The sequence below is a fragment of the Dicentrarchus labrax genome, unplaced genomic scaffold, assembly GCF_905237075.1.
Source record: "Dicentrarchus labrax unplaced genomic scaffold, dlabrax2021, whole genome shotgun sequence".
In the NCBI taxonomy this organism is placed as follows: Eukaryota; Metazoa; Chordata; class Actinopteri; family Moronidae; genus Dicentrarchus; species Dicentrarchus labrax.
The window spans coordinates 23,452,255-23,524,343 of record NW_026136713.1 but is presented as its reverse complement, the minus strand read 5'-3'; the positions used below and the strand labels follow the sequence as shown (position 1 = coordinate 23,524,343).

General features: G+C 41.0%; 3 protein-coding genes across 8 annotated transcripts in view; 1 reads left to right on the top strand and 2 right to left on the bottom strand.

The window, feature by feature from the left end:
- The window catches only part of LOC127374467 (TBC1 domain family member 9B), a 25,544-nt gene extending 14,146 nt beyond the window's left edge, over window positions 1-11,398 (bottom strand). Inside the window, exons 1-15 of one of the 3 annotated variants that reach the window (XM_051419805.1) lie at window positions 11,113-11,398; window positions 4,029-4,139; window positions 3,822-3,940; window positions 3,503-3,734; window positions 3,136-3,394; window positions 2,718-2,925; window positions 2,382-2,579; window positions 2,014-2,160; window positions 1,742-1,892; window positions 1,447-1,661; window positions 1,139-1,256; window positions 843-1,045; window positions 599-681; window positions 376-505; window positions 189-287 (exon numbers count right to left, since the gene is read on the bottom strand). In XM_051419805.1, coding sequence (XP_051275765.1) covers window positions 189-287; window positions 376-505; window positions 599-681; window positions 843-1,045; window positions 1,139-1,256; window positions 1,447-1,661; window positions 1,742-1,892; window positions 2,014-2,160; window positions 2,382-2,579; window positions 2,718-2,925; window positions 3,136-3,394; window positions 3,503-3,734; window positions 3,822-3,940; window positions 4,029-4,139; window positions 11,113-11,230 — 2,391 coding nt within the window. In that variant the 5' untranslated portion in view covers window positions 11,231-11,398. The remainder of the gene's footprint in view (window positions 1-188; window positions 288-375; window positions 506-598; window positions 682-842; window positions 1,046-1,138; window positions 1,257-1,446; window positions 1,662-1,741; window positions 1,893-2,013; window positions 2,161-2,381; window positions 2,580-2,717; window positions 2,926-3,135; window positions 3,395-3,502; window positions 3,735-3,821; window positions 3,941-4,028; window positions 4,140-11,112) is intronic. The other 2 variants (XM_051419804.1, XM_051419803.1) reach the window with 2 other exon arrangements.
- A 1,828-nt stretch (window positions 11,399-13,226) lies between these two features.
- On the bottom strand, window positions 13,227-30,409 carry rnf130 (ring finger protein 130). Of its 3 annotated transcripts, XR_007887036.1 has the most exons (10): window positions 29,847-30,409; window positions 28,291-28,594; window positions 24,732-24,923; window positions 23,476-23,726; window positions 21,889-21,960; window positions 18,441-18,523; window positions 18,092-18,188; window positions 17,587-17,773; window positions 16,207-16,821; window positions 13,227-16,003 (listed from the first exon to the last, which is right to left on the bottom strand). XR_007887036.1 is itself a non-coding variant. In XM_051420042.1 (9 exons), the coding sequence occupies exons 2-9, from the start codon at window positions 28,562-28,564 to the stop codon at window positions 16,709-16,711; spliced, it is 1,269 nt and encodes a 422-aa protein (XP_051276002.1). In that variant the 5' UTR covers window positions 28,565-28,594; window positions 29,847-30,409; the 3' UTR covers window positions 13,227-16,708. The 3 variants fall into 3 exon arrangements, 2 of the variants coding, with proteins under 2 accessions (XP_051276002.1, XP_051276004.1); XM_051420042.1 differs by having other exon boundaries at window positions 13,227-16,821; XM_051420044.1 differs by having other exon boundaries at window positions 13,227-16,821; window positions 30,179-30,409.
- A 5,995-nt stretch (window positions 30,410-36,404) lies between these two features.
- On the top strand, window positions 36,405-39,585 carry si:ch211-132p1.2 (proteinase-activated receptor 4). Of its 2 annotated transcripts, none has more exons than XM_051420053.1 (2): window positions 36,405-37,146; window positions 37,864-39,585. In XM_051420053.1, exons 1-2 carry the CDS (start codon window positions 37,127-37,129, stop codon window positions 38,936-38,938), a joined length of 1,095 nt encoding a protein of 364 aa, XP_051276013.1. In that variant the 5' UTR covers window positions 36,405-37,126; the 3' UTR covers window positions 38,939-39,585. The 2 variants fall into 2 exon arrangements, with proteins under 2 accessions (XP_051276013.1, XP_051276012.1); XM_051420052.1 differs by having other exon boundaries at window positions 36,417-37,146; window positions 37,893-39,585.
- Window positions 39,586-72,089: the final 32,504 nt, after the last annotated feature.

Sequence of the window (72,089 nt, the reverse complement as noted above, 5' to 3'; positions counted from 1 at the left end):
CACACACACACACACACACACACACACACACACACACACACACACACACACACTCACACACACACACACACACACACACACACACACACACACACAGACACACAGACACACACACACACACACAACTGTGAACAATGTGTCTACATTAGCGTGTTAAAATTAGTGTGCAGCACACTAACATCACCCACCACGCTCCTCTTGGCCGTGTCCTCCAGCGACTGGATGACCTTTAACCTCTGCTTGAACCTCATCTGCTCGATGACATCAGAGCGCAAGCTGCCGAACTTCTGCTCAGAGAAAAAGACACTGAGGTTACCTCAAACACCTGGACCAGGAACTAGACTGGGACTGAGGCGTGTCACTGAGTCAGCTGACCTCGTAGGACGACTTGATGAGGTCAAATATGTCGATCTCAGGTGGAGGATCGTCTCCACTCGTCAGCAGGGCGTGCAGGTGAGGGATGGGTGGAGCCACCGTCTGTTTATTCACAACGTTATCCAGGTACCTGCACACATACGCACACACACATTAGGTGGACTCAAGTTTGGACTCATACCTGGCCAGTCTGGACTCCTACCTGGCCAGTCTGGACTCCTACCTGCCCAGGATGGTCATGGCTTCCCCCTCGTCGCTGCAGGACAGCAGGGCATCCATGTTGTCATGGAGCACTGCCAGCGCCACCTGTAGTTAGATTAGATAGGAAGACAGGAAGTAGTTCAGTCACAGGTGGCAGAGGTCAGAGGTAAAGACTGCTGACTGAGCTGTCAGATGTCCACTTTATAACACACCTGCACAGACAGGTACAAAACAGTTAACAGCCGGTAGGGTGCAGTGACACTGACCTGGAAGATGACCTTGATGCCCTCATAGAAGAAGCAATCAACCAATAAGACGGCGCTGTCAAAGGGCATTACAGACAGGAAGAGTGTGAGAAACCAGGACAGGCTGATGGTGGAGATGACTCCCAGCTCCTGCATGTGTTCATACAGCAGGGGGAGGAAGGCTCGGGTCAGCTCCTCAAACACCCCCTGATCCACCAGAGCACCTGCAGGGGCAGAAACCACATCAGACTGGGACAGTACTCCCTGACCTAGTACCAGTATTGTCACCGATGTACGACTTCGGTGTCGTTACGGACCTACGACTCTAGTGTTGTAGTAGTCGGGCAACATCCGCTCACACAACGCCACCAACAGCCAGAAGGCTTCCTCCTCCGGACAGTAGAGCAACAGGACGGAGGTGACAATGTTCATCGCCTGGAGGAGGATAGAATATTTAGTATAGAAGATATTAATTCAATACATTTGATTAAATATTACATATAATATACTGAAACTGATGGGATGTCTGGCTATATTTTCAAAATGTATGATTATTTTTATTTTCCCTGGCAGTATCAGATGTTCACTTTTTATATTTATTTAATATTAAATATTTTATATCTACCTGACAGTATCCAATGCCGGGGTTGCGATGGGCGTAAGCAGTGAGGACACGGCGCAGTGCGGCGATGCCTGTCTCGTTCTGGAAGGCTCGGTGCTCAGGCATCGAACGGTGTAGGTCACGCTCAATCTCCTCTGTAGCTAACGAACACAGCCCCATGGCCTGCTCCACCAGGTCGCCATAATAACCAGGGTGGGTCGCCATTTCGTTCTGTGCTCCTAGATGGACGGGTGGACAGAGGGACAGGTGAGTACATGAAACTACAGTTTACCTGTGGTATAAATGAATGAACACTGACCAGAGAATAGTAGCCACAGCTCCCCTCTCAGGCGCTCCGGGATCCCGTTGAGGACGAGTTCTCTTGTTCTGGAGGTTCGGTACATGCAGACACCTCGACCAAACTCAGAGAAATGGATGTTCCATGCCTCCTCTTTCATCTTCTCCTTCATCTGCAGAAGGAGGAGGGAGGCGGTGAGGAGGTCAGCGAGGAGGGATGGGGGGGCACTAATCCTCTGTATCTAACAGTACTATTTGAACTTAGTAGCTAAAGGTCTTGGGACTTGAACTCACAGCTTTGGGTCCCAGGTCCTCAGGAGTGTCTCGGTGGTAGAGCTGCAGCAGACCCTGGCTGGCTGTGGGCAGACCTGGGTGATAATGGCGCCCCCTGTGAACAGACTCAGACCCTGCAGATGAGGACAAGGGGGTGCTGGAGGATGCCTGACGACAAAAAACACACACCACAACAACAGAAATGAAACTTCTTCCTGTCTGCTAAAACCGTTTGAATCCAGCCGACATTCAGCTGAACTGGACTGATCTGCTGTTACACCTCTCTGAGACATGATGGCAGTATAACTGCACACTTCTGATTTGAACCATGCAGATTTAAATCCTGATTTCGGTTGCAGGAGATCAGAGCCTTTACATGGGTGACGTACCGAGTGACCAATCAGAGACAGAGGGCTTGTGTCACCCCACGAGCTGTCGGGAGTTCGCTGCAGGAAGTCCGAGATGCGTTGAACCAGGAAGTCTCTGTCTTTCAGGTTGGCGAACAGAAAGTTCATCTTGTTCTTGGTGCTGATGGAGACAGGACACGGCAGGACGCTGCTGCTGTCCGCCTTCTCCACAATGGACACCTGAGGAGCAGAGGACGGTGGGTAAAAATCACTACGCAGATGATGAGATAGGCTGACCAGGCTTTTTTTTGTATTTACTGGGAACACTCCACTCTCCCAGGCACCCTGAACAGCCCACCTGGACTCCAGCTTGTTTACCTCTCTGAGTGGGATGATGAGCTGACACAGGTCTTCTTCTCTGCTGTTAAAACAGATGTAGTTGTTGGAGATGAACAGCTGTCCGACCACATGCATCTTAGCGAACGGCGTCCACAGTGTGCAGTCCGTGTGTCCGTCCAGACGTTCGTCCTGTGTCAGCCTGAACATTGTCCTGTACCGCTCGTTCTTTGCCCGCGCGTCCAAATCCCTGCAGTAATGACAAGGACAGGAAACTGCTAGGTCAAAGGTCAATGACAGATTGTCACTGTCAGGTATGTATATTCTATGTATATTCATTACATATAAATACTTATTATGTACTGTATATTTAGCTTTATGGTGATTTGGTGCCTCGAACAGGATCAGCAACAGTCAGACAACATGTGAGACCAGGTACATGCTTATTGAACAGTGAGACCTCTTGAGTGCGGAGACGTTCTTGAGAGTTTTGCAGGGTTTGGGCAGCGAGCGGTCGGCAGCAAACGCCTCGTTGTCGAGTAGCTGGCGCATGGCTATGTTGGCGAGCTGCTCCATGAGCTTGAAGGTGTCGTTGATGTTAAGGAACATAGAGAAGAAATGTTCAGTGTCACGTGTGCTGACACGAACGCTCTCTGGAAACACCAGGGTGGCGTTCTTTTCCAGCTGTGTCACCTCTGTCCACTGCACCACCAGGGTCACTGAGGGGGAACATGAAAGACAGTCACCATGCATTATATTACTGTAATACTTTTACAGGCTGTACAAATTACATCAAATAACTCTGGTCTGTGATTGGCCGGTCATACCCTCCTTGCCCAGCAGGAAGGAGTAGAAGCACAGGTGGTTGACGGACAGATAGAGCCAGCCCTGTCGTGGCACTCGGCCCTTCCAGTAGCTGCAGGAGTAATAATTCACCAGCTTCTCCTCGTCAGGCATCCCAAACAGCCTCCTCATCTTTAGCTCCGCCTCCCGAAACTTCCCACAATCCTCCTCCTGCTCATCCCCCTGCTTCAGCCGGTTCTCCTCTGCGATAATGCCCTGCAGGAAGTGACATCAATCAGTGACAGGATCAAAAAACAACAAAGACACACAACAAAGAAAGGGCGCAAAGAGGGGGTGACATACAGAGATCTTTCCTTTGACGAAGGTGGTGACATCTTCATCGTTGTCAAAGATGGAGATGGTCTGCAGCAGGTTGGACTCCAGCCAATCCCAGTGCTCCGTGATCTCCTTCCTGGATGAGCCTGCAAGACGGAGCTGAGGGTCAACAAACAAACAAACAAACAAACATATATTCAGCCAATCCCAGTGCACCCAGTCCAGCTGACCCACCACAGGCGATGCTCCAGTAGATCTGAGAATCCGCAGTCTGCAGCAGGATCCTGTATGGAGCCACTCTGGCACTGGAATCCAGAACCACATCCAGAGTCCCAACCAGGAGACCTGCACACAGATAGACAGGTAGATGTGTGAGCCGAATGAGCAACAGAACGAGAGTGGGGCCCGAATGACCCACAGGACGGGGGCGGGGCCCAAATGACCCACAGAACGGGAGCGGGGCCCAAATGACCTACAGAATGGGAGCGGGGCCCAAATGACCCACAGAACGGGAGAGGGGCCTGAATAACCCACAGTACAGGAGCGGGGCCCAAATGACCCACAGAACGGGAGAGGGGCTCGAATGACCCACAGTACGGGAGCAGGGCCCAAATGACCTACAGAACGGGAGCGGGGCCCGAATGACCCACAGAACGGGAGAGGGCCTGAATGACCCACAGAACGGGAGCAGGGCCCAAATGACCCACAGAACGGGAGCAGGGATCCTTAAATAAACAATAAACCCACTGACAGAGTCCTTAGTAATCCAGAGACCACACAGTAGGTCTGGGACCAGGTGATAATCCAGCATAGAAAACAGACAATAGACACATACGCATCAGCTGATGTTGCTAAGGAACAGGGTGGGTCAGAGCTGACTTCCTGTCAGCTGACTTCCTGTTGGTGAGGACTGACTGATGACTCATCATGACTCGTTCAGTGTCAGAGCTGGAGTTTAAGTCCTCTAAATGTATTAATCAATAACTTATCAATAATAACCAATCAAACTGCTGTTACCTTGAGCTGCAACTAAGCAACAATAGTAAATGGTAAATAGTACTTAATAGTACTTACACCTTTCTAGTCTTTCGACCACTCACTGCGCTGTACACACACATTCATACACTGATGGCTGCCAAGTGCTCACCAGAACAGAAACTAATCATTCACACACACTCACACACTGATGCAGCATAAGGAGCAGTTTTAGGTGGAGTCTTGCGGTCTTGCTCAAGGACACTTTGATATGCAGCGAGAGGAACCAGGGATCGCACAAACAACCTTCCGATTAGTGGACGACCCACTCTTCCTCTGAGTCACAGCCACAGCTTCCCAATGCTTTCCTGTCAATCAACTAATTGATTAACTGAATGTTTGAGCTCTAACTAACAGGTTCAAATCAGAAATCTGAAAATGTTCATTTTCATCATATTGCTGCTCCGTCTGTACTGATTCTTTCTCTGATCAGTCAGATAATGACGGAATAATCAGATATCATACAAGCTGCAGTTTTGTGCAGATTGACGACATGAATGAGTTTAATGTCTTTACAGTTTAACCAGTAAAAACGGAACATTTATAATCACCTGACTGAAGACAATCATTAACTCTGAATAAACTGGATCAGGACTTGATTATTGATTTAATTAACTACGTCAGAATCAGGTTTAGTGTCAAGTAAGTTTTCACATACGAGGAATTTGCTTTGGTACATCAGTGCATATGAAAACATATAGATGTATATAGAGCTTCAAAAGTAATCAATACTGGCCCACAGACACATAATAATACATTTAGAGTGAAATATTCTTTATGTCGTGCCTTCGTCACTCGGGTTATAGATTTATGTAGTTATAGATTTCTATATTTCTATAGTTATAGATTTATGTATTCATGTATTTATAGATTTATAGAGTTATAGTTATATATATAGTTATAAAGTTATATATTTATATATTTATATAGTTATATATGTATAGTTATATATTTAGTTATAAAGTTATAGATTTATAGATTTATAGTTTTCAAGTTATACTTTTGTAGTTATAGATTTATATAGTTATAGATGTATATATTTATATAGTTTTATATGTATAGTTATATATGTAATTATATATGTATTGTTATATTTATAGTTATAAAGTTACAGATTTATATATTTATATAGTTATATATGTATAGTTATGTATGTATTGTTATATATTCATAGTTATAGATTTATATAGTTATAGATTTATATTGTTATATATGTATAGTTATATATGTATTGTTATATATTTATAGTTATCAAGTTATATATTTGTAGTTATAGATTTATATAGTTATAGATTTACAAAGTTATAGATTTACAAAGTTATAGATTTCTAGTCAGAGTCATAGATTCATAGTTTCAGACAAAGATTTATAGCGTTATAGATTTATAGTAATAGAGTTATAGATTCATAGCTATAGATTCATAGTGAAAGACATATTTATAGAGTTATAGATTTATAGTTATATATTTATATATTTATAGAGTTACAGATTCATAGTTATAGATTCATAGTTATAGATGTACAGATTAATATAGTTATATATTGTTAAAGATTCATAGAGTTATAGATATATTGTTAAAGATTCATAGAGTTATAGATTTCTAGTTATAGATTCATAAATTTATAAAGTTTTAGATTTCTAGTTATAGATGTATTTATAGTTATAGATTCATAGTTATAGATGTACATATTAATATATAGATATATTGTTAAAGAGATATATATATATATAGTCATAGTTATATAGATTTATAAATAAGATTTATAGATTTATAGAGTTAGAGATTTATAGTCATAGTTATATATTTATAGTTATAGTTATATAGATTTATAAATAAGATTAATAGATTTATGGAGTTAGAGATTTATATATTTATAGTTATATATTTATATAGTTATAGACTTATACTCAGTTATAGGTTTATATATTTATAGTTATAGATTTATACAGTTGTAGATTTATAGATTTATAGTTATACATTATAGAGTTATAGATTTATATATCGATTGATAGATTTATAGTTAAGATTAATAGATTTATAGTTATAGATTTATAGTTACATATTTATATCTTCATATAGTTGTAGATTTATATTTATAGATTATATAGTTAAAGATTTATAGTTGTAGATTTATATTTATAGATTCATATAGTTATACATTTATATTCATAGATTTAAAATTAAGATTCATAGCTTTATAAATGTATAGTTATAGAGTTATAGATTTATATAGTTATAGATTCACAAATGTATAGTTATGGAGTTATAGATATATATATTTATAAATGAACAGTTATAGATTTATAAATTTATAGTTATAGAGTTATATAGTTATAGATTTAAAGATGAACAGTTATAGATTCATACATTTAGAGTTATAGTTATAGATTTATAAAGTTATAGATTTAAAGATAAACAGTTATAGATTTATAAAGTTATAGATTTAAAGATTTAAAGTTATAGATTCATAAATGCAGAGTTATAGTTATAGATTTATAAAGTTATAGATTTATAGATTAACAGTTAATAGATTTATAAATGTATAGTTATAGAGTTATAGATTTATAGATTTATATAGTTATAGATTTATAGATTTAAAGTTGTAGATTTATAAATGTAAAGTTATACTTAAAGATTTATATAGTTATAGATTTATAGATTTATACAGTTATAGATTTACAGTTATAGAGTTATACATTTATACAGCTATAGATTTACTGTTATAAATTAATATGGTTATAGATTTATAGATTAACAGTTATAGATTTATAAGTTAATAGTTATAGATTTATAGTTATAAATTTATAGATTCATAGTTATAAATGTATAGATTCATAGTTATAGATTTATAGATTAACAGTTAATAGATTTATAAATGTATCGTTATAGTTATAGATTTATAGATTAAGTTATAGATTTAAGTTAATAGTTATAGATTTATATAGTTATAGATTTATAGATTCACAGTTATAGATTTATAAATGTATAGTTATAGTTATAGATTTAAACAGTTATAGAGTTATGATGAACAGATAGATTTATAAATATATAGTTATAGAGTTATAGATTTATACAGTTATAGATTCACAGTTATAGATTTATAAATGTATAGTTACAGAGTTATAGAGTTATAGATTTATATAGTTATAGATTTATAGATTAACAGTTATAGATTTATAGATTCATAGTTATAGATTTACTATTATTACTATTGTCATTGTCCCCCATCGTTGCTGTTGTCGTCTTTATCGTCTTCTTCATGTTCATCATCATCAGTCACTACTTTTGGTATAGTTGTTGCTACTGTTGTTGCTGTGCATCTGTCTGTCTGTCAGTCTGTCTGTCAGTCTGTCTCTGTCTCTGTCTCTGTCTCTCTCTCTGTCTCTCTCACCCCAACTGGTCGAGGCAGACGACCACCCACCTAAAGCCGAAGGGTCAGCCCTAGGTTTCTGCCTCTTAACAGGGAGATTTTCCTTGCCCCTGTCTCCAAGGTCTTGCTCATGGTGGTACTGCTGGGTCTCTGTAATTAATGTTAAAGAGTTCGGTCTAGACCTGCTCTATTTGAAAAGTGTCCTGAGATAACTTGTTATGAATTGGCGCTATACAAATAAAATTGAAATTGAAATTGAAATTGAATTGAAATTATAGTGGACTGTAGCGGTCTGTAGTTTTCTCTAGTGGACTGTAGCGGTCTGTAGTTTTCTGTAATGGACTATAGTGGAGTGTAGCGGTCTGAAGTTGTCTGTACTAATACTAAACTGTAGTGGACGGTAGCGGTCTGTAGTTTTGTGTAGTGGACTATAGTGGACTGTAGTGGACTGTAGCGGTCTGTAGTTTTGTGTAGTCTAAATTACAATCATGTCTAAAGGACATAAAATCCTGGATGAGCTGCAATTTTCTGATGTTAAACAAAAACAACAAAAAAAATTCTTGTTCTTGGCCCCAAAAACCTTAGAGACTCACTGTCTAAAGATATAGTTACTCTAGATGGCATTAACTTGGCCTCTAGCACCACTGTCAGGAATCTTGGAGTTATCTTTAATCAGGATTTGTCATTTAACTCCCACATGAAGCAGACCTCTAGGACTGCCTTCTTTCATTTACGTTATATTAGAAAAATTAGACACATACTATCACAGACAGATGCAGAAAAACTAATCCATGCATTTGTTACTTCAAGGCTGGATTACTGCAACTCTTTATTATCAGGTTGCCCCAATAAGTCCATTAAAACGCTCCAATTAATTCAGAACGCTGCAGCACGAGTACTGACAGGAACTAGAAAAAGAGATCACATCTCTCCTGTACTAGCTTCTCTGCATTGGCTCCCTGTAAAATGTAGAATAGAATTTAAAATCCTCCTCCTCACCTATAAAGCTCTTCATGGTCAGGCCCCTTCATATCTTAAAGAGCTCATAGTACCCTATTACCCCTCTAGAACACTATGTTCTCTGAATGCTGGGCTACTTGTGGTTCCTATAGTCTCTAAAAGTAGAACAGGAGCCAGAGCCTTCAGTTACCAAGCTCCTCTCCTGTGGAACCAGCTTCCAGTTGTAGTTCGGGAGGCACCCTCACCACACTCAAGAGTAGGCTTAAGACATTCCTCTTTGATAAAGCTTATAGTTAGGGCTGGATCAGGTGAGTCCTGAACCATCCCTTAGTTATGCTGTTATAGGCCTAGACTATCGGGGGATCTCCCATGGTGCACTGAGCTCCTCTCTTCCTCTCTCTTTCTGCACTCATTCATGTCCCATTAATGCATGTTACTAACTTCACTTCTTCCCCGGAGTTCTTGTGCTTTCTCGTCTCGCAGGTTCTTATGGATCCTGGTGGAGCCTCCTGCCATGGTCCTGCTAGATTGCCATTGCCAATACTGTTGTTGCTGTGCACCTGTCTGTCTGTCTGTCTGTCTGTCTGTCTGTCTCTCTCCCCCTCTCTCTCTCTGTCTCTCCCTCTCTCTCACCCCAAATGGTCGAGACAGACGACCACCCACCTAGAGCCGGAGGATCTGTCCTAGGTTTCTGCCTTTTAACAGGCAGTTTTTCCTTGCCCTTGTCTCCAAGGTCTTGCTCATGGTGGTACTGTTGGGTCTCTGTAATTAATGTTTTAAAGAGTTCGGTCTAGACCTGCTCTATTTGAAAAGTGTCCTGAGATAACTTCTGTTATGAATTGGCGCTATACAAATAAAATTGAATTGAATTGAATTGAATTGAATTGTAGTGGACTGTAGCTGTGTGCAGTTGTCTGTAGTGGACTATAGTGGACTATAGTGGTCTGTAGTGGACTGTAGCGGTCTGTAGTTTTCTGTAGTGGACTGTAGTGGTGTGTAGTTTTGTGTAGTGGACTATAGTGGACTATAGTGGTCTGTAGCGGTCTGTAATGGACTATAGTGGACTGTAGCGGTTTGTAGTTTTCTGTACTAATACTAAACTGTAGTGGACTGTAGCAGCCTATAGCGGACTGTAGTGGTCTGTAGTGGTGTGTAGTTTTGTGTAGTGGACTATAGTGGACTATAGTGGTCTGTAGCGGTCTGTAGCGGTCTGTAGTGGACTATAGTGGACTATAGTGGTCTGTAGCGGTCTGTAGTGGACTATAGTGGACTGTAGCGGTCTGTAGTTTTGTGTACTAATACTAAACTGTAGTGGACTGTAGCAGCCTATAGCGGACTGTAGTGGTCTGTAGTGGTGTGTAGTTTTGTGTAGTGGACTATAGTGGACTATAGTGGTCTGTAGCGGTCTGTAGTGGACTATAGTGGACTGTAGCGGTCTGTAGTTTTGTGTAGTGGACTATAGTGGACTATAGTGGTCTGTAGCGGTCTGTAGCGGTCTGTAGTGGACTATAGTGGACTGTAGCGGTCTGTAGTTTTGTGTAGTGGACTATAGTGGTCTGTAGTGGTCTGTAGTGGACTATAGTGGACTATAGTGGTCTGTAGCGGTCTGTAGTGGACTATAGTGGACTGTAGCGGTCTGTAGTTTTGTGTAGTGGACTATAGTGGACTATAGTGGTCTGTAGCGGTCTGTAGTGGACTATAGTGGACTATAGTGGTCTGTAGCGGTCTGTAGTGGACTATAGTGGACTATAGTGGTCTGTAGCGGTCTGTAGTGGACTATAGTGGACTGTAGCGGTTTGTAGTTTTCTGTACTAATACTAAACTGTAGTGGACTGTAGCAGCCTATAGCGGACTGTAGTGGTCTGTAGTGGTTTGTAGTGGACTACATCAGTCTACAGCGGTCTATAGCGGACTGTGGTGTATCATACAGACCCGGACCGGTCCTGACTCACCGGACAGCCCCCCCCCGCGGCCGTGTCCTCTCCTCCTCTGCAGGATGAAGAACGGGTTGGCCCGCTCAGACACCCACAGCGCTCCGGCCAGCAGCACCTCCTCCGGCTGGATCCACATCCTCTGCCCGCCGCCTGCGCACCGTCCGCCGGGGAAACAGCGGGAGGAATGTCGGTGTGAGAGCGGAGGAAGGTCGGGGAATGAGCAGACGAACAATCAGACTAACGGAGCTGATGTTGTTGTTTTCACTCAGTCTGCTGACTGCACATCACTTCCGGGTATGACGCAACAGGACACGCCCTCTGCGCACGCTGCGTCAATGCGTCACACGTCAGCAGATCTTCCGTCAACATTTAAATGAATAAAGCAGTTTGTTTACTTTTTAATTAACAGGTGATTATACCACATTATTATATTTATCATTTTCAACTCTATAGTATTAAATAGTGTTATATTGTTTATTTTATTACATCATTTTTTCTTTTGTTTTCACGTATGTTGTATTTGTGTTATGTCTTCTAATCGGTATATACGTATAATTTACTCTTGCTTTGGCAATGAAAATGCCAGACCCCTTTTGAATTGTATAAGTAATCTGTTTTATAAAGTTGTTATTGTATTATTACTCCACCCTGCACACAACCTGATCCAACGCCTCCCCACTGGTTGGCGCTACAGAGCAAAGTACACCAAAACAATAATCACATATATGGACAATAACAGTGATTACTGTATAGTGTGTGTATTGTACACACACATCACACACACACACACACACACACACACACACACACACACACTATGTATAACTTTCTTATATTAATTTGTATATTGTTCTGCTCATATATACTTTTATTCCTATTCCTCACAGTGACAGTTGACCACAGAGATTTTGTCTTAAGGGATCCACTTTCTTTTATGTTTGAAGATAAAAAAGTCTTTACAATCACTCAATGATCACACTGGGATCAATATAAATTACAATTAGTCACCATCTTGGCAGTCCTGACTCTAGCTCCAGGCAGATCCAACAATGGTGGAGCTGAGGCTGAATGAAGCCTGATTACTGAAAACAGAATTTAAAGGGGTGAGTTGTATAAAAAATACAGTCATCATGAGAAAGGAAGTTAGCTACAGAGACCAAAAAGCTGTAAACATGTTTTTTTCCTGCTGTAAAGTCGGACATTAACGGAGACTGACTCATTGCTGGAGCCTCTGGTGGACGTTAGAGGAACTGCAATAGGTACTTTAGTGTTGGATTCAGCTACACTGTACAGGTGTTCCTAAGAAAGTGAACACACATTATGGCTTTTTACAATTTCAACTTCAGTAATATACTGTAATGTTGATATTATACACAGCTTTAATATCTAATTCATTTAATCTTTAGCTCATAGTACCCTATTACCCCTCTAGAATTCAATTCAATTCAATTCAATTTTATTTGTATAGCGCCAATTCATAACAGAAGTTATCTCAGGACACTTTTCAAATAGAGCAGGTCTAGACCGAACTCTTTAAAACATTATTTACAGAGACCCAACAGTACCACCATGAGCAAGCAACACTACGTTCTCTGAATGCTGGGCTACTTGTGGTTCCTATAGTCTCTAAAAGTAGAACAGGAGCCAGAGCCTTCAGTTACCAAGCTCCTCTCCTGTGGAACCAGCTTCCAGTTGTGGTTCTGGAGGCAGACACCCTCTCCACATTCAAGAGTAGGCTTAAGACATTCCTCTTTGATAAAGCTTATAGTTAGGGCTGGATCAGGTGAGTCCTGAACCATCCCTTAGTTATGCTGCTATAGGCCTAGACTATCGGGGGATTTCCCATGGTGCACTGAGCTCCTCTCTTCCTCTCTCTTTCTGCACTCATTCATGTCCCATTAATGCATGTTACTAACTTCACTTCTTCCCCGGAGTTCTTGTGCTTTCTCGTCTCGCAGGTTCTCATGGATCCTGGTGGAGCCTCCTGCCATGGTCCTGCTAGATTGCCGTTGCCAATATCAGTGATATTAGTGTTATTATTATTATTAGTATAATTATTAGTTAATGTGTATATCCATACACAATGTGTGTATTAATACCACTGACTATAAATAAAGTGAGACTCCTGCATGTTAAAGGCAATAATGACACTTTAATGCTGAGGCAGTAAGAGACACAGTGAACTGAAAGCATCACACACATCCTCCTTCATCATCATTGTCATCATCATCATCATCATTATCATCATCATCAGTACCATGTGACACAGAGACAGACAGACAGACAGACAGACAGACAGAGACAGATGGGTCCTCAGGACTCCATCAGGACAAGTTCAGGTCACTTCAGAGATAGATATTGATCGATCGGTCAGGTTATAGATTGTATAATGCTGTCTATATATTGAGCCCCATAACTGGAGCTGATTATTACACGCTGAGTATTCAGAAGCTGTTTAATACACTTTAAAGGAGCAGCCCCTCACTTTAGCAAACACAGACAGGTTAGCAGCAGGTAGCATCACACACCTGAGGACTCTGAGCCAATAGGAAGAGAGAAAGCAGGAGCGTCACATACCCTACACCTTTAAGTAACACAATGGATCAACATTCAGTTACTTAATTTAGTTAGATGGTATAGTTTGTACTTTGTTATGTTTGTCAGGTAACAGCTGATTATTGATTAATGACATTTTATGGTTTCAGCATCTTCAGGTGTCAGATTTTATGTTTTTTGTTCTCTTTCATATTAATAACTGTTGGTCAACAAACTGTAACGGCATGTTTCACTGTTTCCTGACCAAACAATGGAGAAAATAATCAGCAGATTAATTGAAGCTGACAGTAACTGACCCTATCTAAACTCTGCCTCTTCCTGCTCTGTGCTCCAATAAAGATCAGATGGAACTAGCTAGCTAACAACTGATGTAGATTAGCCAATTAGTAAAATTTTAGTTTCTGTGTGAAAAACAGTCGGCCAAGAGAGGTTTTAGGCATCAACGCAACTGTTTTATTCTCTGTGTCTGAACACACCGTTATAGTAGTTCTAGTAGTTTGAGTTTCTTTGTCAAATGGAGCCACACTTTGGGCCGTTTCTTCCTCTCCACCATCACCATCCTTCTTGTTACTAGTTTCCAGCAGCTGACCCATGAGTTTGACATCATTGTTTTACAATGTGCAACTGTCAGACAAACAAATGCCGGCATTGATAAGCTTTGTGGCATATGGTTCCAATGGACCAGAATATCTGGATTTAACCAATCAGAGCCGAGAAGACAGTTAATTGTTGAATCTCATTCCCTGGTCCCAAAGCGTCATTTTTTGACAACCTGACTCAACAATGAACTGTCTTTTAGTGACTGCAGCCTTAAAATGAAGAGCTGAAAACATTGTGTCTGTGTGGAGCGATGAGGAGACTGACCATGTGTCTGATTTCCATCATTTGACCTTTGACTGGAGGTCTTTTACTGACCTCATCATCTCATTGTGTCTTCTTCTGCAATGGTTTAATGGCACCGAAAGGAGAATCATCTCAACCAGCTGTTATCATCCAATCAATCAAACTTTGACTCCTGACTGAGTTTCATTTGGATGGAAACTTGACTTCTGAGCAATAAAAAGCTGATGAAAGTGAACCTACTGGGTTTTTGTGTCAGTACAGGAAGTGACTTCATTCTCATCTCATTGGCTCACAGGCCTGGGGACCTTCTGTCAATTTAACCAGCTGACTACAGGATGGACTGCTGACCAGCCTTTAGCTAACCAGATGCAAATTAGGGTTAATTTTACCTTTATCTGGAGCTAAGCTTACCGTGCTAACCGTTTCCCCCTGCTTCCAGACTTTTTGCTAAGCTAGGCTACTCATCTGAGATGAGAACAACAGTGTTTCAAACATGTTGATGGACTCACATTTAAATCTCTATAAAGGTTCAAGAAGAAGAGCAGAGGACCCAGGACGCCTCCCTGTAGAACTCCAGCAGAGAGAACAGGAAGTTTACTGAAATGTTGGACTGTTCCTTTAAATCTAACGTCTCTTTGTTCTACAGAGAAACAGCTACAGGGTAGTTAACACTTTAATGTTCACATGATTGTTTCCTCCAGAAAGGACCTGGGTTCCTCTTGTCCTGGTTCCTGTCTCATGATAGACAGGAAGAACCAACTCAGTCAGTGTTTACAGTCAAGAAGTTCTGATCCAGGTCCAGGTCTTCAGACAGACTCCCGACTCTGACAGGAGTCCAGTCTGTTAATGACGTAATCTTCATTCAGCCACTCAGAGGGTCGGGTTACAGAGTTACGACTGACTGAACATAGAACATCAGAAAACACTGAACACAGGAACGTTTTCTGGGTTCTGGTTCTTCTCAGATCCATTTGGATTCAGGTAGGATAGTCTCAGGTACATATGTTTACACCAGGAACCTTTTTGAAGCCTCAAGAACCATTTCAGGAACCTTTGATGGAAGAAATGTTTCCTAAAGCTTTTTAGGAGCTCGGGAACTTTTCCAGGAAACCATGGAACCTTTTGAGAACATTAGAAACTCTTCTAGGAGCACAGGTTAAAAAAAACCCCTTCTAGGAACCCTTTAGGCACTCAGGAACCTTTCCAGGAACCGTTTCAGAACCTCAATAATCATTTCAGGAACTTTTTTAGGAAGAAATGTTTCAAAACATTTTTAGGACCTCAAGAACTGTTCCAGGAAACCACAGAACCATTTTAAGAACCTTTCCAGAAAGTATTTAGGCACTCAGGAACTTTTCCAGGAACCTTTTTTAGGTACAAAGGACTGCGAGAACCCAATACCCCAGAAATGTTTCCAGAACCTTAGGGACATTTACAGAACCGCATTACAGGAAGGGGTTAAAAACTTTTTGAATAAGTATTACAGAAACCTTTTCCAGAACCAAGGAACCTTTTTAGGATCTGCAAAACTTTTCCAAAAGCTTTTTTAGAATCCAATAAATGTTTCAGCCTTTTTATGGAATCTGGGAAGCTGAAACTAAGGAAAGTCTTTATAGAACATCTTAGAATCCAGGAACTTTGTAGAGGAGCCTTTTAAGGTACTCAGAAACTGTTCCAGGATCCTTGTATGGAGCCCTGAAACTTTACAAAAACTCTGGAACCTTTTTAGGAACTCAGGACCTTTCCAATAATTAAGAAATTCAGGAAGTTTTCCAAGAACACAAGGGCGCTTTTACTTCTCCAGGAACTTTTCTGGGTGCTCAACAACATTACCTCCAGTTTTACCAGAGGTACGCAGTTCTGGTTCCTGGGCTGGACTTGGATCTGAAGTTCAGTTCTCTGTTTTAAAACATATTTTTAATGATTTGACCCAGCTACCAGCTCCAAGACCTCCAAAGTTTTTCTTCTTCTAGGGCAAATAAAAACATGAGAGTGTCGAGCTAACGGGTCTAAACTGAGACCGGGATCCAGACCAGGTTCAGTCTGAAGAAAGTCTGAAGAAAGTCTGATGGAATAAATTATGTTTAAAAGATCAGATCCCCCTCCAGACAGGAAACACTTTGTGAACACTTTCTGCGTCCATAAAAGGTCATCGGTCCATCAGTCGGTGGAGGTGGTGGTGATGGGAGGGGGGTCACAACCATGGCAATGGGCCTCAGGACTTGTTGTCGTCGTAGAGGTCGAGCGAGGCCTGGATGTCCGGCAGCTCCATCTCACAGACGACGCTACGCGGAGACATCGAGTTCCTGTTAAAGAAATGGCCGCCGCCTGAGGAGAAACAACATCAGTCAACAGCCACCTTAAAACAAAAACAGATTATTTATCAATTATTGTTATTATTATTGTTTTTGTTTGGAAAAAATCACACCATAATATGCACAATATTAGTCATACAACAATAGTCAATCAGTTGTTTAGTAACAGCTAGCAGTGGGTTCGGGTGGTGTGTTATAACGACTTTCTGTTCGTGAATTATGACTGGTCAAGTCAACTTTAATGTCAATTACTTCACATGCACCAGAGATACAAAGGAATCAAGAGGACGTTTCTCACTCTCACCATTTTAACTCTGACGAAAAAATTTTTTTTTACATTTATAACTTTTACATAAAAAGTCCTTATATTTCCTCATGATGACTCAGATAATATTGTATAAAGTTTCCAACAGTAAAGTTGCTGTTTTAGTTTAGAACTCACTGTACAGTGAGAAGCTGATGCTTTATGACACTGATAAGTTGCTCAATGTAAATAAAAAGTTGTCATTAAATGTCCTATAATTGATACCAGAGATGCCAATACTTCAGTTACATTTTAGTTAAGCTTTGTACCTGTGACATAATGACATCTATATCAGGACTAAAGTTTACAAAAGTAAAGTTAAGACTCTATGTTCTATGTGCTCTATGACTCAGTGACAGTGTGAAGTTGCTCTGACAGTGTAAAGCTGCTTTAAGACAGTGTAAAGTTGCTTTAAGACAGTGTAAAGTTGCTTTAAGACAGTGTAAAGTTCCTCATGTGGTGCTGCATTCTTACTGGTCACAGCGATGGTGATGTCAGCAGGTGTTCTGGGCGTGGCTTCAGCATGGGGGGGACTGAGCGGTGCCAGGCTGATGGACGGCTGGTTGCTGTCGCTCAGTGGTGCCCTCTGACTGCCGGACGCCTGACTGACGCCCAGACGCTCCACGTCCAACACCACGCTGTCCACGCAGGGAAGACTGGTCTGAGGACAGAGGACAGAAGAATAACAAAAACAATCATAACAACAACAAAAAAAACAACAACAATAATGACTATTTCTATAGCACCTGATAAAGACTACTAAGAACTGGTCTGAGACAGTTTTCTGTAGGATTCTGAGAGATAGCGTAGGTGGTCTATAGCGTAGTAGGGTCTATTGAGAAGTGGTTGGACACTGACAGTCCTAAAATAATCACACATCTGGAAGACAAAGGACTATTGATTGATAGCAGAGGTTGTAAATCATTGTTATTAAACTGGGACATTAGTGGGACATACTGGGGACATTAATGGGACTCACCATGATGCCCAGAGCTTTGAGGATGTTGAGTTTACACATGGGACAGGTGCAGTGCTCATTCAGCCAGGGGTCCACACACATTTTATGGAAGACATGTCTGCAGAGAGACGGAGACATTTTTATCAGCTGACCATCAAACTGTCAGATGGGACAGATTCATGGACCTGATGGATCTGATGGATCATCTATCAGGACTCAACCTGAAGGACCAGTTTTAATCTGTAGAACACAGAGAGTCTGAGCTGGACCAGTACTGATACTGGTCTGACTGCTGATACTGGTCTGCACAGTGTCTGGTATTTGTTACAGTATGAGAACCCTGTGGAAACTGCTGGTGGTTCAGACTCACTTGCAGGGCAGAATCCGAACCACATCGTTCAGCTGGTACGCTTCAATACACACTGCACAGTGGTTGAAATCTGGATCCGTCTCCTGCAACACACAGAAAGACATTAATGTCCACTACAACAATATCTATACCAGCTGTCCAACAATATTCATTATTGTTGTTTAAAACATAAAATTAGAGTGAAACTTGTTTTCTGTTCAGCTGTTTCCTCACTAACTGGTTAGTCTGTTAACTAACTGGTCAGATTATTAACTGGTTACAGTGTATTAACTGTTGCAGATTATTAATTGCTACAGATTATTAACTGGTTACAGTGTATTAACTGTTACAGGTTATTAACTGGTTACAGTGTATTAACTGGTTACAGATTATTAACTGGTTAAAGTGTATTAACTGGTTACAGATTATTAACTGGTGACAGTGTATTAACTGGTGACAGTGTATTAACTGGTTACAGTGTATTAACTGTTACAGATTATTAATTGGTTACAGTGTATTACCGGTTACAGTGTATTAACTGGTTACAGATTATCAACTGGTTACAGATTATTAACTGTTGCAGATTATTAATTGCTACAGATTATTAACTGGTTACAGTGTATTAACTGTTACAGGTTATTAACTGGTTACAGTGTATTAACTGGTTACAGATTATTAACTGTTACAGATTATTAACTGTTACAGGTTATTAACTGGTTACATATCATTAACTGGTTACAGATTATTAACTGGTGACAGTGTATTAACTGGTGAGTGTATTAACTGTTACAGATTATTAACTGTTGACAGTGTATTAACTGGTGAGTGTATTAACTGTTACAGATTATTAACTGGTTACAGATTATTAACTGTTACAGATTATTAACTGTTACAGATTTAAACTGGTTACAGTTTATTAACTGGTTACAGATTATTAACTTGTTACAGATTATTAACTGCTTACATATTATTAACTGGTTACAGTTTATTAACTGGTTACAGATTATTAACTGGTTACAGTGTATTAACTGGTGACAGTGTAATAACTGTTACAGATTATTAACTGTTACAGATTATTAACTGTTACAGATTATTAACTGGTTACAGTGTATTAACTGTTATAGATAATTAACTGGTTACAGATTATTAACTGTTATAGATTATTAACTGGTCACTGTGTATTAACTGTTAGAGATTATTAACTGGTTACAGTGTATTAAGTGTTACTGATTATTAACTGGTTACAGATTATTAACTGTTACAGATTATTAACTGGTTACAGTGTATTAACTGCTACAGATTATTGACTGGTTTTAGATTATTAACTGGTTACAGTGTATTAACTGGTTACAGATTATTAACTGGTGACAGTGTATTAACTGTTACAGATTATTAACTGGTTACAGTGTATTAACTGTTACAGTGTATTAACTGGTTACAGATTATGAACTGGTGACAGTGTATTAACTGTTACAGATTATTAACTGGTTACAGTGTATTAACTGTAACAGATTATTAACTGGTTACAGTGTATTACCGGTTACAGTGTATTAACTGGTTAAAGTGTATTAACTGTTACAGATTAATAGCTGTTACAGATTATTAACTGGTTACAGTGTATTAACTGGTTACAGATTATTAACTGTTACAGGTTATTAACTGGTTACATATTATTAACTGGTTACAGATTATTAACTGGTGACGGTGTATTAACTGGTGACAGTGTATTAACTGTTACAGATTAATAGCTGTTACAGATTATTAACTGGTTACAGTGTATTAACTGGTGACAGTGTATTAACTGGTGACAGTGTATTAACTGTTACAGATTAATAGCTGTTACAGATTATTAACTGGTTACAGTGTATTAACTGGTTACAGATTATTAACTTGTTACAGTGTATTAACTGGTTACAGATTATTAACTGTTATAGATTATTAACTGGTTACTGTTTATTAACTGTTACAGATTATTAACTGGTTACAGTGTATCAAGTGTTACAGATTATTAACTGTTACAGATTATTAACTGGTTACTGTGTATTAACTGTTACAGATTATTAACTGGTTACAGATTATTAACTGTTATAGATTATTAACTGGTTCCTGTGTATTAACTGTTACAGATTATTAACTGTTACAGATTATTAACTGGTTACATATGGTTACTGTCTCCTGCAGGTCTCAACAGACACACATGGTTGAGAACCTTTTTTAATTGCTCTCAGCTGTCTCTTCTTCAGATCTGATTTATATTTTCATCCCCATCAGCTTTATCTTTCCTCACCATCATCCTGTGACCTCTGACCTTTGTGTCAGTGAACATCCATCACTGTTTCATCAACAGCCTGAAGGTCAGCAACATAAATATCTGAAACCTCTGGGTCCAACTGCCCACCATTTATCACAGAAAGTGTTAGCTGTGTCTGTATGGACACGGAAACTAAACAGGTTCAATATGTCTCCTCAGGGCTCTGGTCTCTGTCAGTCCGTCTGGAGGTTTCTGTCAGTCCGTTTGGAGGTCTCTGTCAGTCCGTCTAGACTAGGTATCGTGTCAGTCCGTCTGAAGGTCTGTCAGTCCATTTGGAGGTTTCGGTCAGTCCGTTCGGAGGTCTCTGTCATTCCTTCTGGAGGTCTCTGTCAGTCCTTCTAGAAGTATCTTGTCAGTCCGTCTGGAGGTTTCTGTCAGTCCATGTGGAGGTTTCTGTCAGTTCGTCTAGAAGTATCTTGTCAGTCCGTCTGAAGGTCTCTGTCAGTCCATCTGGCGGTTTCTGTCAGTCCAATTGGAGGTTTCTGCCAGTCCGTTCGGAGGTCTCTGTCAGTCCATCTAGAAGTATCTTGTCAGTCCGTCTAGAAGTATCTTGTCAGTCCGTCTAGAAGTTTCTTGTAGTAGAGTTTCTTGTGTGTTCTGTCAGTCCATCTGGAGGTTTTGTAGAATTGGGTTTCTGCCGTGTGGTCTCTGTAGTCTGTCTTGAAGTCTCTGTCAGTCCGTCTAGAAGTTTCTTGTCAGTCCGTCTGAAGGTCTCTGTCAGTCCATCTGGAGGTTTCTGTCAGTCCGTTTGGAGGTCTTTGTAGTATCGGGTGTAGTCTGAAGGTCTCTGTCGCATTGAAGGTCTCTGTCAGTCCATCTGAAGGTCTCGGTCAGTCCAATTGGAGGTTTCTGCCAGTCCGTTCGGAGGTCTCTGTCAGTCCGTCTTGAAGTCTCTGTCAGTCCGTCTAGAAGTATCTTGTCAGTCCGTCTGAAGGTCTCTGTCAGTCCATCTGGAGGTTTCTGTCAGTCCGTTTGGAGGTCTCTTGTCAGTCCATCTGAAGGTCTCTGTCAGTCCGTCTGAAGGTCTCTGTCAGTCCATCTGGAGGTTTCTGTCAGTCCGTTTGGAGGTCTCTGTCAGTCCATCTGGAGGTTTCTGTCAGCTTTTAATGAAGAGCAGGATACAGAAAGGTGGATAAGGATGGAGAGAAAAATCTTTACCTTGTCTCCTTTCTTCACCGTCCTTGTGGTCAACTTCCCGATAGCTTTCTTCGCTGCATCACCAAGACGACGCTAAGAGACAGAGCGAGGACACATTGCATGTGAACATATGTAACAGTGTAACGTAAATCAGATACGATGGACGTCAATGTGCTGCTGTAACAGCCGACAGGAAGACAGACAGCTCCTGCAGTAATGTAGTAAATGTTTAATGAGTCATAGATAGGTAAGAACAGGATGCAGTTTAGACCAGTTTGAGGTTGGGATGGTTGGGGACTCTGAGGATCCAAATGGCCCTCTTCCTGCACTGCTGGGTCTAGACGTCCTCCAGTTTTCACCTTCTGGGATTTAATGTCACTTTTTCCAAAAACGTTCCAAGGAATTTGGATGAATTTGAATGCGAGTAAATCTTATTACTTCATCAGTGGATTTTATGAGTTTCTGGTGAGGGGTCTTCCTGTCTGGTGTCACAATGTTGATGTAGCGTGAAATTCAATATGAAGTCTTCACACAGTATTTTTTTTGAAAATTAAGCGGCTTCTCCATGCTGTTTCTGTGTCTGACTTCTTGACAGTGCGATCTGCTCTGTGCTGATTGATGCGAGGGGGTCGCAGTCTAAACTCAGAGTCTAAACTCACAAAGGAGAGCACTGACATCGTTCAGCAGATTTTTTTGTTTATCTGCCTTGTGACCACAGATTTCAGCTCACACCGATTATCTCAAAATACCAGATAATCACTAATGTCAGGGTGGTGAGTCCAGGTCAGGTCCTCGCTGACGTGAACCCAGAGGAACCTGAAGTTGCTGACTCTCTACTGAAGTCCCGTTCATGGGGGCGTGTCCTCTCCTGTCACTTCCTGTAGTCTTCAATCAACTCTGCTGTGCTGACATTCAGGAGGAGGTTGCTCACAGATCCAGCTTCTTATCCACTGACTGCATGTTTCCTCCATCTTCCAGGTACAGCAACAGGTAACATGACAGCTGATAATCAAACAGCTGAAAAAGTGTCCACCAACAATCTAACGTGGGAAAGTTGTTCTCTATCACACGTACTGCGAGAAATTGACCAAAATATAGAAAACAAACAAGGGTGAGGGTTCTCTGGTACTCTGAATACTACTACTGCCTGTAGGAGGAGTCCAGTACTCTATTAGTACAGTACTAATAGAGTACTGGTTCTGTACTGGTTCTGTACTGGTACTGTACTACAGGGGTCAGAGGATGTTATAGTCAGTGGGTTATAGTGAAATTTCCCATCAGCCTCAGCTGTGTTTACTGCTGATTCTGTGACAGACTCAAAGTGAGACTGCAGGAGGTGAACTGAAGGTTGATCGGTAGCAGATGGAGAGGGGGAGGAGGGGGAGACAGAGTCCTGAGAGGATGGTTAGATTACACTGAGGGGGAGGAGAGGGGAGGTGAGCACCCTCTCTCCATTAAACTTTCAGCAGAGATTCACCTCATTAATTATTAATAATTCATCTGGACAACAAGGAGAAGGAAGAAGAGGAGGTGAGAGGGAGAGGAGGAGGAGGAGTTGGCATGTTAGCTGTATGTTAGCTTGTTAGCACTGTGTTAGCACTGTATTACCTGGCTGCGGTCGCGGGCGCTGGTGTAGCGGATCTTCTGGATGAAGTAGAAGATGAGCCAGGCCGACGAGATGATCATGAGGACGATGAAGGAGATGGAGACGAAGACCAGCGAGCCTCGGTTGATGTTTTTGGTGGGACCACGTTGACCCACCACCACTGACACCAGGACCGTCAGGTTCCTCTCTAGGTGAGCCAGGATCTCTTTACCATACGCCTCCGTGATCATCACCGCCACCGTGTCACCAGTTCCTGCACAGACAGGATCAGGATCAGAACCAGAAACAGAAGGACAATCAGAACCAGGACCAGGAGACTGTACTGCAGTGTGAGAACTGTAGCTCCCATGATGCAACAGTCCATACTGTCCGTCACGATGAACACAGAATGTAGTTTGACACAAAGAAAAAAGTGTATTGTTATTGTTGTTATTTCTGCTTTCTGACATTCAGCACCATAACATTGACACACACACACACACACACACACACACACACACACACACACACACACACACACACAGTGTGAGGTCACAGTGACCTCATCAATTAATGACACATTCCTGTCTATATTTAGAACTCCACATCGATGCCCAGGAAGTCACTCCTCACGCACACACCTTCCTCCTCTTCCTCCTCCTCTCAGTCACATTTAAAGATTCCACGCTATCTGTTTCCAGTCTTTATGCTAAGATAAGCTATCTGTTTCCAGTCTTTATGCTAAGCTATTTGTATGAAGTGTTTGGTGTCTCTGGTAGCGATGAACCTAAAGACAACTAAGAGCTGATATCTCTTTCTATATAGATCTACAGTGATCAGCTCTAACACATTGATGTGTTAGAAGCAGGAAACATGTGCAGAGTGAGGATCTGATCCACTTTGACAAGAACCACATTGTGATGAATGACTGGGTCAGAACATCTCCAAACCTGCAGCTCTTGTGGGGGGTTCCCGGTCTGCAGAGGTCAGTATTGTTGTTTTCCTCTCACACAAACCTAGTATTAAACCACACCTGTGGAGCACACCTGAGTCAGTCTCCATTAAAGTCTGCTGAATGAGCTGTTAGCAGCTCTGTTAGCAGCTCTGTTAGCAGTGTACTCAATGAAAAGGCAACCATTCTTATTTTCAGCTGATTATACACAATATATTATATTACAGTGATGTTATACACAGTGAAGGTTTCGTCCCCCACCTCCCACTGTAAGGAGACGTTATCTGTTGGAGAAATCGCAGTGTCAGCGCTGCGTTAGACTCTGACCTTCGTGTCCCATCTTGACCGTCTCGTCTGTGGAGTTGTTGTAGATGAGGACGGCCGTGGCGTTGGAGGCTGCCGCGTTAAGGATCTTCTCTTTAAAGGTGCAGTTGCCTCTCTGCAGCAGCGCCACCCAGTGGCCAACCCGAGGGGGGACCAGGAAACGAGTACCGGGGTCACAGCCCTGCCGGTCCACCACTGAGGAGACACAGTGTTACCATGGTTACTTTGTGCTGTATTTACTTTTTAACATATTAAAGCACTTTGAATAAAGAGCTTTTATTTGGAAAGAATCACTATCACCATCCCAGCATGCTTTGCTCTGCCCGGGTCATTCGCACCATGTGTTATATACAGTAGGGAATCGCTCTTCGTTCACTCCTTTTGTACAAGACTCTACAGTTTCTCATCGACCGACTGTCCATCTCTCCATCCATCCATCCTGTCAGCAGCAGTGCATTCACAGGAGGGCTGGAGCCCATCCTCAACCACTTTAGAGTCTCCAAGCAACCTGAATGTCTTTGGATGGAGGGAGGAAACCCACAGACGTGTTAACTCGAGCTGCTTTTGTTGTTTTCAATGTAAATGTGAATCTAAAATCAACTTTTTCATCATTTCAGTTGAACTACAGGAGAGGAAGAGCTAAGTTCCATTACAAACAGGCTGTGAATGATTCGGTGTGTAAACAGATGTAATGAATACATTATAAAATTTTGTTGCATTTTGTAAGTTGACAAACTAAAGAGACCTCTATAATGATGTTTTCATTCAATAATATTTTTCTCGTTATAAAATTGTTTTGTTGCAGGTTTTATTCAAATATTCTCATTGAGTTCAAACTAAAATGTATTATTTATTCTATTAGTTTTTACTGATATTGGTTATAATCTGGCTTTTCGTTGTTTCATTTGTTGGGTTTTCTGTAAAGCTGCATTAGGATGAATAAAGTATTTATTTATCTGAGACCATCAGTTTAAATCAGAGCACATTGAAGCACACAGTAGAGTTCAGTGTTACTGAGCTTTAATAAGATGCTGCAGACAGTTGGAGCTCCGTCCAGCAGCTGCAGTGTCCTTGGACCGTCTGACTGTAATCTGACACTTCAGAGCCGAGACGCTCCGACCTTCAACAGCCTGAACGCAGCCTGAAAGCCTCTGCAGAGCCTCAACACTGCATCAACTGCATCTACTGCAATTACTGTATCTAATGTATCTGCTGCATCTACTGCATCTACTGCATTTACTGTATCTAATGCATCTGCTGCATCCACTGCATCTACTGCATCTACTGCATTTACTACTGCATTTACTACACCTACTGCATTTACTGCATCTACTGCATCTCCTACACCTACTGCATTTGCATCTACTGCATCCACTGTATGTAATACACCTACTGCATTTACTACACCTACTGCATCCACTGCATCTACTACACCTACTGCATCCATTACATCCACTGCATCTACTACACCTACTGCATCCATTACATCCACTGCATCTACTACACCTACTGCATCTACTACACCTACTGCATCTACTACACCTACTGCATCCACAACACCTACTGCATCCATTACATCCACTGCATCTACTACACCTACTGCATCCATTACATCCACTGCATCTACTACACCTACTGCATCTACTACACCTACTGCATCTACTACACCTACTGCATCTACTACACCTACTGCATCTACTACACCTACTGCATCTACTACACCTACTGCATCCATTACATCCACTGCATCTACTACACCTACTGCATCTACAACACCTACTGCATCCATTACATCCACTGTATCCACTGCATCTACTACACCTACTGCATCCATTACATCCACTGCATCCACTGCATCTACTACTTTCTGTCAATATCTGCTGCACTTTTGTAACCATCTGTTTTTTGCCTTTTGAGTTTCTCGTACCCTCTCTTTTTAGATCTCTCTCCGTCTCTCTCTCTCTGTGGCCTGTTTTCTTCCAGGTCTCCATCGTGGAGAGGAGGTCATATGGCTCAGGTCCCACTTGGCAACACTTGAAGTTACACCCATAACATCCACAACACCCACAACATCTGTTACATCATATTAGTTCCAGAGAAGCAACAGTATTTTACATAATCACATCTGTATATTCACTAAATCTTGTCTCATGAATGACTGCTGGAGGATGGTATGTGTGTTATTCATTATTTTAGTTTTGGATACCTTTAAATCTAAAAAAGTTCTGTTATTTAAATCTGACCTTTGTGTCACTGGAAGTTTGTGTTTGAGTGTGCAATGAGCTCACTGTTGCTTCTTGTGGCCATTTGGAGAAGAGCCATTAAAACTGCCATCTCACTAACCTTCAAGGACTAGTGGGTGTTTTCTGCCCTCAAGCGTCAGGGGGCAGTAATGAGCACATTACAGTTCTGGGAGTTCAATGAGGTGAAGAAGATGTCACACCAGAAAACTGACTTGGACAAGTGACACAAAGGGTGAGATTTATTTTTCAAGTGTTTTTACAAGATAAAATACGTCAGTGATAAAGATGAACTGGTTCTTTTATTAAATGTACGTCTGGTTAACTTCTAGCTAACCTCACCTCCATTAAAGAACATCACACGGCTACAAACTGGGCTTTCCTAAGACTGTACACCCTCAGGGCCAATTGAAATGTTATGTACTAGAACTGCTTTCATTCACTGCAACAACCTGAAAAAGACCTCAGAGTCCTCTGCTGTCTGTACTCTCAGTAGTGACTTCTGCAGTTTGACTTTGATTCCAAATGTGCTGACGAACCTAAACACAGAGTTTCCTCTGATACAGACACAAACTGATTCATTATCAAAGTGAATGAGTAAAAAGTAAACCTGTGGTCTTGCTTTGATTAAACAAAGATTTCAATTTAGAACAGTCGACTAGAAAATAATGACAGTAAGAAACAAAACTGATCACAATAAAAATAATGTAAACACACAGCCAGTGTCTGTTAGCTACCTGCTATATCCTGTTGCACACATTAGACAGTAGGGCTGTACGATACGTATCAGACAGTGTGACATACTGTGATGCTGTAAGCTGGTCATTCTGTCCTCTGTCCCTGATCAATCTCTGTCTCTGATCGATCTCTGTCCCTGATTGATCTCTGTCTCTGATCAATCTCTGTCCCTCATCAATCTCTGTCCCTGAACAATCTCTGTCCCGGATCGATCTCTGTCTTGGATCAATCTCTGTCCCTGATCAATCTCTGTCCCTGAACAATCTCTGTCCCTGAACAATCTCTGTCCCTCATCGATCTCTGTCTCGGATCAATCTCTGTCTCGGATCAATCTCTGTCCCTGATCAATCTCTGTCCCTGACCAATCTCTGTCCCTGACCAATCTCTCAAATGTTGGACTAGAACTTCTAAGGTGGGACAAAGAGGACTCTAAAAACCAGCGGGGGCAGTAGTACAGGGTGGGGGAGCATTAGTGTAGGGACGGGGGGGCAGTAGTGCAGGGACGGGGGGCATTAGTGCAGGGATGGGGGGCAGTAGTAATCTGGCACATCCCTAGTTGTGACCTTAGGCTGTGATGTCAGTACCTCCGTGATGCGCCACCGGAACGATGACAACGCCCCTGGTGTCGACTTTTGGTGAGTTCTGTCCATACTTCCCATCGTCGCTGCTCATCGCGTGGACGGTGTTTCCTCGTCTATCCTGCACCGTGGCGTTCACTGTGGCGCCCACATACTCCTCTGACACCATGTTTCTGTCAGAGCGAGCCGCAGTCACCGAGCGGGACAGGACCAGGACTAGAACCTGGAACAGGACTAGGACCAACGGGACAGGGAGTCGGGTCCACCTTGGGGACGTCATGTCGTCCTTTCAGTCCTTGTTACATCCAAACTGTTAGGAAGAAAAAAAAGAGTCTGTTAGTCCAACAACTGCTGTCCTCCTGTAGAGGGTCTTTATGTCTCTTTGTCCTAAAACTATGTTTTCAGAGTCATTAATAACCTCGAGGACGTTTTTGTCTTGTCCTCAACATTTCTTAAAACTACCACCTGTCTCTGCTGCCCTGTATCCCTCTGCTACGCCCCGCCCACAGGAGGCGACCACCCTGCGATAACAGCCAATAGGAACGCTCTGTCTCTGGAATGGACTGTGTAGTAATCCGTAAGTAACTGTTAACGTTATCCATCATCCACCGTATCGATCAGACAAGATTAGTTTCAGTGAAGTTGGAAGTTATTGAACAACCAGACTGTGAGGCGTTACACTGTGTTACTGCTTGTTCTGATTCACAATCATTACTGCTGATTTGGTTCTAATCAATACAGTAATATCAGAGAGATATACACATTATAATCAATACAGTAATATCAGAGAGATATACACATTATAATCAATACAGTAATATCAGAGAGAGATATACACATTATAATAAATACAGAGATATCAGAAAGAGATATATACATTATAATCAATACAGAGATATCAGCTCTACTGCAGTGAGGAGCGTTTGTCCCCCTACTGGCAGTGACAGTCATTACACAAACACTGAACTCTACGGGGTTAATCAGCATCCTGTAAAATGTCTCTTTATCATCAAAGTCTGATTTTGATGTCAGTTTCTGTCTCTTAATGTCCTCAGAAAAGGTTTTCTGTCTCTGTCTTCCTTTATGTCTTTCAAAGATCTGATTTCTGTCCGTCCACTAAGATCAGACCAGATAAGATCAGATGAACTTTTATTGATCGTAGGAGAAATTCAATGTCTTGTTTTTAATTTGAAATGTTCCAAAATGTCTCTGTATGTCCCTGAATACTGTCTTACAGTATGTCTTAATCAGTTGATGTTCTCCTAAAGGTTGTTTGTCTCTTTGTTTTCTTTATGTCTTTTGAATATTACATTAGACTATAAAAATGTCCGACTGTTACAATCTGTCCTCAAATGTCTCCTGTTGTTCCAAAACGTCATTTTATTGTTAGCGTATGTCTTTATGTCTCTTTATGTCGATATATCTTAATATTGTCCAAGTTGTCCTGTAATCTGTGTCATTATTGTACCTGAAGAATCTATTGTTAATGTCCATGTCCCTAATGTCTTAGTGTGTCTCTGTCCTCAATATCAGTTACTGTTAATTATATTTCTGTCTCCCACCTCAGAGTGCTTTGTTCTGTCTCTAAATGTCCCCTCAGTCTGTCCTCCGCAGCCCTTCAGTGCAGCCCTTCAGTGCAGCCCTGGGTTCAGTCTGTCAGGGACAGTGTTGTCAGTGTGTCTGCTGTCTGTCAGAACACGGAGCATCATCAGCAGGCCAACATCTGGACCTTCACACGGCCAAGTCCTCCGTCCTCAGTCCTCCGTCCTCCGTCCTCAGTTCTCTCTACATTCAGAACTCCGTTTGATAATCGCTCATTTTAAGAGAATCCAGCACTGTGATCCGGTGTTTAAACGCTGTGTGAAAGCAGCAGCTTCGTTCCGCTTTGTCTTACCGTCTGCAGGCGGACAGACAGGCAGGCTCCCGGTCTACCGACCCCCGCCTGCCTCCGCTCTCCTCCCGCTGCGGTCCTGCTCACAGTCCGCGGGGCTCGCTGCTCTCCGGACGCTGGATCTCGCCGCAGATCGGTGTTTTATTCCGTTTTTGTTCCCGGTGCTCGCTGAACGGTGCGGACGCTCGAGCCCCGTCTCTCCGACTCTCAGCTTGGGGCGCACTGCGCATGCGCATGAACCACGGCACGGGGAGGCGGCAGACAGGGCGCGTGTGCGACACCTTCATGTTTAGACACCTGAGAGTTGGATCAACTGTCGCGAGACCTGCAGAGAGAGTCTGTCTGTCTGTCTGTCTGTCTGTCTGTTAACTTCTCTGTCCTACTGTCTGTCTGTCTGTCTGTCTGTTAACTAGTCTGTCCTACTGTCTGTCTGTCTGTCTGTCTGTTAACTTGTCTGTCCTACTGTCTGTCTGTTAACCTGCCTGCCTGTCTGTCTGTCTGTTAACTTGTCTGTCCTACTGTCTGTCTGTCTGTCTGTTAACTTGTCTGTCCTACTGTCTGTCTGTCTGTCTGTTAACTTGTCTGTCCTACTGTCTGTCTGTCTGTCTGTCTGTCTGTAAACCTGCCTGTCTGTCTGTCTGTCTGTTAACTTGTCTGTCCTACTGTCTGTCTGTCTGTCTGTTAACTTGTCTGTCCTACTGTCTGTCTGTCTGTCTGTCTGTCTGTAAACCTGCCTGTCTGTCTGTCTGTTAATCTGTCTGTCCTACTGTCTGTCTGTCTTGCTTTATAAACATTTAAACTGTTGGTCAGTTTAATATTTTACAATGAATCATATTTTAGAAGTCTTTCCATTTGATGAACCTTTATACGTCTACTGGACTACATTTATCTCACAGCTTCAGCCACACATTTTAACAAGCAACAATAAAATCTTCATTCAGTGTCTCCTGATGATAATCAGACGGAAATATTTCCTCTGATTATGATGATGATGATGATGATGATGATGATGATGATGAAGAACATGGAGACGTCACACAGCCGGTGAGGAGATGAAGGACAGAGTGAGGCAGTAAAGATGACGATGATTGGCCAGGACTGACCTCTGGTGGACACAGTCAGTACCTGCATCAGGAGGCTCAGTTCAAACCTGATTAATTTTATTTTAGTTTGTGTTTTCTTATCAATAACTAATCAATAATCATAAGAGAAACATAGATTCACTCTTAGGTCTGTGCACACTGCCAGCGTGTCCGTGCCCGATGCAGCGCCTGCGGTGGATCGCGCTGTTCCGGGTTTGGCAGCCGGTTCCACTGGTTACATTGTAACACTAATGATTTGGCTATGGTAGAACAGAGCAACCCTGAGGAGCAATAGGCCTCTGTGGCTACAGAGAACCTGAGCAGTTCTCAGTCTGCCAACACTGAGGAAGCTTCCATCAGTGCAGACAGAAACACTGTGAGCACACAGGAAGGACAGGGCGTCAGTCAAGTTCTAACAGGAACACAGATCTATGTTCTTTAGACGACATAACTGATTTTCTGGATGTAACTTTTGACAAATCTGTCAGAGTATGTGATTATTTTAACGACACTGAAAAGTTCATCAGATCCGTCAATTCAATTCAATTCAATTCAATTCAATTCAATTCAATTTTATTTGTATAGCACCAATTCATAACAGAAGTTATCTCAGGACACTTTTCAAATAGAGCAGGTCTAGACCGAACTCCTTAAAACATTATTTACAGAGACCCAACAGTTCCACCATGAGCAAGCACTTGGCGACGGGGGCAAGGAAAAACTGCCTTTTAAGAGGCAGAAACCTAGGACAGACCCTTCGGCTCTATGTGGGTGGTCGTCTGCCTCGACTAGTTGGGGTGAGAGAGAGAGAGAGACAGACAGACAGACAGACAGACAGACAGACAGACAGACGCACAGCAACAACAGCAGCAACAACTACACTAATAGTAGTGACTGATGATGATGAACATGAAGAAGATGATGATGACGACAACAACAGCAACGATGGGGGACAATGAGCAGTGACAACAGTAATAATAGTAACTGTAGTAATAATAATATTAATAATAATAACAATAATATCAGTGATATTAGCAATGACAGTCAAGCACGACCATGGCAGGAGGCTCCACCAGGATCCATGAGAACCTGCGAGACGAGAAAGCACAAGAACTCCGGGGAAGAAGTGAAGTTAGTAACATGCATTAGTGGGACATGAATGAGTGCAGAAAGAGAGAGGAAGGGAGGAGCTCAGTGCACCATGGGATATCCCCCGATACTCTAGGCCTATAGCAGCATAACTAAGGGATGGTTCAGGACTCACCTGATACAGCCCTAACTATAAGCTTTATCAAAGAGGAATGTCTTAAGCCTACTCTTGAATGTGGTGAGGGTGTCTGCCTCCCGAACCACAACTGGAAGCTGGTTCCACAGGAGAGGAGCTTGGTAACTGAAGGCTCTGGCTCCTGTTCTACTTTTAGAGACTATAGGAACCACAACTAGTCCTGCATTCAGAGAACGCAGTGTTCTAGTGGGGTAATAGGGTACTATGAGCTCTTTAAGCTATGAAGGGGCCTGACCATTAAGAGCTTTGTAGGTGAGGAGGAGGATTTTAAATTCTATTCTACATTTTACAGGGAGCCAGTGCAGAGAAGCTAATACAGGAGAGATATGATCTCTTTTTCTAGTTCCTGTCAGTACTTGTGCTGCAGCGTTCTGAATTAATTGGAGCGTCTTAATGGACTTATTGGGGCAGCCTGATAATAAGGAGTTGCAGTAATCCAGCCTAGAAGTAACAATTCAATTCAATTCAATTCAATTTTATTTGTATAGCGCCAATTCATAACAGAAGTTATCTCAGGACACTTTTCAAATAGAGCAGGTCTAGACCGAACTCTTAAAACAATTGCATGGATTAGTTTTTCTGCATCCGTCTGTGATAGGATGTGTCTAATTTTTGTAAGATTACGTAAATGAAAGAAGGCAGTCCTAGAGGTTTGCTTTATGTGGGAATTAAATGACATGTCCTGATCAAAGATAACTCCTGACAGTATAAGATTCCTGACAGTGGTGCTAGAGGCCAAGGTAATGCCATCTAGAGTAACTATATCTTTAGACAGTGAGTCTCTAAGGTTTTGGGGGCCAAGTACAAGAATTTCGTTTCGTTTTCGTTTCGTTTAACATCAGAAAATTGCAGCTCATCCAGGATTTTATGTCCTTAAGACATGTTTGTAATTTAGATAATTGATTAATTTCATCGGGCTTGATCGATAGATATAACTGCGTATCATCTGCATAACAGTGAAAGTTAATGGAGTGATTCCTAATAATGTTGCCTAAAGGGAGCATATATTAAGTAAATAGTATTGGTCCAAGTACAGAACCTTGTGGAACTCCATGACTAACTGTAGTATTTATTGAAGATTCATAATTAACATGTACAAACTGCGAACGATCTGATAAATATGACTTAAACCAGCTTAGTGCGGTTCCTTTAATGCCAATTTGATGCTCAAGTCTCTGTAAAAGAATATCATGGTCAGTGGTGTCAAATGTAGCACTAATAGTACAAGTATAGAGACAAATCCATTGTCAGAAGCAATCAGAAGGTCATTATTAACTTTAACCAGAGCTGTCTCTGTGCTGTGATGAACTCTAAATCCTGACTGAAAATCCTCAAATAAACTATTGTTATGTAGAAAGTCACACAACTCTTTGGCGACTACTTTCTCCAGAATCTTAGAGAGGAAGGGGAGGTTAGAGATTGGTCTATAGTTGGCTAAAAGAAAAAAGATTAATCATATCCAGTAAAGAAGTGCCAATTAAGGGAACAACTTCTTTAAGCAGCCTAGTTGGGATCGGGTCTAATAGACAGGTTGATGGCTTTGATGAAGAAATTATTGAAGTTAACTGATGAAGATCGATAGCAGAAAAACAGTCTAAATATATATCTAAGTTTACATTAGTAAAAGTCCCTGAACTTGGAGAGCCACTGATAACTGTTGATGGCAGTTGGTGATTAATTTTCTCTCTAATAGTAATAATTTTATTATAGAAGAAGCTCATGAAGTCATTGCTACTTAAGTTTATGGGGATATGTGGCTCAAAAGAGCTGTGACTCTCTGTCAGCCTGGCTACAGTGCTGAAGAGGAACCTAGGGTTGTTCTTATTTTCTTCTATTAGTGCTGAGTAATAGGCTCCTCTGGCATTACGGAGGGCCTTTCTATAAATTTTAAGATTGTCTTGCCAAATTGAGAGATACTCTGATAATTTTGAAGAGCGCCATTTCCTTTCAGATTTCCTAGCTATTTGTTTTAACTGGTGGTTATACCAAGGTGCTAGTCTCCTATGTTTTAATAATTTCCTTTTTATAGGAGCGATAGAGTCTAATGTTGATCGTAGTGAGCCTGTAGCACTATCGACAAGATTATCAATTTCAGAGGGACTAAAGTCGTTATAGGACTCTGTTAAATTCAGACATGGCATTGAATTAAACACTGAAGGAATCTCCTCCTTAAATTTAGCCACAGCACTGTCAGATAGACATCTGCTGTAGGAAGTTTTGCCTAATGGCTTATAATCTAATAGTATGAATTCAAAAGTTATTAAATAATGGTCAGATAGGAAAGGATTATGTGGGAAGACTGTTAAATGTTCAATATCAATGCCATATGATAGAACAAGGTCAAGAGTGTGATTAAAACAATGAGTTGGTTTATTTACACTCTGACAGAAGCCAATTGAGTCTATTAATGATATAAATGCATTACTAAGGCTGTCATTGTTAACATCCACATGAATATTAAAATCACCTACAATAATTACTTTATCTGATTTAAGGACTAAACTTGATAAAAACTCTGAGAATTCAGATATAAAATCAGAGTACGGTCCAGGAGCGCGGTACACTATAACAAATAGAACTGGCTGCAGTGTTTTCCAGTTTGGGTGAGAAAGACTAAGAACAAGGCTTTCAAATGAATTATAATTTAGTTTAGGTTTAGGGTCCATTAAAACGCTCAAATCATATATGGCTGCCACTCCACCTCCTCGGCCTGTGCCTCGAGGAATGTGAGTATTAATATGACTGGGGGGGGTGGATTCATTTAGGCTAACATACTCCTCGTGGGACAACCAAGTCTCAGAAAGACAAAGTAAATCAATATCATAGTCTGACACACTGAGCAGGACAGAGGAGAGGGAGAGGGAGAAGCCATAGCTAACTGCTAATGCTAATGAGGCTAGCGTGTATGAAAAACTTTTGAAAATAGCAAAAAGTCGCTAAAAGAACTACGTATAAATGTTAAGATTTAGCATTCACTGACAGAGCTACAGCACCAAACAGTGAACACAGAGCAGGAAGTAAACCGGAAATGAGTCTGTACGCTTACCGTAGCACGTCACACAACCAATCAGCGAAAAATAAAAAATAACAGTCATCTGCATACTTAAAATGGTTCTGTTTTCCCACCTGCTTTGACATATGTTTGTGTAGAGGATAAATAACGGGTGAAAAGACCCATCCCTGTGGGGAGCCAGTGGAGGAGAAAACTTGATGGTTCCCAAAGGCTAAAATATGAGGTTGGATTGTATTAAAAGCAGAGGGAAAATCCAGAAGTCTATCAGACCAATTCCCTTCCAAATGTTTGAGAAGTAAGTTCAAGTAAGTAAGTAAGTAAACCTCTGTGTGGCCTATAAGCAAAGTGCATCATTTTTCACTAGTAGATGGTCTGAAAGGACTCGTCCTTTAGGTGGGCTGAGATGTGACCGTGAGGTCAGTCAGGTTGTCTTTATTAAGTTTTATGTTTTTATATTATCCATGTGTTTCTATCGCCATGGCGACAACAGCAGTAAAAACAGACCATCAGAGTTGATTTAAACCGTCTGCTGCAGAATAATAACAGCAGAGAGCCAGAGACAGGAAACTTGCTTATCAGCTGACAGACAGAGAGACAGGAAAAGAGAAAGAGAAAGACAGAGACAGGAAGAGAGAGAGACAGAACAATTGGAATGTTTTATATATTTTTTTTGTGGTTGTTTTGTGTCTCTTTTTTATCTCTTTGTGTTAGTTTTGTGTCTTTGTGGTTGTTTTATGTCTTTCTGGGGTTTTTTTTGTGTCTTTGTGGTTGTTTTGTGTGTCTTTGTGGTTGTTTTGTGTCTTTCTGGTTGTTCTGTGTGTCTTTCTGGTTGTTTCGTGTCTCTTTCAGTCTTGGTGTCCTATGTAGGGCAGGTGGAGGTATCTTTCTGTGCCCAGCAGCAGCCTTTTGTCTCATAATCTGTCTGCATACCATCTCAGCATGAGGAGAAATGATAAGGAGACTGACTGTGACTGTTGCTGAGCTGTGATTGGTCAATCACTGTCCTGGGGCGGGGCAGCCACTTACAAACAGTCAGACAAACAGACAGACAGACAGACAGACAGACAAACCTGATCCTAACCCCAACTCTCAAACAGGTTAAAAGAAATAAGGACCAAATAACATGAGGTATATAACTGGTCCTCACAAAGATAGACATAGTGTAGAGTCACTCACATACACACACACACACACACACACACACACACACACACACACATCTGGATCACATCAGCAGTTGAGGTAAGTCGAAAGCAGCTCTGAGATCAGTTAACACAAACTCAAAGCCCTGCAGCCCTGCTGCTGCAGTAACGAACCACAGGACTGTTAGAGAAAGAGGAAGAGAAGTGCAGCTGTTCAGATAGAAAAAGAGAAAGCCAACCCTAACACACCCTAAGTGTTGGAGGACCTGCGAGACTGAGAACAAAAAGAAAAAGTTCAAAAGAAGAAGAGGACATGCTGCAGGAACTGAAGGAAAAGAAGAAGATGAATTTGTTGTTTGGGACTCTGGTCTTCGTCTCTCTGTTGTCGTCCATCAGCAGCGTCTCTCCGTCTTCCCGTCTTGCAGACGAATGCTCTGGAATGTCTGTCCGTAAGTCTTCTCCTTATTTTACTCTGAACACATGGACAGGTAGAGACATGTTGAATTCCCAGCAGCCCCTGCTTCACATCAGGGTTAGGGTTTCATTGTGTGTTTACTCAGAGACAGTCTGAGCTGATCTTTGTGAAGACCCACTTAGTCCATGAAACAGAGGACATTTTATTAAAGAGAGGACATTTTATAAAAGAAAGGACATTTTATTAAAGAGAGGACATTTTATTTAAAAGAGGACATTTTATTAAAGAGAAGACATTTTATTAAAAAGAGGACATTTGTTAAAAGAAAGGGCATTTTATTAAAGAGAGGACATTTTATTAAAAAGAGGACATTTTGTTAAAGAAATTAGAACACATTTCACAATTTACATGGAATCAAGCTTGAAGGTTCATATACTTATACAGGAAAAGCAGAGACAGGAAACGTTACTTGTGATTGCTCAGCAGGCTGTTCTCTGTTAGAGGACCAGAAGCCTCACGCAGCCCTACTAGCACTCAGACACTCCCTCAACTGGGAAATTGCACTTTCAAAATTACTACTCCAATACCATACAACAATTTATTAACATTTGACTTTTTTTACTGGCTAACATTTTTACAATTGTGACTATACATTTGTAGGCATAACCTCTCCAGATCAGTTCAGAATCCAGTGGGACTCTGTTGTTCTAGGTCTCTTATGCAGAGCTCTGTCTCTCCCTCCTCGTTACAGACCACTGATGTGTGTTCTGGTCTCTGCAGGTCTGCGGGCATTCCGGCTGAAGACCATCTGTAACGTCACCACTCTGAAGGAGAAGCAGATGAAGGAGATCCAGGCTCCGACCACCAACCTGTACCTGCCAGTCCTCTACCTGCTGGCCTTCATTGTGGGTCTACCCTCCAACCTGCTGGCTCTGTGGGTGCTACTCTTCAGGACCAAACCACTGCCGTCAACCACGCTGCTGATCAACCTGACGGTGGCGGACTGCCTGCTGCTGCTGGCCCTGCCGTTTCGGATCGTGTACCACTTCAGGGGGAACCACTGGGAGCTGGGTGAGTCGTTCTGTCGCGTCGTCATGGCCATGTTCTATGGAAACATGTACGGGTCTGTGCTGTGTCTGGCGCTGGTGGCTCTGGACCGGTACATTGCCTTGGTCCACCCGTTTGGTGCCAAGACGCTGCGCAGCCGGCAGACATCTCTGTACATGACGGCGGCGGTGTGGTTGGTGGTTCTGGCCGCCATGCTGCCGCTGCTGGTCTCGCGACAGACTTACGTTTTGGATGAGCTGCAGATCACCACCTGCCACGACGCACTGCCTGAGGAGGAGCAGGAGAACTACTTCCTGCCGTACTTTGCCACCTTGTTCACGCTCTGCTTCCTGCTGCCGTTTGCCGTTGTGCTGTTCTGCCACGGGGCTGTGCTGCGCACCCTGCTGGCCGAGGGTAAGCGCTACGGTCATGCCGTCAGGGTGACGGTGCTGGTCCTGCTGGTTTTCATCGTGTGTCTGTTGCCTAGCAACATCCTCCTCCTCCTCACCTACACGGACAGCTCGCTGGACGGAGACGGTGAGGACATCTATGTCCCCTACATGGTTAGCTTAGCAGTTAGCACCTTCAACAGCTGCATCGACCCGTTCATCTTCTACTTTGTGTCGGTGGACTTCAGGGAGAAGGCCCGCAACACTCTCTGTTGCCGCAGCGACTCAGAGGACAAACCTTCGTCTCAGGGCAACAACGTGTCGTACTCTTCGTCATCAGGCCTGAGGTCAAAGGTCACCACTCTGACCATGTCCAGTCAGGATGTCTGAGAGGGCGTGAGGACTGCTGACATCATCATAGCTGTCAATCAAACATCAGAACACACTGATATGGAGGAATTGATCCCTGATGATTGATTGATTGATTGATTATTATGACAAAAACTGTAGTTTATTTACACATTAATGAAAAAATTAAGATTTACTTGTAAATATTTAAAGGAAAATTCTGTAAATTCACTCATCAGACTCACGTACTGGAGTACAAAACAGAATGCCAAATTTTATCGTAATGGTCCTCCTGCATCTATCATACATCAATAATACTTTATTTTTATGATCCATGATGACGAAGATACAGAGAGACAGAATTCAACCAGTACCAGTAAGATGTGATAGAGTATCAGCAGGTTTCTTGTATGTGTCCGGATTATGAGCTGATTAAGACCAGAACCAGAGTCAACATGTCCCTCCTTTCAGAAGAGCTAACAGTGCCCCCTGCTGCTCAACCTCTGAACCACAACCACAGGGACCTTTGAACTTGATTTTGTCACATAGTTTGTGTCATGTGCTTGATTTGTAGTTCCTCACTGTGACCACCAGAGGGCAGCAGACACTGAAGTGTATTTAACGTGTGTTTGATATCACATTAACATTATTAGATCTCATTCTTCATTAAAGAACATGATTCAGTTTGATTTGATTTGGTTTGATTTGATTACAGAATATAGATTGTTATACAGCTCATATTCTGCTCTCCCCCTAGGGGGAAACAATACAACACATCACAACACAACACAACTCAACACATTATAACACAACACAACTCAACACACCACAACACAACTCAACAAAACACATCACGACACAACACATCACAACACAACACAACTCAACACACCACAACACAACACATTACAGCACATCACAACACAACACATTACAACTCAACTCAACACAACACAACACAACACAACTCAACACACCACAACACAACACATTACAGCACATCACAACACAACACATTACAACTCAACTCAACACAACACAACTCAACACATCACATCACAACACAACTCAACAAAACACATCACAACACAACACAACAAAACACATCACAACACAACACAACTCAACACAACACAACACATTACAACTCAACTCAACACAACACAACTCAACACATCACATCACAACACATTACAGCACATCACAACACATCACAACTCAACACAACACAAAACAACACATTACAACACATCACAACACAACACAACACAACTCAACACATCACAACACAACACATTACAGCACATCACAACACAACACAACTCAACACATTACAGCACAACACAACACAACACATCACAACACAACACATTACAGCACATCACAACACAACACAACTCAACACATTACAGCACAACACAACACAACACATCACAACACAACACATTACAGCACATTACAACACATCACAACACAACACAACTCAACACATCACAACACAACACATTACAGCACATCACAACACAACACATTACAGCACATCACAACACAACACAACTCAACACATTACAGCACAACACAACACAACACAACTCAACACATCACAACACAACACATTACAGCACATCACAACACAACACATTACAGCACATCACAACACAACATAACTCAACACATTACAGCACAACACAACACAACACATCACAACACAACACATTACAGCACATCACATCACAACACAACACAACACAACACAACACATCACAACTCAACACAAAACAACACCAGTGTTGCCACAGTTACTTTGAAAAAGTAATCTGATTACTGATTTAAAAGGTAATTTAGTTACTTTACAGATTACTTGATTTTAAAAGTAACTAAGTTAGATTACAAGTTACTTTATTAGTTACATTCAGCAGCTGCCGACAACACCCCCGCCGCCTCAACATAAAAATGACAACCGGTTTTGCCAACACTCACTTTATTGGAAGTGCATTTTTAACAGTAACGTCAACAATGTATCTCCTGACATTTTAAGTTGAACTTAAAAACTATTTCCTGAAAAAAATACATGTTTTTATAAAAAATAAAATAAAGAAAGTCTTTCTTGACTTCACTTAACATAAATACTTGTTTTTATAAAAAAAATAGACAGTCTTTCTTGTTCTTGAATTCACTTAACATAAATACCCTACTTGTTTTTCTAAAATATAAAATAAAGACAGTGTTTCTTGACCTGACATATTTAACTGTTAACAATGTAATGGCAAAACTTAGTATTTATAATCTATATTGTTTATAAATGTAACTATTAAATTCTTTTTAACATACTTTATGAACATTGTACCTGTTGTTCACAGCATTAGAGCAGCAAGGAGTGGTTTTACAAAACAAAACAAGTTTATAACACCACACGTAGCATTTCCTCTACAACATACTGCCCGACCAACTTCTTCAACTCTCCCCAACTTACTGGTTTTGCACCGAAGTCCAGCTTTTGTTGTTTGGGTGGTGGGGGACCTCCTGCTCTCTGCTTCATACCACCTGGTGGGACTTGCTCTGTAAGTAAGTATGTTCCCAGAGATGCAAGAAGAAAGCAAATATATTTTTATTACGGAAAATGACAAACATAGTAATGCACCATGACTTGGATATGTAACTTTAATCTGATTACCGGTTTGGAAATAGTAACGCGTTAGATTACTCGTTACTGGAAAAAGTGGTCAGATTGGAGTAACGCGTTACTAAGTAACGTGTTACCGGCATCACTGCACAACACAACACAACTCAACACAACTCAACACAACACAACACAAACATGTTCCAGAAGTTATTTTTAACCCACAATCCTCCCCTGCCAGGATGTGATACTGTGAGTGAACAGCAGGTGGCAGCAGGTTCCACTGCAAACTCATCCTATACTTCAGTAAAAGTACTACCATGGTATACTCCATTACAAGTAAACATCTGCATTTTACTTCATTACAACAAATAAAGTCTGAGACATTAAATCCAAAAAAAAATAAAGAATAAAGTTGGTGGAGGAAAACAGTCTCTTGTGTGTGTCCACCAGTCCTCCCCTAACACAGCGTAACTGCTCCCAGTTAGGCTGGTTTGATGGGTTAGGGTATTGATTGAACACAGCAGATGAGAATACACATCATAATCAATTATAGAAGAATTGAATGTACACTGTGTGTCTGCTCTTCACTTCCTCTATCAGCTGTTAGTGAACACAAACTCATAACATTATAACATTATCCTCATTATAACATTATCCTCATCATAACAATATAGCATTACAGCATTATAGCATTATAACATTATAACATTATCCTCATCATAACAATATCCTCATCATAACAATATAGCATTACAACATTATAGCATTATAATATTATCATCATTATAACATAACAATATAGCATTACAACATTATAGCATTATAATATTATCATCATTATAACATAACAATATAGCATTACAGCATTATAGCATTATAGCATTATAACATTATCATCATTATAACATAACATTATAACATTATAGCATTATAACATTATCATCATTATAACATAACATTATCCTCATCATAACATTATAACATTACAACATTATAGCATTATAACATTATCATCATCATAACATAACATTATCCTCATCATAACATTATAGCATTACAACATTATCATCATTATAATGTTATCTTCATTATAACATTATCATCGTTATAATGTTATCTTCATTATAACATTATCATCGTTATAACATTATCTAAGGTAAGGTAGGTAAGATAAGATTTGGTAAGATAAGATAAGGTAAAATGAGATGAGATTATTTAAGGTTATGTTTAAAATCAATATTGATCCCACAACAAATCGATAAAACAGTGTGAGACCTGGTAATGAGAACACCTGTATGAGCTTCCTGTAGAGCTGGTTCTGTGATCCTCTGCGGTCTCTGCAGCTCAGTGAACCAGAGAAAAGGGGATGAAAAAGAAGAAGAAGAAGAAGAACAGAGCCGACGGGCCGATGAGTCCAAACAAAGAGGATGGATTTCACTAAACCTTCCTAAATCAGTTAGTCCTGATCCTGACCCCTAATCTGCTCATCCGGACTCTGGAGTGTGCAGGAAAACTGATCGTCCAAATGTCCATCCCTTAAGTGACAAAATGCCCCGAGGTGTCTCTCTCTCTCTCTCTCACACACACACACACTCACTCACTCACTCACTCACACACACACACACACACACACACACACACACACACACAGACACACACAGACACACACACACTGCGATGTGTGGACAGCTGCAGTCTGGATCAGACCACCTCAGTCGAGTTCAACACAAGTCCAAGAGCAGATCTGTTGGAGTATGAAGAAGACTTTAGTTTCTGTGTTTTAATGTAAAAACTGTTCCCAGACCGAAAACAACACAAAGAACTGAAGGCAGGAAGAAGATTCAGAATCAATCAATCAATCAATCAATCAATACGAGCTGTAAGTGCAGAGGTAAGATCATACTGTAGATGAGGTTATAATTACAGACAGTATGAGCTCCTCCTACTTCATTTCTTTCTGTGGTTTCCACTGTAATGGTTCCAAGGGGGGAAGGGGGGGTCCAGGTATTATCCTAATCTATCCTATTATTGATTGATAGATATTTTGTTGGCATTTTTGTTTTCTATGTTGTTATAGTGTGTGTCTTCATCATTCACCTGAAAAGATGGCTGCCGTCTCCCCTCCCACTGTACAGAAATGAATCCAGAATATTCGGATAATACTGCCGCCTCTGAAGGACATTTGTCTCATTACGTCTCATTTGTGAAGATGTTGATGTTGGGAAGGAAAACAATAATATTAATAACAACAATAATAACAATTAAAGCTGCAAGCAGCGTTGAATGGGATCTCACAGCCGGTGCACGTCGGGGTGTGCTGGGCCGCGTCACGTGCTGTTGGGGTGCGCTGCGGCCACCTCACATGCCGTCGTAACAAGTGCGGACCACAACATGAAAATGTCATGTAAATCAGCTCAAAATTGCCACGCAGAACTTACTTCCTGTTGCCACTAGGTGGCGCTATCACTATGTGTTCAGGGCGGGACTCTTATCAGACAAGTGAAGTTTGGAGCCGATTGGACAATGTACACTCAAGTTATAGCGAATTCGTGTTTCAAAATTTCCCGCCACGCCACAGACACGCCCCCTCACCACAGTCAGCACATATCAACAACAATGTGTTCACGTATGCAGAAGTTATGACGAATCCCTCTTTTTATGGCGAAGGGTCGAAATTGGATGCCACAGGACAACACGCCACAGGCAGGAGGTTTGACGAAAAAAACTGAAGAGTACAACTTTTAATGGTGAATGTGTTTAGATGGCTGTGTCCAAATCTGAAGTCGGTCCAATAAATTCCCTAGGAGGAGTTCTTTCAAATACAACATGTGCAAATTGCGACAAAATCTAAAATGGCCGACTTCCTGTTGGGTTTGAGCTATGGGTCCAAGAGGCTTTTTTGCTTCTTTTATCATGATACACATGCGTACCAATTTTCATACATGTCGGCATTACGTGTCTTGGGGGCTGATTCTGGGGGGCGTGGCTTAGCCGTTTGGCGGCGCCCATCTGCGGGACCAAGACAATACCTTAGTGTTTGCCACGACTGAATTTTGTGCAAAATTTCATGAATGTTCGGGCATGTTTAGCCCCCCAAACGGTGTTCAAATGTTAACAGAAAAGGTGATTTTCGCCACGTCGCCCTGGCAACAAAGTTTGACAAAAATTCTTAAGATTCATGACATGTCTTTGTCATCATCCTAAGGGACTGCTGAAAGAATTTCAGCTGGATCTGGGCAATCTGCTGGGAGATACATATAAAAGAAAAAATATATATTTCCTTTCACCACTAGGTGGCGCTCTCACTATTACTGAATATTATCACATAGGCATGTTCAGGGCGGGACTCTTATCAGACAAGTGAAGTTTGGAGCCAATTGGACAATGTACACTCAAGTTATAGCAAATTCGTGTTTTGTGGCGGTACATAAAATTTTCCCGCCACACCACAGAGACTCCCACTCACCGCAGTCATCACATATCATCAACAATGTGTTTTGCATTTTATAAGTAAATTTCAGCTAGATCTGATCATCCTGCTAGGAGTAGAACATGAAAGTATAAAACGTGATACTTCCTGTTGCCACTAGGTGGCGCTCTGACTATTACTGAATATTATCACATAGACGTGTTCAGGGCGGGACTCTTATCGAACACGTGAAGTTTCGTTGCAGTCGGATCATGTACGCAGAAGTTATGACGAATCCCTCTTTCTATGGCGAAGGATCGAAATTGCACGACACGTGACGCCACGCCACATCCACGATGTTCAACGAAAACAACTGGGGAGCACAACCTTTAATGGTGAATGTGTTTAGATGGCTGTGTCCAAATTTGAAGTCGGCCCAATAAATACCCTAGGAGGAGTTAGTTCAAATACAACGTGTGTAAATCGTAATCGTTAATACCTCGTTAGCCATCCAACACTGAATACCTCCTCTCTGTTGTTCAGGTAAAAATATCATAATGTTAAGATTCATTCATTAACAGGATGATATATATATATATCTAGATATATATTTATTTGAAATATTAAGTTTGCCAGTACAATCCTACAAGCTAAAGTGTGCACCTGTCTGTCTGTCTGTCTGTCTGTCTGTCTGTCTGTCCCCCAACTGGTCGAGGCAGACGACCACCCACCTAGAGCCGAAGGGTCTGTCCGAGGTTTCTGCCTCTTAAAAAGGCAGTGTTTCCTTGCCACCGTCGCCAAGTGCTTGCTCATGGTGGTACTGTTGGGTCTCTGTAAATAATATTATAAAGAGTTCAGTCTAGACCTGCTCTATTTGAAAAGTGTCCTGAGATAACTTCTGTTATGAATTGGCACTATACAAATAAAACTGAATTGAATAGAATTAAAGACCACTTTCTCCTGCAGCTTCTACTCCCTGTCCTCAGACCAGATCCTCTTGAACCATGCTCCCTGTCCTCAGACCAGATCCTCTTGCACCCTGCTCCCTGTCCTCAGACCAGATCCTCTTGAACCCTGCTCCCTGTCCTCAGACCAGATCCTCTTGGACCCTGCTCCCTGTCCTCAGACCAGCCTTCAGGATAATCCCTCTGTCTCATTATCAACCCTGTTTGCTCTCAGTATTATCTCTGATCTGAGTGCAGATCATAGTGTGAAAAGAAGCCAGAAGGATTCATTAAACCTGATCCTTAAGAGACCAGAGCCTGATCACAACCCTCCTTCCAGCTCTGTAGTACAGAACCTTTAAAGGGATACTTCCTAGTTTTTACCCAAGATCAGCTGTTTGGGACCAGTTACATAAATAATTTTTTTTTTTTTTTTTTTAAGATTTGTTTTTATTAACAGAAGTTCTTACAAGATGTTTATGATGTAGCAAGGATCTACAGTTTGTTACATTGAAAGTCGTATTTTACAAAAGGAACAAACATAAATGTATAACCTTTCAGACACACTGTACAAGGATGATGATTTTTGATTTTCAAAAGAGAAAACAAGGGGAAAAAAAAAAAAAATATATATATATATATATATATATACACATATATATACATATATATTACACAAACTTTTCCCATCCCACCTCCCACCCTCCTCCCTTGTATGGTTCTCAATTTCCTTTCATTTATATATCTGCAATTTCCCAGCTTGGGATCAATAAAGTATATCTATCTACCTACACAGTCTATATATATTTATACATACACCAATCTGTACACATTCATATCTATAGAAATCAACACACTACTCACAACAAATGCATCAATTAGGAAGTTAGACAAGAGGAACCTGCAGAGGGCTAATTTGAAGCCGGTCCAGGAAGGCTCACACCACCACGGTCAGCCAAGTCCAGAGAAAGCAGAATGTCTGTGAAGGGGCCCTAGATTTCACCAAAAGCTGCATGCTTCCCTCTCACTTTATATAATATATTTTCAGGTGTGCAGTAGGACACAAGCTCATTAATCCAATGTCTTACTGAATTTTCAGATTTCCAGTTAATCAGAATACATTTTTTCACTGCAGTGCTCGCAAGTAAAATAAAGTATTTCTTGTAGTAGTTCACATTAATAGAGCTTGTGTCCCCCAGAATCCATAGTTTTGGGTCCTGTTCAATTTGACTTCCTATTACCCTTGAGGTTAATTCAATGGCATGTTTCCAAAATTCTTCTATCATTGGGCAACTCCATAGCATATGTATAAGATCACCATCAGTCACTTTACATCTCTGACATCTGGAGGAAATGTTGCTGTCAATTTTATGTAACCTGTGAGGAGTGTAGTATGTCCTATGGAATATATTAAATTGAATTTGCCTGTGTTTTGTGGAAGTTAGCATGGTCTGTGCCTGTTCCAATAGATGATGCTGCCTCCTCATAAATACAGCCTAGGTCTGTTTCCCATTTCCCTTTTGTAAATGTTTTATCATAAACAGGTAACTTTCCACTGATGATACCATATATAGAAGATATTATTCCTTATGTTGATCTGTGTACTTTGTTACATAGGTGGGTTCCAAGAGGAGTTTCTTTTGGGATATATGGGAATGTTTCTTTGGATCTCTCCTTAACCCAGTCTCTAATTTGTAGGTATTTGAAGAAACTATCTTTGGGAAGGTTGAATTTTTCATTTAGCTGTTGGAAGTTAGCAAGTGTATCATTAATGTATAAGTCAGCAACTGTTTGTATTTCTCTATCCCTCCACCCCCGCAACACTGAGTCAGCTATGTGGTGTGAGAGGTTGGGATTACCCCACAAAGGTGCCCTTCTAAGAAAAGAAATATTTGTGTCGAGAAGTGAGTGAGATTCTTGCCAAGCAGCAAATGTGTTCAGTATTACTGAATTATTTGTGAGTATGGCTAAAAAATTTTTTGTACCTATGAATGGAATATCCTTTTAATTCATAGACTTCATCTTATGTCGGACCCATCTAACCTCACTGTTCTCTGCATGCAGCCAGATCCAAATTGATCCGTACTGAGAAGCAAGATAATGATTCCTAAAGTTTGGTAAGTTAAGTCCTCCCCTTGAATATGGAGCCTGTAGGGAGATGAGTTTGACCCTAGGGTTTTTCCTTTGCCATATAAAAGGAGTTATAACTTTGTTTAGCTCTTTGAAGAAACTCTTGGGAACATTCATCGGGAGACATTGAAATAGGTAAATAAACTTAGGCAAAATGTTCATTTTAATAGTATTAATTCTGTCTATGAGAGACATTGGGAGATTCATCCATCTTTGAAAGTTAAGCTTGGTTTGTTCCATTAAATTTTATATAATTCTGTTTAAATATATGCTCATCCGATTTGCCAATTTGTATACCCAAATATTTGAAACCAATGTTGCACCATTTCAGTGGGTCAGTGAGACCTCTAATATTGTTGTCCTGTATATTTAGTGATAGAATCTCGCTTTTAGTTCAATTCAATTCAATTCAATTCAATTTTATTTGTATAGCGCCAATTCATAACAGAAGTTATCTCAGGACACTTTTCAAATAGAGCAGGTCTAGACCGAACTCTTTATAACATTATTTACAGAGACCCAACAGTACCACCATGAGCAAGCACTTGGCGACAAGGGCAAGGAAAAACTGCCTGTTAAAAGGCAGAAACCTAGGACAGATCCTTCGGCTCTAGGTGGGTGGTCGTCTGTATCGACCAGTTGGGGTGAGAGAGAGAGACAGAGAGAGACAGAGAGACAGACAGACAGACAGACAGACAGGTGCACAGCAACAACAGTATTGGCAATGGCAATCTAGCAGGACCATGCCAGGAGGCTCCACCAGGATCGATAAGAATCTGCGAGACGAGAAAGCACAAGAACCCCCCGGAAGAAGTGAAGTTAGTAACATGCATTAATGGGACATGAATGAGTGCAGAGAGAGAGAGGAAGAGAGCAGCTCAGTGCACCATGGGAAATCCCCCGATAGTCTAGGCCTATAGCAGCATAACTAAGGGATGGTTCAGGACTCACCTGATCCAGCCCTAACTATAAGCTTTATCAAAGAGGAACGTCTTAAGCCTACTCTTAAATGTGGTGAGGGAGTCTGCCTCCCGAACCACAAATGGAAGCAGGTTCCACAGGAGAGGAGCTTGGTAACTGAAGGCTCTGGCTCCTGTTCTACTTTTAGAGACTATAGGAACCACAAGTAGCCCAGCATCCAGAGAACGTAGTGTTCTAGAGGGGTAATAGGGTACTATGAGCTCTTTAAGATATGAAGGGGCCTGACCATGAAGAGCTTTATAGGTGAGGAGGAGGATTTTCTATTCTATTCTACATTTTACAGGGAGCCAGTGCAGAGAAGCTAGTAGAGGAGAGATGTGATCTCTTTTTCTAGTTCCTGTCAGTACTCGTGCTGCAGTGTGCTGAATTAATTGGAGCGTTTTAATGGACTTATTGGTGCAACCTGATAATGAAGAGTTGCAGTAATCCAGCCTTGAAGTAACAAATGCATGGATTAGTTTTTCTGCATCCGTCTGTGATAGGATGTGTCTAATTTTTGTAATATTACGTAAATGAAAGAAGGCAGTCCTAGAGGTTTGCTTTATGTGGGAATTAAATGACATGTCCTGATCAAAGATAACTCCTGACAGTATAAGATTCCTGACAGTGGTACTAGAGGCCAAGGTAATGCCATCTAGAGTAACTATATCTTTAGACAGTGAGTCTCTAAGGTTTTGGGGGCCAAGTACAAGAATTTCGTTTCGTTTTCGTTTCGTTTAACATCAGAAAATTGCAGGTCATCCAGGATTTTATGTCCTTAAGACATGTTTGTAATTTAGATTGATTAATTGATTAATTTCATCGGGCTTGATCGATAGATATAACTGCGTATCATCTGCATAACAGTGAAAGTTAATGGAGTGATTCCTAATAATGTTGCCTAAAGGGAGCATATATAAAGTAAATAGTATTGGTCCAAGTACAGAACCTTGTGGAACTCCATGACTAACTAGTATTTATTGAAGATTCATCGTTAACATGTACAAACTGCGAGCGATCTGATAAATATGACTTAAACCAGCTTAGTGCGGTTCCTTTAATGCCAATTTGATGCTCAAGTCTCTGTAAAAGAATATCATGGTCAATGGTGTCAAATGCAGCACTATGATGAATCTTCAATAAATACTACAGTTAGTCATGGAGTTCCACAAGGTTCTGTACTTGGACCAATACTATTTACTTTATATATGCTCTCTTTAGGCAACATTATTAGGAATCACTCCATTAACTTTCACTGTTATGCAGATGATACGCAGTTATATCTATCAATCAAGCCCGATGAAATTAATCAATTATCTAAATTACAAACATGTCTTAAGGACATAAAATCCTGGATGACCTGCAATTTTCTGATGTTAAACTCAGAAAAAAACGAAATTCTTGTTCTTGGCCCCAAAAACCTTAGAGACTCACTGTCTAAAGATATAGTCACTCTAGATGGCATTAACTTGGCCTCTAGCACCACTGTCAGGAATCTTGGAGTTATCTTTGATCAGGATTTGTCATTTAACTCCCACATAAAGCAGACCTCTAGGACTGTCTTCTTTCATTTACGTAATATTAGAAAAATTAGACACATCCTATCACAGACAGATGCAGAAAAACTAATCCATGCATTTGTTACTTCAAGGCTGGATTACTGCAACTCTTTATTATCAGGTTGCCCCAATAAGTCCATTAAAACGCTCCAATTAATTCAGAACGCTGCAGCACGAGTACTGACAGGAACTAGAAAAAGAGATCACATCTCTCCTGTACTAGCTTCTCTGCATTGGCTCCCTGTAAAATGTAGAATAGAATTTAAAATCCTCCTCCTCACCTATAAAGCTCTTCATGGTCAGGCCCCTTCATATCTTAAAGAGCTCATAGTACCCTATTACCCCTCTAGAACACTACGTTCTCTGAATGCTGGGCTACTTGTGGTTCCTATAGTCTCTAAAAGTAGAACAGGAGCCAGAGCCTTCAGTTACCAAGCTCCTCTCCTGTTCGGGAGGCAGACACCCTCACCACATTCAAGAGTAGGCTTAAGACGTTCCTCTTTGATAAAGCTTATAGTTAGGGCTGGATCAGGTGAGTCCTGAACCATACCTTAGTTATGCTGCTATAGGCCTAGACTATCGGGGGATTTCCCATGGTGCACTGAGCTCCTCCCTTCCTCTCTCTTTCTACACTCATTCATGTCCCATTAATGCATGTTACTAATTTCACTTCTTCCCCGGAGTTCTTGTGCTTTCTCGACTTGCAGGTTCTTGTCGATCCTGGTGGAGCCTCCTGCCATGGTCCTGCTAGATTGCCATTGCCAATACTGTTGTTGCTGTGCACCTGTCTGTCTGTCTCTCGCTCTCTCTCTCTCTGCCTCTCTCTCTCTCTCTCTCTCTCTCTCTCTCTCTCACCCCAACTGGTCGAGACAGACGACCACCCACCTAGAGCCGGAGGATCTGTCCTAGGTTTCTGCCTTTTAACAGGCAGTTTTTCCTTGCCCTTGTCGCCAAGTGCTTGCTCATGGTGGTACTGTTGGGTCTCTGTAATTAATGTTTTAAAGAGTTTGGTCTAAACCTGCTCTATTTGAAAAGTGTCCTGAGATAACTTCTGTTATGAATTGGCGCTATACAAATAAAATTTAACTGAATTGAATTGAATTGAATCTCTGAGCTGAGAGGCAAAGACTTTTATTTACTGTTCTTCCTTGGTTAGTGGGCAGTGCAAGAGACAAGAGCATAAATGCTGACGATTGGCTGAGGTTGAGTAAAATTTCATGGTAAACCAATCAGAGGTAGAGTTGGGCGGGTGTTCGAATGCATGCATAGTCGGACACACAACGAACAACACAAGCGAGTCAGTCAACGAGAGACAGGTATGGTGAGTTGTGTTGCATCTTATTACATTTGCACTAAAAATAGTGTATATATTGTTTGAATACATTTTTGGTACATTGCTTAAAGAGCATGATTTAATTTAGATGTACTTGTTGGCTGGCTGCAGCCTCTTGAAGTGAGATTGTCAATGGCCAGAGAAAGAGATTTATTTTTATGGAGATGTATTTTTTATTTTGTATGTATAACCTGTTTATATTTGGATTCCTTAGTTTTGCTATACATTGTACTTTTTAGTTAGATTGAAAGCACCTCATATTGGTACACTGTTCTACTTTTTCGAGGAAGAAAATACTTGAAGTAGAGTATATCTACCAATTGTCTGAATTTTTTTTTTTATTTGCACAACAAAGAGTGTATATATTTGTTATTTATATTTGGTATAGTGCTTAACAAGCATAATTTAATTTTGCCCAGTTGTGGCCTGTTGAGGGGCAATAAATATCAAAAGTTCCAAAACATCTATTGTGTTATTTGTACCGATCCACTATATAAACATAATATCTACATACATGGCATTTGATTGGAGGCTAGTCTCACTTTGTCCCACAGCAAGATTTAGATTTGTGTACATTGTTTCTGTTAATAATGTATTGTATTAAGTGTCCATTTCATTATAATATTCAGATTTATCATAAATAATTGAACATGCACTTGTATTTTAAGTGCCGTTAAAGAGGGGTGGAGGTGGGGTCACATTTGAGCATTTAAAAATTTACTTGAAAGTAACGCAATAGTTACTTTCTAAAGTAACTAGTTACTTTTATAATTACTTTTTGGAAGAAGTAACTAGTAACTGTAACTAATTACTTTTTAAAAGTAACTTGCCCATTATTGGTCATTATTAACTTTAACCAGAGCTGTCTCTGTGCTATGATGAACTCTAAATCCTGACTGAAAATCCTCAAATAAACTATTGTTATGTAGAAAGTCACACAACTCTTTGGCAACTACTTTCTCCAGAATCTTAGAGAGGAAGGGAAGGTTAGAAATCGGTCTATAGTTGGCTAAAACCCCTGGGTCAAGAGTGGTCTTTTTAAGAAGGGGTTTAATTACAGCTACTTTAAAGGACTGTGGTACATATCCTGATAATAAAGAAAGATTAATCATATCCAGTAAAGAAGTGCCAATTAAGGAAACAACTTCTTTAAGCAGCCTAGTTGGGATCGGGTCCAACAGACAGGTTGATGGCTTCGATGTAGAAATTACTGAAGTTCGATAGCAGAAAAACAGCCTAAATATATATCTAAGTTTACATTAGTAAAAGTCCCTGAACTTGGAGAGCCACTGATAACTGTTGATAGCAGTTGGTGATTAATTTTCTCTCTAATAGTAATAATTTTATTATAAAAGAAGCTCATGAAGTCATTGCTACTCAAGGTTATGGGGATATGTGGCTCAATAGAGTTGTGACTCTCTGTCAGCCTGGCTACAGTGCTGAGGAGGAACCTAGGGTTATTCTTATTTTCTTCTATTAGTGCTGAGTAATAGGCTCCTCTGGCATTACAGAGGGCCTTTCTATAAGTTTTAAGATTATCTTGCCAAATCGAGCGATATTCTTATAATTTGAAAGAGCGCCATTTCCTTTCCTTTCCTTTAGTGTAATTTAATTTATACCCTGAAACTGCACTATATTCTTTGAGGCATTTCAATAGAGGTGGGACTGATGTGTGCGGATCAGTGATATATAATAGGAGATCATCTGCATATAGAGAAAGTTTATGTTCACTTGTACCAAATTTAATTCCAGCTATGTAGGTGTTGGAGCGGATGGCGATGGCTAATGGTTCAATTGCAAGTGCAAAGAGCAGGGGGGAGCTTGGACAGCCTTGCCTGCTCCCTCTGGATAATGAGAAAGTGTTAGACAGAATGCCATTTGTTAAAATATTAGCTTTGAGGGCATTAAAAAGTGTTTTAACATATTGAGTGAATTTCTTTCCAAAGCCCATAGCCTCTAGAGTCCAAAATAGAAAGCTTAGTTCAATCCTATCAAATGCTTTGTTTGCATCCATAGACATTATTAGATTAGGATTTTTATTTTTATGAGTGGTGTTCAGTATGTGGAGCAGTTGCCGTACATTATCTGCTCCGTACCTGTTTTTAACGAAGCCTGTTTGGTCAGCGTGTATTATCTTTGGTATAACATCTTCCAGTCTGAGAGCAATTAGTTTAGATAGTATCTTATAATCTGCATTTAAGAGGCTGAGGGGTCTGTATGAATCACATTTCTGTTTGTCCTTACCCAGTTTTGGAAGCAGTGTGATTGTTGCGATTTCCAACGAGTCTGGTAATTTTTTATTTTCTAAAGCTTCTTTAATCATGTTCGCGAGGGGAATCAATAATTGTTTTTGAAAAGGCCTTATAATACTCGACAGGGAAGCCGCTTGGCCTGGGAGTCTTGTTTTTTTGTAAAGAATTAATGGCTTGGAGTACCTCCATTTCTGATATATCTGCATCAAGCAGATCTCTATCCTCATCTTGTAATTTGGGAAGGGTTATTCCTTCCATGAACCTTTTTGCTCCAATATTATCAGTCCTGCCCAGTTTTATATAAATCTTCGTAAAATTGTTTGAATTCTGCATTTATGGATGGTGAATTATTATGTTATTAAGTCCTCTTTAGTTTCTTGAATAACATCAAGAAGTTTGCTGAAGGATGTTTCCTTTTCCCTGTCCGCCATGTTTCTTGTGGTTACAGCGTGCAGGTGCCATCAAGTTTGAGTTGTAGTTTTCTTTCGCTTTGTATGTCGAAAATTGTAGCTTGCCATACAAAAGTGTTCTTAATGGCTTCGCCTCTTGCATACAAACCAAAGTTATGAGAGGTTAAATCAGGATAAAGGCAGATGCTAGGTACCACCACCGAGAGCTCACGAATACACGTCTGCACTCCTCCGCTGCATCCGGGGACCTCACATAAAACAAAGCTTTAAAATCTTTCCAACAGTTTGATTTCAGTCTGATGTTCCAACAGGGTTCTGGTTGGTACGGCCTCCATCCGAACACCTGCTGACAACCCGGGTTCAGTAACAGTGAACATATTCGCTCTGAAGTGTACGACTTAGTCAGGAGAAATATATCACCAATGTTCTCTGATTCTGCACAAGTCTATGAGGTCCAGAACCTGGTCTGCTGTTATCCAGTAAAGGATTGTTTATTGTGCCACTTTAAAGCTGTTTATGTAAATGATACTTCATCATTCCGTTTGAATTAAAATATAATTTTAAATGTTCGACATCCAATGAATGTGAATAGACAGCAAATATGGACACTCTTCACAGGAAAGGGCAGAGCCGTCTGTACTTCCTGAGAAGGCTGGGGTCCTTCAACATCTGTAAAAAACTGCTGCAGATGTTTTACCAGGCTGTGGTGGCCAGTGTGCTCTTTTATGCTGTGGTTTGCTGGGGAGGAAGCAGCAAGAAAAGAGACACGGGTCGACTGGGACAGACTGGTGAGGAGAGCTGGCTCAGTGGTGACAGTGGCAGAAAGAAGGACCCTGGACAAACTGCTGTCAATACTGGACAACACCCACCACCCTCTGCACAACACCTTCACCAGGCAGAGGAGTGTGTTCAGTGGCAGACTGCTGTCCCAATCCAGCTCCACCAACAGACTCAAAAACTCTTTCGTCCCCCATCAGACTGTACAACAGCTCTCAGTCAAGGCAGGGAGGATAATAGGACAATTTCTACCTCCATCTATACTGTTTACTTCCATTTGCACTCCATCTGCACTGTTTACTGTTTTGCACTGTTTACTGTGTCTACTGTGTTATAAGTTAATTTTATTTTTAATTTTATTTTAATGTAGGTTTAATGTATGTTTCGTATGCTACTGGATACTTGAATTTCCCTCAGGATAAATAAAGTATCTATCTATCTATCTATCTATCTATCTATCTATCTATCTATCTATTTAGAGATGGGGTCAGGGTTCTCTTCGGGTCTGTTACAATACTCTCTGACAGCCGGAGCTCCCAAACTTCATCTTTTTCTCTTCTGACCATTAAATGAATCAGCTTCCTCTCATAGGGGCAGGAAGGGCAGCCTGATATAGTATAAACTATATATAGTTATCTATAGTTAATATAAACTATATATTAGTGCTGTCAGTTAAATGTGTTATTAACAGCGTTAACGCAAACCCATTTTAACAGCGACAATTTTTTTATCGCGAGATTAACGTTTTTTGGCCTAGCACACTTTGTAGTTTTTTTCACATGCTGGAAATGGATGCCAATAATATTCTGAATGGAAAGTTTACTTTTAAAAAGTTGCCAAATAGTTCCATTGACAAGACCAAAGTGATCTGTGTGTTTTGTCGTTGTGAACTGAGCTATCATCGCAGCACGTCCAGTCTGAAATACCACTTGATGGCCAAACACACAGCTGATGCAAATTCTCCGCCCCCTCGTCAAAGCCAGGCGACAATGAGAATGTTAGTGTGAAATTGAACACTACAGTATATGCCAATGTTGTTTTCAATAAAAAACATTTGCAATAAAAACAACATTTGCACAAAGCAAGCCGATCCAAAATGAGAAAAAATAATGGGAAAAAAAGAAATCAAGGGACATTTAGAATAGATAAAAATGTGCGATTAATTGCGATTAAATAAGTTAATCGTTTGAGAGCACTACTATATATAACTATAAACTATAGAAATAACTATAGAAATAACTATAAACTATAGTTTATAGTTATTTATATAGTTGTAACTATAGTTATATATATAACTAGACACACACAACTAGTTATATCAGTGTGTGTGTGTGTCAGTGTGTGTGTCAGTATGTGTGTGTGTGTGTGTGTGTGTGTCAGTGTGTGTGTGTGTGTGTCAGTGTGTGTGTCATTGAGCTTCACATTATATATGTATATATTGTTTATGTTCTGCTCTCTTTCACAATCAAAGCTTTACAAAGAATATGTAAATCACAGTGGGGGGGGGGCACAGGAAGTATGAAGAGAGACAGACAGACAGACAGAGAGACAGACAGGAGTTGTTGAGGATTAACATTCATTCAGTCTGCAAACCTACAAACCTACATATGAGACAAAGACACACACACACACACACACAGAGCATTTGCAGAAGAAGAAGAAAACAAGATGGAGGATGCAACTTCAGTGTGTGGGTGTGTAGTTCACATTAAATCCAGCACACTGCTCGTCTATACGTTGACCTCTGATCTCTGCAGAGAAAGAGATGTATAGTAATGTCTCCTGAACACTTTTATCTACTGAACAAATAACCACGTTTCAAAATTATAAACCTCTCTCTCTGTCTCTCTCTCCCTCTCTGTCTCTCTCTCTCTGTCTGTCTGTCTGTCTCTCTCTCCCTTTCTGTCTGTCTCTCTCTCTCCAGTCTTAATTGCCTCGGTCGCCCACTCTCTCTCTCTCTCTCTCTCTCTCTCTCCCTGCAGATGTCTCTCTCTTTAATTTGTGTGTAGAGTAACAATCAGCCCCATCTGTCCCAGTTTTTACTTTCCTCCTCCTCCCCCTGAAAAATCACCTCTGTGCCCCCCCCCACTAAATCTCCTTACTAAGCCCACCACACACACACACACACACACACACACACACACACACACACAGTGTCAGTGGCGTGGGGATTGAAAGCCAATCAAAAAGCTATAGAGAAGTGCTTTGGTGTGCAGGGACACACACAATCGGGGAGCCGGTGGAAGCCGGTGGGGGCCGGTGGGGTTGGGTGGGGCTCTGAGGTGGCGGGGGCCCCCCCACCAGCTCTGTTTTGTGGGCTGCAGGCTCCTGTCAGCCGCTGTGAAAGAGGCTCAGGCCGGCAGAAACAGGGACAGATGGGAGGACTTAGAGGGGAGGAATAATCAGTGCATCGTCCTCCTCTGTCCGTCCACACTGACAGGACGGAGGACACAGGAAGCTGATTCATGATGTTTCACTGTTTGTCATTAAACTCTCTTCTTATTGGCTGAAAGTCTGAATAACAGTTTGATTACCTTCACTTGGTATTTCAGTTAATAACTGTGTCCAAACTCTTTTAAAAGTAAAAGTAAGATAACTTACAGAGAACTATTAAATATTTATAAAATGTCACAGATTTAAACCCAGTGATGTTTTTCTGTCACACACACAATCACTGTTTCATGAACTGGCAGCGCCGGGTCTGCAGGAGCTGATCACATCCGTTCTTTACAGTTTACTTTACTGCTCTACCCTTGCATCAGTTAGCACAGAGCAGGAGGTCAGACACAGACACAGCATAGAGAATCCACTCCTTTTTCAAAATAAAATGCTCCATGACACCATGTGGCACCAGACAGGAAGAGAATGAGAGGAAACATCTTTGTTTCCTTTTTAAGGACAAAATACACAAGTAAACACTATTGGACAGGAAGACGCACACAGAGGCTGAAACCCGGTAAAAAACTGTTCAATGAACATACTCATGTCACACCTGCTGAGATAACTTCATTATGACAATAATTATAACAATGCGAGAATCCACAGTGATTTCTGATGCTCAGAAACAAACCGAAGACCAAAGAGTTCAAGTCCCACACAAGAAGACAGATTGTATTGCCTTGGTAACTGCCTTCAGAGAGCCATCAGGACTAAAGACAGTGTGACAGTCTGTTTCAGGTGTGGGACTTTCAGCCTAATATATATCTTTATATAGGTTATTGAAAATGATCCCAGCGATATCGTTCCACTGTCGTTATAGTGTTGGTTATTGTCCCCACCGATGCTTTCCCAAACGGCTAATAAACACAAGTTGGTTCCCAGGTGGAACCAAAGTGGGTGTGTCTTATTCTGCAGGTTATTGTGCAGCGCCCTCTGCTGGTGAAACATCTGATTACAGTGGTTCCACTGAACTGGTGGAAACAATCAATAGAACCGAGGTTCCAAGAATACTGAACAGAACCGGTTCAAGAACCAAAGGTTGTCAGTTACTGTCTGTTGTTCTCGTCTGTCTGTGAATATCAGATTGGTGTTTCAGACATTTAACACGAGTTTAATGAGAGAGAGGAAGAGGATTCAGCGGATGGTCTTCCTCAGGACATTCCTTCAGATCGGGGATGATTGATGCCGGCATGTAAATGAGGTCAGCTGCAGCGGGGCTGATGGGCTGATTGATGACGTCTTTAACAGAGGACACAATCCCAGATGAGTCTCTCAGACTGGAGTGCTGCTCCTCTTCTGGAGCCTCTATCTGTGTTTTTACGCCTTTGTCTGCCTCCCAAAGTGAACCATTGAGACGAGTGAGTCCAGTGTTCTCCTGCAGCCGCCTTTGTGAACCTCACAATGACCATTCAGCTCTGTTGGTGGTAGAGCTGCTTTTCATCTCTCCAAACGCTGCAGCAGTGGAGCATGAGGCCGCAGAAGATCCAGCACAAAGAGGACCTGGATCTGAGTGGGTTCATATACAGCACAGACACTTTTAGACTGGAGAGATTCAGGAACTCCTGGTCTAGATTCTAGGGATCCACGATAATTATCATCAGGGATAGATAAAGTATATCTATATTAAATCCATATTAATTATCATTTATCTTGACTTCTTATTAAAAATGTTTGATAGACTTTATGTTCTCTTTGTGATGTTTTCTAAGGAACTTTATTAGAAACAATAAAAGAACATTTGAAGAGTCACAGCTGTTGTTTGCTGTTGTTGTTGTTGGTGTTATGATAGTAAATCAAATGTACTCATTGGATCTCAGCCTTTATTACCATTATTCATTCAATGAATAACCTATCTTAAGTGTATCGGCCATCAGAAGCAGGTACTCATCAGTAATCTGCCTGATACCTTTATTTTACCTAATGTGCACTTTTATTTTCCGACCTTTGACTGCGTTTCTTCCGTATTGAGAAATGATTGTACTCTTCTGTTCGACTCGACGGACCGACAGGATGAAGTGATGAGAGGAAAGCAAACTCTCTAATTTACAGCTTTTGTTTACCGATACGTGGATCAGTCCGTCTGGTTTCTGCAGCGTTGCACTCCCCCCCTCCTCCCCCAGTCTTCCCCATCCTCCCCCTCAGACCTCACACTTATCTGTCTCTCTGTCCTTTCAGCCCGTCCTCTCATTCACACTTGACAGTCGGCTGAGTCTGGACTGTGTCGGCTCTCAAAAGCCTTTGTGTGGAGGCCGCTGCGCGTGTTATCCTCCGTGGCCTCTTGTGTCAGTCACAAGAGGTCCTGAGGAGGTCTGAGGAACCCGGGGCCCGGCGGTAGACCGAGCCCAGGGCCCCGGTGCTGGCCGACGGCCCGGAGCGGCCCCCTCTCCGGTCACGGTCTCGTCTCTTTCACTGACAGTTTGTTCTCAATTAGATATCTTTTGTCTGGCAGTGAAAGCCTTCAGCCCACAAGCTATACGCTGCCATCTGGGGAGGGCTGTGTGTCCGCTGAGGAGATCCATCCGTCCCACAAATGCCCATGTTTCTCCTCTCCATGAACCCCTGCCACGGATCCCCGCCGTGGACCCCCGCCATGGACCCTGCCACAACACTCTTTAGACTCTCATTTTGGCTTCTTCAATGCGTGGCCTTTCAGCCGGCTGAATAGCACTTAACTAGCTGTTTAAAACTTCCTCGATATCTAAATCTCATTGAGACATTCAGGAATGTGCTGATAGTGTCTCCACACTGTGGTCACTGATCAATACAAGTGATTATTACGTGTCACAAGTCACTGTATATTGTTACTATATTGCACTGTATGTTTGACCTGTGTCTTATGTTCCATTATGATTTATAACATCTGCTTTAATGTCAGACTTCAATATTACCTATGAGTGTTATAATGTTTAATATTATATATATAATATACATATGTTATAATATGTTTATCATTATGTCACATTGTGTTTTATGGCATAACAAATATTATGCAGTTATGTTATACTTCATTGTTATATTAATTTTCTTATTATTATGTTATAATGTTTAATATTAATATTAATATTTAGGTTAGAATATGTTTATTATTACGTATATTTCATTATGTTTTATGTTTTTTTTAAATGTTTTTTCTGATACAATTTTCTTATTATCTAGTATTATCGTGTTTAATGTTACGATACATTTTATCTTTTGCTTTAAGTTGCAATATGTTTAATATTACGTTGTATTACATGAATTGTTACATTTTACATTATAAAGCAGCAGCGAGCTGTTTCAGTGAGTGTTTTGTTGTGGACCCTGACAGCCCTCAGCAGGGCCTCTTGCAGTCCTCTGACCACAGTTTGGACACAGTTGTGATGTCTAAAAGCAACAGATGGGTGTGTGAGCAGTTTGTCTTCGTGCTGTGAGTTGGTTCATTTGTTGTGATAATTCTCTCGTATTAATCTCAGACTGCAGACATTTTAATGACTGATGAAACTATCCAACAGATCTGATACATAAACACACATTTCTTTTATGGACTTTAAAGGAAGTTATAGGAAGAGAACATTACACAAAGTAAATGTTCAGAGCTGCTCCACAGACACCAGCAGGTAATGGAAGTTAATGTAATCAGTTAACAGCAGCATACTGAGCTTCATTCCTGGGCTTAAACAATACTAAAAAGATTGATTCTGACTGTGAAACAACCCAGCACCAAACACAGAGGATATGTGTTATTGATCAACCTCTGTCAGTTACCTTCAAACTGCACTGAATTCCTACAAGATTCCATATTTTCTCCCATTTTCTTACAAAGCGATACGGTAACTCAGCTTCTGTACAGCGAACACAGCAAACACAGCAAACACCAGATATCTACACTGCTCATCAGCCAACATTAAGAGGAATTAAATGAAACCTTCAAACAGTCTGGTATACTTCACCAGACTTATCTCTTTACATGTTGACTTCCAGAATAATTGATGTTTTTGCCTCCCAAAGACAAAGTGAGCTGGTGTGCTCACTCTCACTATATGGACATATGTGGATATTATAGAACATATATCTCTGTTGCATACATTTCCTCCCATGTTTCTTTATTTACTATGCTATTATTATTATTATTATTCTGATGCACCCCCCCAGTGGAACCCCCTCACTTCAACAACTTCAACAACTTCAGAATAAAAACACAAGTTGTTGTCCTCAGGCAGAGCTGAGATCAGACTGCAGTGAGTTTAAAGTCTGGATCCTGGGAGAAAGACAGAAAACGTGTGATTGTAGAACTGACTTGTTGAACTGTGTGGGCTCCTTTGAGCAGCGTGATCCTCTCTGAACACACAGCGGATCAGCTGAATGGTAAAAACCACAATCCAACACTAAAGCTGCAGTTCAGTCACACGACTGCATCTGATCTGATCCCCAGAGAGCGAGCGAGGCTGACAAAGAATAGAGGTGAAGAGAGAGGGGGGGGGGGCTATAGAGGGGGGATTAGGGCCATGTAGGGGGTGGGGGGGGGGGGGGGTAGCTGGTTTTAAATAAACAGAATGAGAAAGAAATTAGACGTCTGTGAACAAAACGACATGAGTGAACAGAAAGTGACAGAAGAAAAAAATCTCTAAAAAGTAGAAATAAGTCGACTTGCACGCGGTGAAAGTACGGCGGCTGAGAACGATGTTTTCAGAAAGAGTAAATCCTCTAAGACTCTTTAGTGGTCCCAACCTTGGGGTCCGGACCCCCCAAGAGGTCCCAGATAAATCCAAGGTCACATGAGGATCAAAGGAGAAACACAGCTACCAAATAAAACCTCAAACCTTCAATTTTCATTTCAAATCAAATGTTAGAAATCTTCCATCAGCTGATCAACTGACCCAGAAACTGGGATCAAATCATTAGTATAAAGAGTATGAATAATGATTATTACTTATTCAACAAAAGTATAAACAATGATTATTAATTCTTAATAAAAAGTATAAACAATGATTATGAATTCTTAATAAAAAGTATAAACAATGATTATTATTTATTCAACAAAAGTATAAACAATGATTATTATTTATTCAACAAAAGTATAAACAATGATTATTAATTCTTAATAAAAAGTATAAACAATGATTATTATTTATTCAACAAAAGTATAAACAATGATCATTAATTCTTAATAAAAAGTATAAACAATGATTATTATTTATTCAACAAAAGTATAAACAATGATTATTATTTATTCAACAAAAGTATAAACAATGATTATTAATTCTTAATAAAAAGTATAAACAATGATTATTATTTATTCAGCAAAAGTATAAACAATGATTATTATTTATTCAACAAAAGTATAAACAATGATTATTAATTCTTAATAAAAAGTATAAACAATGATTATTATTTATTAATAAAAAGCATAAACAATGATTATTATTTGTTAACAAAAAGTATAAACAATGATTATTAATTATTCAACAAAAAGTATAAACAATGATTATTAATTCTTAATAAAAAGTATAAACAATGATTATTAATTCTTAATAAAAGTATAAACAATGATTATTATTTATTCAACAAAAAGTATAAACAATGATTATATTTATTCAACAAACAGTATAAACAATGCTAATTAACTCTTAATAAAAAGTATAAACAATGATTATTATTTATTAACAAAAGTATAAACCATGATTATTATTTATTCATTAAAGAGTATAAACAATGATTATTAATTCTTAATAAAAGTATAAACAATGATTATTATTTATTAATAAAAAGTATAAACAATGATTATTATTTATTAACAAAAGTATAAACAATGATTATTATTTATTCATTAAAGAGTATAAACAATGATTATTATTTATTAATAAAAGTATAAAATACCCCCAGTGAAGTCCAGTAAAGACAGGGACCAGGACTCTGGGGGAGGTTTTAGGGGACATTTCAGGGGAGATTTTTGGGGAGTTTGTGGGAGGTTGTAGGGGAGATTTTGGGGGATAGCTTCTCAGGAGCAGCCTCCCCACAATGGCGGCGCCGTGCTCTGAAGCTCCGCCTTTTGTTTGCCATTTGTTTACCTTGCTCGGTCGAGGTGCGGAGGAGAGGGACAACGAGCTGAATGAGGCGGTGCTCCTCTATCTGCTGCCCCCTGAACGCAGCACCTGATTAAGAGCCCGACAGGCCACCTCAGGCTCAAAGAGTCCACTTATCCAATAAAACACTGAGTCCCTTACAATCACTGCACCAGGACTCCTGCTGACATCACACTTCACTGATCATAAAGAGGAGGCACTCCAACCTTTCACACGACGGGGGAGGATGGGGGAGGACGGGGGAGAGCTTGTTAACTCCTCATTGAGGAGCTTCAAGTGTGTCCCAGCTTTAAACTGACTGTTACAGGAAGAGGAGGAAGAGACGAGGAGGAGGAGGTGGAAGAGAGCAGGAAGTGGAGGAGGAGAGAAGGAGGAGGTGGAAGAGAGCAGGAAGTGTAGGAGGAGAGGAGGAAGTGGAGAAGGAGGAAGAGAGAAGAGGAGAAGAGAGGAGAGGAGAGGAAGAGGAAGAGAGGAGGAAGTGGAGGAGGAGGAGAGGAAGAGGAGAGGAGAGGAAGAGGAGGGAGAGGAAGAGGAGAGCGAGAGTATTATCTTGGCCTCTAGCACCTTGGCCTCTAGCACCACTGTCAGGAATCTTGGAGTTATCTTTGATCAGGATTTGTCATTTAACTCCCACATAAAGCAGACCTCTAGGACTGCCTTCTTTCATTTACGTAATATTACAAAAATTAGACACATCCTGTCACAGACAGATGCAGAAAAACTAATCCATGCATTTGTTACTTCTCTCCACATTTAAGAGTAGGCTTAAGACATTCCTCTTTGATAAAGCTTATAGTTAGGGCTGGATCAGGTGAGTCCTGAACCATCCCTTAGTTATGCTGCTATAGGCCTAGACTATCGGGGGATTTCCCATGGTGCACTGAGCTCCTCTCTTCCTCTCTCTTTCTGCACTCATTCATGTCCCATTAATGCATGTTACTAACTTCACTTCTTCCGGGGGGTTCTTGTGCTTTCTCGTCTCGCAGGTTCTTATCGATCCTGGTGGAGCCTCCTGCCATGGTCCTGCTAGATTGCCATTGCCAATACTGTTGTTGCTGTGCACCTGTCTGTCTGTCTGTCTGTCTGTCTGTCTGTCTCTCTGAACAGTGTAACAATATGAGGTGCTTTCAATCTAACACAATAATAATAGCATAATGTGCATTTCACGATTACATTCGTCCCTTTAATTTCTTGGAGGGAAAGTAATAGCTATACTTCCATTTAGAGAAGGCTACTTTTGGATTATTTGGGCTCGCCATACCTGTCTCTCGTTGACTGACTCTCTTGTGTTGTTTGTTGTGTGTCCGACTATGCATGCTTTCAAACACCCGCCCAACTCTACCTCTGATTGGTTTACCATGAAATTTTACTCAACCTCAGCCAATCGTCAGCATTTATGCGCTTGTCTCTTGCACTGCCCACTAACCAAGGAAGAACAGTAAATAAAAAGTCTTCGCCTCTCGGCTCAGAGATCTAGTTGGTCTGATGAAAAAAACAGCTTCAATTATAGTAACGTGCCGCATTTTTTGGCAGTAACGGTAACGGCGTTATTAAGATGGGAAGAGTAATCAATTAGGTTACTCGTTACTGAAAAAAGTAACGCCGTTATTCCCATCACTGTAGATCAATATAGGCAATAACAATCAATATAGATCAATATAGGCAATAACGATCAGTATAGATCAATATAGGCAATAATGATCAGTTAATAGATCATTATAGGCAAAAACAATCAGTATAGATCAATATAGGCAGTAATGATCAGTAGATCAATATAGGCAGTAATGCTCAGTATAGATCAATATAGGTAATAATGATCAGTTAATAGATGCATTGATTGGCCCTGATACCAATTGTATTGTCTGTTCACATTATTTTTAAACATTGAACCTCATTCAAGAACATTTTTGTATCTGACCTTTAACCTCCGTCAGTACAGTGGCTCATGAGCTGCATCAGATTCTCCGAACTGCAGATTGACTGTGTTAAAATGAATGACACCAACTAACAGCCAATATACCCATATAATGTGTATATATATAGTTATATAACCAAATAATGTTTATATATGGTTATATTACCATATAATGTTTATATATATAGTTATAAACCAATTTATGTTGATATATAGTTATATTACCAAATAATATTTATATAACCATAACCATATAATGTTTATACATAGTTATATAATTATATATATACATATAGTTAAGGCTGTCAGAGAATGAACTCTCAGCGCTAACAGTTTCTGACTAACCTACAAACTGCTCCTCTTCCTCCTCCTCTTCCTCCTCCACCTGAACGCACCATGTGACTCGCTCCATTGTTGTCACTTGTGTGTAAACAAACCTGCCTTGGTAGCTTGCAGGTACAGTCAGCTGATCTACCACAGCAGCTTGTTAGCAGTTAGCATTATGGCATTATGGGAGAAACGGTCGCTCTGACCTGTAGGAGACCTTCACTGGGTGCTTCATTTTTATTGTAATGAGTCATTGATTCACATCAGTAGTTAGTTAGTGTCCCTGATAAAGACCTTTAGATCCCTGGATCAGTGGTTCACAAACGTCTGACTTAAGGAACATTTTCTTTCATTCAGTAACCTGACAGATTTTGTAGATATTTTACATTTAATTTCAAATATTTTCCTGTTTAGGGAATTTTTGCTGAGATATCGGGGGTTGGACCCCGTGGTTGGACCCACTGTCCTGGATGATGATGATGATGATGATGATGATGATGAACATGGTGGACAAAGCAGTGAGGTGAAGTGAGGTGAAGTCCAGGACAGGATGAAGATCTGAAGGCGTGTCATGGAGTTGTTGTCCTAGGTGTAATCCTGAGTTGGGGGGGGGTATTTGTGAAACAGCTGCATGGCAAAATTAAAAGCCCTCCAGCCCCCCCTCCTGCTCCGGGGTACAAAGGATGAAAGAGCGAGTCCTGCTGGGTGGCACCAGCTCCAGGTGACCACAGCAACCTGACCAGCTCACTGAGCTGCTCCCTAATGTGTAAAACCAGATCCCGTCGTTGTATAGAGCCCGTTTAAAGCCGGTTCCCAGAGAGCAGGGGGGGCAGGGGGCCGGGTTGGGGTCTTTCTCTTGTTTTTTAACCCGACCACATAATCTCAGGCTTGGAGCGTCCACACAATGGAGCTGGTAGGAAGGTGGCACCGCAGAGGCCGGGCTCTAACTAGCAGGTCTAATAATAATACGGCGGGCTCGGGTTACATATCTGGGCTGAATGGGGGTCGCAGGACTCTTCAGGACTCTTCAGGACTCTTCAGGACTGGCTTTTTATTTGCACAGGAACAATTATTGAGGCAGGCAGCAGAGGCTCGTCAATAAAGGTCTCAGGTTGTTTGTGTGTTTATTCTGCAGGGACACCAGCGTTCTCGTTCCCACACGTTCCTCTGAGTTAACACAATTCAATTCAATTTCAATTTTATTTGTATAGCGCCAATTCATAACAGAAGTTATCTCAGGACACTTTTCAAATGGAGCAGGTCTAGACCGAACTCCTTATAAACATTGCATTTATTATTGATCGCACAGCAGCTTAACACACTGATCAATGGGGACATCCTCATATTAATGACAAACTGATATTGGACATATAGATCCACGTATATGAGCTGGAGCAGCTATGACTCAGTAAGTGTGAGCTTAACAACATCATCAGTTCCCTTACTCTCTCACTCTCAGTCGCTCTCTCACTCACAGTGGCTCTCTCACTCTCAGTGGCTCTCTCACTCACAGTCGCTCTCTCACTCTCAGTGGCTCTCTCACGTTCCTCTGAGTTAACACAACATTACATTTATTATTGATCCCACAGCAGCTTAGCACACTGATCGATGGGAACATTCACGTAAAATAAAAACACAGTAATACAGAGGATTCTGCACACACAACACAACCAAACCCTTGTCACACATAAACTGTGGCAGCACAAACACAGCGACAGGAATCACCTCCACCTGCTGCGTCACAGCACTTCCTTATTATTATGGGCATCCTCTCTGCAGCTGGGGACGCTCCCCCACAAATCAAGCTGAGCTACACACATAACTTCTGTTCTTCCCCCAAAGGTAGTTAGTGAATCAGGAAGCAATCAATGTTCAGTACAGTGTTCTTTCCTCTGAAGCGTCACATAGAGGGACGTCTGTCTGACAGCTGCAGAGACTGCTGGTGTCTGCACACATTAACTGTACTAATATTAATAAATATAGACATAAACTGTACTAATATTAATAAATATAGACATTAACTCCACTAATATTAAAAAATATACACATAAACTCTACTAATATTAATAAATATAGACATTAACTGTACAAACATTAATAAATATACACATAAACTGTACTAATATTAATAAATATACACATTAACTCTACTAATATCAATAAATATACACCTTAACTCTACCAATATTAATACATATACACATTAACTGATACTGTGATTGTAACATCATTACTGAACAACCCAGAATATGATCATTGTGTCTTTTGAACAGTGGATAATCAGAGTTTTAGATAAATAGAAATGATGTGACTGAATCAAAATAAAAATAAAATGTAAACAGTGTTTGTTACTGACAGACACTCTACTGTCTAATCACATTACAACTGCAGCATCCAATCTATAACTAATAATAAATCAAAAACTCATATCCAATAAATCAATAACTCATATCCAATAAATCAATAACTGATATCAGATCAGAGTCTGTTCCACTGCAACTGTAAACTTGGGTTGAAGGTGATGAAGATACTTTGATATTATATGCTCATCATCGAATCAAACCTCAGACATTAGTGACTCACCTGTCTCTCTCTGACCTGTCTCTCTCTCTGACCTGTCCCTCTCTCTCACCTGTCTCTCTCTCACCTGTCTCCGTCTCTCACCTGTCTCTCTCTCACCTGTCCCTTTCTCTCACCTGACCCTCTCTCTCACCTGTCTCTCTCTCTCACCTGTCCCTCGTTGTCACCAGGCTCCATTTTACTCAAGTCTGTAACTCACCTTTAGAGTCTGTAACTCACCTTTAATTCAATTCAATTCAATTTTATTTGTATAGCGCCAATCCATAACAGAAGTTATCTCAGGACACTTTTCAAATAGAGCAGGTCTAGACTGAACTCCTTATAGTATTATTTACAGAGACCCAACAGTACCACCATGAGCAAGCACTTGGCGACTGGGGCAAAGAAAAACTGCCTGTTAAAACGTTTTTTCATGTGGGAGTTAAAAGACAAATCCTGATCAAAGATAACTCCAAGATTCCTGACAGTGGTGCTAGAGGCCAAGGCAATGCCATCTAGAGTACGTATATATTTAGACAGTGAGTCTCTAAGGTTTTGGGGGCCAAGTACAAGAATTTCTTTTTTTTCTGGGTTAAAATCAGAAAATTGCAGCTCATCCAGGATTTTATGTGTGTTTGTAATTTAGATAATTGATTAATTTCATCGGGCTTGATCGATAGATATAACTGCGTATCATCTGCATAACAGTGAAAGTTAATGGAGTGATTCCTAATAATGTTGCCTAAAGGGAGCATATATAAAGTAAATAGTATTTGTCCAAGTACAGAACCTTGTGGAACTCCATGACTAACTGTAGTATTTATTGAAGATTCATCGTTAACATGTACAAACTGCAAACGTTCTGATAAGTATGACTTAAACCAGCTTAGTGCGGTTCCTTTAATGCCAATTTGATGCTCAAGTCTCTGTAAAAGAATATCATGGTCAATGGTGTCAAATGCAGCACTAAGATCTAATAATACAAGTACAGAGACAAGTCCATTGTCGGAAGCAATCGAAAGGTTGTTATTAACTTTAACCAGAGCTGTCTCTGTGCTCTGATGAACTCTAAATCCTGACTGAAAATCCTCAAATAAACTATTGTTGTGTAGAAAGTCACACAACAGTTTGGTGACTACTTTCTCCAGAATCTTAGAGAGGAAGGGGAGGATAGAAATCGGTCTATAGTTGGCTAAAACCCCTGGGTCAAGAGTGGGCTTTTTAAGAAGGGGTTTAATTACAGCTACTTTAAAGGACTGTGGTACATATGGTAATATGGACCTGTACAACGCCTTTCTAGTCTTCCAACCACTCAAATCAAACATTCGCCCTTTCACACACATTCACACAGTGATGGTAAAGCCCATTGAACAGAAACTAACTCATTCATACACATTCACATACACACCGATGCACGGCATCAGGAGCAATTCGGGCTTCAGTATCTTGCTCAAGGATACTTCAACATGTGGCACCAGGAGCCGGGGATCGAACCAACAACCTTACGATTAGGGGATGACCCGCTAGTAAAGAAATGCCAATTAAGGGTACGACTTCTTTAAGCAGCCTAGTTGGGATGGGGTCTAACAGACAGGTTGATGATGGTGAAGACGATGATGATGAAGATCGTAATGATGGTAATGGTTAAGAGGATGATGATGATGATGGTGATGATGATGAAGAGCTGTTAAAGAGACAGAACCATGTATTTTCACCTCCCTCCTCTCTGCCTGCCAGCCACCCCCCCCCTCACTTTTCTCCTCCTTTGGCCTTTACTCCCGCCCCCCCCAGAACTGGCAATTACAGCGATTTCAGCTCCCAGTGGAACGAATATGATAAAATCTCAGAGACGGTGGACAAAGACACAGAGATGTAGCCGGGGGCGGAGAGGGGGTTGAGTGGGGGAGGGGGGGTGAGGCTCGGCCGAGGCAACAAGTGCCTTTTTGGGGTTTTTGCGGACCTAATGGGATTTTCCAAGGAGCTTTGCCAGATCTCCTGCCTGCCCATTCAGAATCAGTCTTTTGGCTGCCAGGCGGCACACTTCGGCCCCCAGTTGCCCCCCCCAAACAAGACCCCTCCATCACCCTGATCCCTCTTGGTCTGCTGACAGGTGTCAGAGGTGAGATCCAGGTTCTGATTCTTCACTGGATCCATTAATCTGACAGCTGGACTCACTGGTTACCATGGAGACAGGTTCAGATTGATCTGAGTCCTCAGTTGAGTTTTGGCTCTCTGATGTAGTCTTCAGAATGAGGGTGTGGACAGTGTCCCTCAACAGAAGGAGGTCTGGGTCCAGTCAGTGAGGTGGTCTGGGAAGGTCTGGGGGTCCAGGAGATGGAGGACCTGGCTGAACCCCCTCAGGAGTCTTTTGAGCATCATGTTACAGAATTTGTCCTGTCCTGTTTTATTCACCTATGAAAATATTGAGATCTCTACATTCTCAGCCAGGCTTCCTTAAACCGTTCAGTCCAAACTGCAGCCACCAGACTTTGAACCAGAACCAGCCGTCGGTCTCACATTTCTCCTGATCCCCCATTATGTTTCAGATCTCCTTGTTGCTCATTCCACTCCTCAAATCTTTGATCAAACTGAAGTTGACCTCTGCTGTTTGAGCCCCGACCCTCTGGAATCATCTTCCCCCATCACATTTACTGAACCTTTGGACTAAACTCTATAGACCTTCTTACAGATCCCCTTTCCTGTGTTTGTTTACTTCTTTTTTAACTTCTTGTCTTGTTTTACTCATCCATATGTTCGTACTTGTATGCAGCTGTATAACTAAAGATGTACTTACTTCCACTGGAGGCAGGCCGCCATAAAATAATGCAGTTAGTGTGCCTCTTTTACAAATACTGTAAAACCTTATGAAGCATCCAGAGCTCTCAGATCCTCTGGGACCGGTCCGCTTACTGTCACACACAATCATACACTGATCCACAGCTTCAGGAGCAGTTTAGGGTTCAGTATATTGCTCAAGGACACATGCAGCCGGGGATCCAACCTTCAACCGTCTGATTAGTGGACGACCCGATGATCCACAGTCTGTCGTTGTTTTCTGATGAAAAGAAAGTGAATCTATAAAGTGGATGACTCTGAGCTTTCAGCTGCAGTCGGACTCTCTGGTAACAAGATCCTCAACAGTAGCTGGAGGTCAGGGAAGCGTGACCGCTGCCAGTTGTTGAGTTGACCTCTGACCTCTGGAGGGGAGGGATGGATGGGGAGGAGGCAGGAGGAGGAGGGAGGAGTGTCTTTTGTTATGAAAGCACATACAGTTTACTGCCTGGTTGCACAGATAGTCCACAGCAAAGAGATGCTGATCTCTGGAAACGATTAAAGTCTGAGCAGCAGCAGAGGCCCACAGGTTTGGGGGAACCCAGACCTGGGGAACCAGCTCTACCAGGTGAGCTACCTGAGTGCCCCAACTGAATCTAACAGGGAAACAGGAAGCAGTCGACATCAAGGAGACTAAAAACTTCAGGGTCCATCAGTGTGTC

Excerpts from the sequence above, each read along its gene's own strand:
- rnf130 (XM_051420042.1), bottom strand. The coding sequence starts at position 28,564 with ATGACGTCCCCAAGGTGGACCCGACTCCCTGTCCCGTTGGTCCTAGTC. Across the intron at positions 23,727-24,731 it reads GGTCAAGATGGGACACGAAG|GAACTGGTGACACGGTGGCG; the intron begins GTCAGAGTCTAA and ends CTGTCTGTGCAG. Across the intron at positions 21,961-23,475 it reads GCGCCCGCGACCGCAGCCAG|CGTCGTCTTGGTGATGCAGC; the intron begins GTAATACAGTGC and ends TCTGTCTCTTAG.
- si:ch211-132p1.2 (XM_051420052.1), top strand. The coding sequence starts at position 37,011 with ATGCTGCAGGAACTGAAGGAAAAGAAGAAGATGAATTTGTTGTTTGGG. Across the intron at positions 37,147-37,892 it reads ATGCTCTGGAATGTCTGTCC|GTCTGCGGGCATTCCGGCTG; the intron begins GTAAGTCTTCTC and ends TGGTCTCTGCAG.